The following is a 72,089-nucleotide window of genomic DNA, read 5'->3' on the forward strand; positions in this document are numbered from 1 at the left end:
CAGCAAAATACTTGTCGATTCTACTGTACCAACTTCTAGGTGCTTGTTTTAAGCCATAGAGACTTTTCTTGAGATGGCAAACCTCATTCTCCTTTCCTGGTTCAACATAACCTGCTGGTTGTTGCATGTAGACTTCCTCATCTAGATAACCATTGAGAAATGCATTCTTGACATCAAGCTGATACACATTCCATTTGCTGAGTGTCGCTAGTGATATTAAGAACCGTATGGAATCCATCTTTGCTACTGGAGCATAAGTCTCATCATAGTCTTGACCATATTATTGTGCAAATCATTCTGCAACTAATCCGGCTTTGTATCTTTGAATACTACCATCTAGATTGTACTTCACTTTGTATACCTATTTGTTTGCTATGGCCTTCTTTCTTGCATCCATTTCTTCATTCATAGTAGTTTGCGATTCTGGCTTGGTTGTCTACTGCATCTTCAAAGTACACTGGCTCTTTTGTAGCCATGATGGTAGTCATAAGAGCATAATTGGTGGTTTCAACCTAAATTGCTTTGCCTTTCTGAGCATATGTCAATTTGGCTGGAGGTCTGCTTTCCCTAGTAGACCGTCTGAGCTGCTGTGGCTCTGCTTGGGTGTTGCTGGCAATTCTTGCTCTTCTTCATCAACCTGTTCTATAGATGACTGTGAAGTCGATACTTCTATCTCCTACGTAGGTGAGGTTTTCCATTCTGATTCCTCATCAAAGATTACATCTCTGGAGATAATGACTTTGCGGTTGATGGGATCATACAATTTGTATGCTTTGCTTTCTTCACTGTAGCCAACCATGATGCATTTGCGTGACTTTGCATCCAATTTTTGGCAATGATCATCATGTATGTGGGCATATGCTATGCAACCAAATATGCGGAGATGCCCGATGTGTGGCTTGTGCCTGTCTGGTTTTCTACCATGGCTTTGAATTCTTGAAATCTAGAAAACACTTCAGATTTCTCTTTCAGAAAGTAGACCCAACAATATCTGTTGTAGTCATCGATGAAAGTCAAGTAGTAAAGTGAACCATTGATGCTGTAGGTCTAGGCATAACCCCATACATCTGTATGAATAAAATCAAGAATACCTCGTGCACGAGAGGAACTTTTGACAAAGTTGGTTCGCTTTTGTTTGCCGAAGCAGCATGCTTCACAAACTTTTCCAAGAAACTGTAGCTTCGGAATCCCAATTGCCATATTCTGATTCCTGAGATCTAACAAGTACTTGAAGTTGACATGACCATATCTCTTGTGCCATTTTGCAGATAGTGGCATCTGTTGCAGTTGAGTTGACATGGCATGCTTATCTGGTACCGTAGCTAGCATTCTGTATAAGCATCCTTCCTTGACAGCTTTTGCTACTAGCTGATATCTTTTGGATTTATCTCTGATAGTGCATTCATCATTGTCGAAGATGAATTTGTAATTGTGTTCTGTCATTTGACCTACTAACAAAAGGTTCTTGCTAAGCTTCGGAACATAGATCACATCTTTCACTAATCCTTTCGTACCAGTGAAATTGTTCATAGAGATAATGCCTGTCCCTTGAACTGGATTCGGTGTATTGTCTATTGTGTAGATGACATTTTTCTAACCTTCCAATGGTTTCATCTTAGTGAACCATTCCTAATGATTTGTCATGTGAGAAGATGCACCATTGTCGATGTACCAAGGATCCTATTCCACTTGGTCAACTTGATAGCTGTAATCCTCTTTGGGATTGAAATTACTGTCTAGGTACACTGTATTAGTCTGATGCGATTCCTCACTTGCAAGAAACATATTTCCATGTTCATTTGCAAAATGACTGTGACTAGATTGTCCACCATGATGATTTCCTCTGCCTCGGGAATTCCCTCGATTACTGCTGGATTGACCGCCTTGGTCGTACTACTTCTTGTGGCAATCTCTTTCATAGTGTCCAAACTTGTGACAGTAGTTGCATTGAATGTTTGATACATTGGTGGATGCATTCCCTCATCCTTGGAATCTTCCTCGATTGGAATGATTTCCTCTTTGCTGATTCTGATGTTGCTGAGGATGATGCTGATGCTGATGATGCTGACTTTGATTTTGTTGATGATGATGACCACTTTTCTAATATGATCTACCTCTGCCTTTGCCTCTTCCTCTGCTTCTATCTGAAGCTGTGAATGCTTGATCATTAGAATGACCTTTACGTGCTTGAATGGCCTGAGTCCTGAGTTCTTCACCAAGTAGGACTGACTGAAGTTCTTCCAGTGTCAAAATTTGCCATTGGATGGCAATACTCTAGACTAGATTCTCGTATCCCTCTCCTAGTCCATTCAGGATAACTTGAACCATTTCTGCAAGGCTCATGGTCTCTCCTGCTACTGCAAGTTGATTGTTGTAGCCTTTTATGCGGAGTACATAAGCATGACCGGTTTCACTTAGTATTGTGGAAACTCTGGTTGATTTGGTTTCTCAAGGTGAGAATCCTAGATGTGTTCTTGGACTCTAGAGAGTTGCAAACATATCCCATGCTTCTATTGATGTCTTGACAATGTTGAGCTATCCTAGCATGACATCTTGCACATTCTGTTTGACCAGATGATAGGCGTACTTGTCTTTCTTATCCCATTTTGCTTGAGCTCGGGCAATGGCAGGATCTGCTATTGGTGGGAAAACTATTTGTATAGCTGTAGATGCTGTTGTAGATCCTATTGCTGGTGTTGTAACAACAGATGGAGTAGAGCTCCTTGTGGCTAGATCGGCCAATGGTCTAGGTGTAGACCCATCGACATACTCCCATTTGTCCGGAAGTACAAGAATGGTCTCCATTCGGTATTTCCATATACCATAATTGGAGTTGTCTAACTTAGCAAATGCCTCCAAATTGAGGTTGCTAGTTGTAGACATGGTGCAAGAAATGTACTCAAAAGTGTCGTGATAATCTCTGTATCAATCAACTGCAAATACACTGACTATGCCAAGTGAAATCTTTGAACTGTCGGTGAAGATAGAACTGCAATATATAAAATCTGATATGTATTACAAGGCTTGTGGCAATGATGCCGGGAATAGCCAAGAGGCTTTACAAGGCTGAAATGATGTGCACGATGCCGTGAGATAGCCGAATATGCTTTACAATGGTGGCATGTGTGTGAAATCAAATGCTATCTGCCCACTGAAACAATTTGCAATGCCTCTGAACTCTAAAGTCTGCTCACTGAACTGATGAACATAAGGTTTTAGGTAATGTAATGATGTGAAACCGTATGTGAATGTATGGACTGACTCCGACTAGGTACTAGTCAGGAATTTTGGGCATGGCTTAGATTGGCAACTTGGGGAAATTCAAAGCATCCCCTCTATGGTGATCTAGTCTACTCTGATCTAGATCAATACCAACCGTTGATCGATGAAAGAACAACAAATAATTCCTTTTCTTTTGTTCTTTTTAAGTGTTGGGTCAGATGCGTTGATGTAGAGGAAAATGTGCATGAAGGAAGTGGTTTTGTCGGCGATGCTCAAATGTGAGTGTAACTTGTGCCAAAATGTACGCGTGATGTGACGAGCGTGTAGAGCACAAAAAAACAAGCGACTTTTGTCTATGCCTGCAGAGGTCAGTGCTGACTGGATAGCTGAGGTGGCATTGCTAAGGTGGCACAGATGATGATGTCAGTAAGGTGACATGGTAATGATGATGTGGCACTGATGACATGGTTGATGACATGGAACTAATGAGTGGCAAATGACATGTCACTGATGACATGGTAGATGACATGTAACTGATGATGTGGCACTATAAATGTGTTAGTGATGATGTGTCAAATAAGGCTAACATGGGACTTATTGATGTGGCAGTGGATAAGTTGCCATGTGGCAAGCGTGGGAGACTGTTGACATGGCAAGCGAGGCTGACATGGCACATAAGATGCCACGTGGATTAACCTTGACCAAACATAGCTGTGATGACCCAAGTGAAGTTAATCTAATCTGACCAGCCCTATCCTTTCCTAACGACACCCGGGTTATCTGGACCCAAGGTGGGTGATAGGGCCACATGTCGGGTGTTGGGAATAACAAAATCTAAAGATTTCATTGATGGATCTCCTCCTCTGTGTACATGGGTGACGCTTCCATCGGGTCGCTTGGCAGAAGGAATGTAGATGGCAAATGACCTCGGTGGCTATGGTTCTATTGATGGAGCCTAGAGAGGTCATTGCTCAGAGAGGCTTGGAGGCCTGTGGCTGTGGGTACCTAGGCATGTTGATGGAGCTACAGCTGGAGTTGTAGAGCTACTGGAGTCGATAGCTTTGTGCAGCGATGCTATGGCAGATCTATTGGCGATGGTGTTGCCAAGGCTGGTTGTCGTCTATGAGCTTGATAGAAGCACTTGGAAGGTAGGCTTACGAGTTGTTAAGGAGCCCATAGGAGATGCTTAGCTGTTGAAGTCATTGCTGAAGCCCATAGAGCTGTGACAAGCCCATTGGAGTGGTAGTTGTAGGTAGTGGCACTATGTCATGAAGTCAGCTGCTTCTATAGCTGCTGGCGGCGTCCTTTGTTGGTGAGGCATTCATCTAAGGAGGTGCTTGGGCACTACAGGTAGTAGTAGATAGAGCGAACTCCCCTTTTCTGAGTTTTTGCATTTTGGCTTTCAAAAAATGTTTTGTTTTCAAGTTTTTTTCATTGAGTAGGTAGATTAGGTAGTGTAGCATCCCCCCATCACAAAAAATCATGAACAGAAACTGCAAAATTCTTAGAAATCATTAAATCTCAATCGTCGAAATTGTGTATGACTATCCCACTGAGTCGGTGCTCTAGCGTATCGCACCAGCTAGATTCCCCATCGATTGGTGCGTTAGTTGAATCCCGTCGATCAACCTTTGTTGACCCGACGTTATAGCGCTTCCCCATCGACCTAACCTCCTCTAACTACAGTTTACCCTACCACCTGGAGTTAATGGGTGTCAGAGTAATTTTTGCATCGATCTGACAAGCTGTTGATTGGCACTGTAGTGGTTTCCCACTAACCGTTGCTATTATACTACCCCACCATTGGCACAGTGAACCCACCCCCCGTCTATGGTCATAATCGTTCCCCTCCACCCATCGCGTTACTTCCATCACACTACCCATTGCTATTTGATCCCATCGTTTGATGTTTTTCACTTACCCCACCATCGTCGCTATATGCGTATCCCACCAATCATCACCATTTTGATTCCCATGCCTGTCGCTATCTTATCCCATCGACCGGCATGTTAGTGAGATCCCACCAATTCCTTATCTTGCCGCCCACTGTTATCTGGTATCCCTATGCCTGAGGGAATATCCCTTCCAATTGTCTGTGCCGACCATGTGGCAATCATTATCCCATCGATCGGCGTGATACATCTATCCCATCGATCAGTGCTATATGCTTATTCTGTCGATCATCATGCCGAAAGGTTATGCTGTCGCCCATCACCAAAACCATATTACACGGCCCATTCCTATACCCATAGCCCACTGACCAGTGCTATAGAGTTATCCTATCGAGTGGTGCAGTACCTTTGGGGTAGCCAAGGAATTAACAAAAAATTCCAGAACCTCAGTTCAGCTTGGGTGTCCCCAGCCAGAGGCATCCGACAGGTCCAAAAAGATTTTGCCAAAGGGTCTCATGCCAGAAGAAAGCGCTTTGAGCTATGCTCAGCCCACCCTCCATCCTAGCTGGGAGTCCGAAAGTTTGAGATCCCGAGCCTCCACTTGTTCATAGGTCCCCATCTAGAAACTCCATCTAGTTTAGACGAAACACAGAGACTTGAAGGAGTGATGCAAGACCCCTCGAGTCCAAGGGCCTCAGAAGCCTCCTTCACAAGTGTAGCCTCTCCCAAATCTTCTGCACCTTCGGTTGCATCCAGGCTTAGAGGTACATTCTCTAACATGTTCAGTCGCTTAGGATGAACAGAGTTGGTAGACATGGAAAACCCCTTTGTTGGTATGGCTACAGAAAGGGCAGGCCAACAGTAGACAGTTCCCCCAGACTGGGATAGAAATACCTTCACTGATCCAAGTCCCTCCGCTTATGCCAGACCCCCCCAGTTGGAGAACATGGATGACGAGGATCCATGGATGAGGGACCTCCATAGACAAGACCCGAGTCGAGGGGATACTAGGAACTTCCAAGGTGGAATGCCTTATGACCCTCTAACAGCCCCAACCCCACCAGCCTTCGTCAACTATGGGGCACCTCGGTTCCCACTCTATCGCCCACTGCATGGAACCAGTGTTACCATGCCTTACGACCCACCACCTCCAGAATTTCATCGCTTCCCCTCCGTACCAGTTGCACCAATGAATGCAGGCATGGGTACCTCCGTCCCAATGCTGACATCAGCAACTACATGGATACCACCACCTGGGCAAGGCCTAAGGCCAGCCTTGCAACCTGTCAAGCCCACAACACCACCACCTTTGCTAGCTACTCAAATGGTGTTGATTAATGAGGCAATGCATATTTTGGTGAACGCCCTAGGAAGGGCTTTTTTTTTTTTTTTTTGGGGTGAATTCTCTTGATCGATCTTCATACGCACATGTGGCTTATACTTTCGAAACTTCTTACGTTGGGAATTGTGGGGTAACTTTTCCACTAGTAAGGTGTTTCCAAGTAAGGGTTCATTTGCTACGCATACTCCTTCCAGTCCCTTAGGGGACCATTCAAGAGGCGGTGATTCTGACTTTGAGGAAGCTGACTTTGCAAGGTACAATTCGACGATCCTTTATTGGACTCGTTCGAATTCATTGAGGTGCTCGGCCTTGGCTTTTCTGTGATTTCCTCCTTCAGCTTTCTTGTGAGATCTTCTGTTGTTATTCAACTTTGGAGGTTCAACTTTTGGGAGCTCGACTGCCATTAAGGCATGCAGAATGGCTAAGTCATTATCAAAGATTTGACCTTCAATTTCAGCATTTGCAGCCTCTGTTTCAAGGTCCCAAGGAAAATCCGAGTCATCATTGGTATGGGTACCTTCTTCAAGTTCATTATCCCATTCAAGGTCAGCCATAAAGAATGGCATCTCTAGATCGATTGGTTCTTCATGTTGGAGTGGAGGATCTACCTATAGTGCCTTAGCATCGATCTGTGAGAAGATGGGGTCTAATGAATGGCAATTGTCGATGGTTGCCAATGTTTGTATCCAGTTATTGACATTACTTTGTGAGTCACCTGCTATGGCATGCTATTGCACGGGAGCTGATTTGCTTGAGATTGTTGTGGAAGATGTGTCATCCATTACTCTAGGAACAATTGGTTTAATAGCTCCTGTCCCCACATTCACCTTGATTGCAGTGTCTCGATTCTAGATTGTCAGTCTATCAGTTCCCCAGTCATGGAGGACTGATGCTTCCCGTAACCAAGGATGTCCTAGTAACATTCGATAGGATTTTTTGGGGAGATCCAAAATTATGAATTGAAGGGAAAAGCGGACTCCTGCGATCTTTGTGGACATGCCATTCACTATTCCCAAGGGTTTAGCGCATGAATCATCGGCAAGGCATATGTTAAAATTGGCTTTTTGCATTAGTGGGAGACCCATTCTTCATAGAGCTCCTTTGATAGAACATTGACACATGCTCCACCATCCACTATGGCTTGGACTTCATTATATGCCTTGTGGATCAAAGGCACAGTAATGTTACATATGTCATCTCTTTCACCCATCCGCACAGGGATATCTTCAATGTTGTTCATAGGTGGAGGGGGATTTGCGAGTTCAAACCATCCTTTGAAACTCTCCTAGATATTGGGACAATTCTGTAAGAGGATTTTGATGGGAATTGACATAGGGCAACTCAGGATGCTAGAGAGTGCGGCTCCTTCAAGTTGACGTGGTGGTACATTCTGTTGTTGGAACAAAGGCTCAAGTACAGTATTAATACTTTGTTGGGTCAAGTCATGGATTGGGTCTTGAGGTTGTTTCTCAGCCTCAAATTCCACTTGTTCAGTTTGGACGCATTGTTGAAGTATCGGAAAACGAGCCTTCTCCACCTCTGCATTTGGCTATGGAGCTTCTTTTATTTGAGGGTTAGGAGTTGATGTGGATGAGCTCAGCTGCTCATTGCTTGGCAGAGGTGGAGGCACTTGTACTTTCTTTTTTAGAAGTTGCTTTGGTTGAATTAGAATGTTAGGGTCCTTGGTGGCCTCTTTCTGTTGGCATGTAATTACATTGACAGGTTGTGACTTTACACTTGCTGGACCTAGACTTTGATGGTCCACCCCAATGATGCCGATGGGGATGTCAGGCTTAACCTCTGTTTGTTCTGGGATCTTATTTTTCATGGGACAATCCATGCACGCATGTCCTATGCCACAATCTCTACAGAGTGGTTGGAAAGTAGCGAGGCTACCATGATGAAGACACTTTGTGATCCGGTGATTTTTGCCACAACCATAGCACTTGATTGGTGCTCGAAATGTGTTCGGTCGTACTTGATTTGCATAAACTGGTATTAGACCCTCTGCACCTTCTACATAGTACATTGGGTACTCTGCTTCATACTCAAATAATGAGTCTACTTCCTCGGCTTGTAATTGATGTATTGGAACTGCCTGAGGAGCTGGGTTTGGTGCTCTTGGATATGGTCATGGATTCGGATTCCTGAGTAGTTGTGGAACTTGTGTTCGAATAGGAACAGGATTTAGCCTCGGAGCTGGGGGTGCTTGTGCAAGTGCTAGTTGCCTATATACTGGCATGGGTGCCACTTGGTATTGTGGAGGTCGAGGCATATTGTTGTGCATGTTGAAGATGCAACTCTTCTCATCATGTCCACCGACAATGCAGATATGGCACCACAACTGTGGCGGTGGATTTGCTTATGCAGTGATCCTAGCTCTGAGGACTGTTCACTCATTTGCTGTATGATTTGCTAGGCAGTGTGGACACTAGACATTTTCTTGCCATGGATATGTTTGAGTTGGCGGCTGAGACAAGTGGAGTTTTTGATCCATGGCCTACATCACAGCTTCAAGGTCATGGCCTCTAGGCAATCTTCATTCGATGTTGCAACAGTGTCCTTTGATTTACCCTTTTTCGAGCGCTTATCTCATGTATTTGATCTGCCGTCATCACTACTAGTGTCTGAGTCTATCATGCCATCCTTGATGTCAATGGCTGCTGCATGAGCAGTGCATGAGCAGCACTGAATATTTCATAGCTGCTTATCTTTTTCATATCCTTTCGGATTTTCTTTCTTAGATGTGCTATGAACCATGCCGTGCGGTACTTTGCATCTGGGCATGGGTCACACTTGGCGATCAATCTCTTCATCTTTCCCAGGTATGTGCGTACATCTTCTATTCGGCCTTGATCAATCTTGCTGAGTTGGAGAGCGGGATCATCTTGTAGCCTCTCCGTTTGAAAGCATCATTTGAATTTGGTTTGAAGTAGGTCCCATGTGGCACGTTCTTCCATGAGAAGTTCTAGGTACCATTCTGACGCTTCATCAGTTAAGGCCATTGGAAACCAAGCCACCTTGGTTTCATGGGATTGATCGCCACCTACTCGACATGCGGCATCAAAATGCTGGAGGAAGCAGACTGGGTCTCCCCTACCATTATATTTGGGAAGTTCCAGTTTTCCCAAGGGGCATCGGCCTTGATTGTTGTTATTTCTTCGATGGAAGAAGTTGTCAGCCTCTGCATCGAGTTCGAGATCCCCATCATTGTCATGATGGCGTCCAACCATGTTGGGGCGTGGAGGAGTTAGAGGGAGTGGTTGAATCTCAGGGGGGGATTCAGGGTGGAGGATTGGCAGGGGCGGTTGTTGCAGTGGAGTTATATGTAGATGTGGTGAGCATTGGAGTCGAAGGCGTTGATCGAAATGTAGCTGCATGCAGATTGTGCGTGATTTGCCAAGGGTGTCTCTGCCACAAGTGCGGGTGTGGATGTAGTGTTGTTGGGAGGGTTAGACTGGTGTTAGTTTGTGTAGGGATCGGTGTTAATAATATGCCTAAGATTGTCCTACGTGTGTAGGGAAATGTGCCGGTGCAGACGGATCGTTAATAGGTGGTCATGGTATGAAGATATGATCAAATTGGTGCAAAACGAGGCCCACACGGGGGCGCGAATGAACGAGTGCTAGGGATGCCAAAATGGTGTGCAATGGGTTGGAAAAATACCCCGTAGCATGATGTTTCCGTGTGTGAAAATCTGGGAAATCTAGGTTCAAACGGGGTTCAGTTTGGGTCCCAAATGGATGAGTTACGAGAGGTTAATGTAGGGGTAAAATTGAGGTTGGGGGGTCCTAATGGTGGTGTGAATGGACTTTAGGTCCAACTGAGGGATTGGAACCAAGTTAATCTAGTTAGGTTAACTAACCTATTTGTCTAGTTAGATGCCTAATCAGTTAGGCTACCCTAACGTAGTTAGGGTTAAATTGACCACAATTAGTTCAACTAACCTAGTTAGGTTAACTAACTAACAGTTATACTAAGGTTAAAACTAACCTAATGTAAGTTAATAATAACCTAACCTAGGGTAGACGAACTAACCTAGATTAAACTAACCTAGTTAATCTAACCTAACCGAGGCTAACCCACAAAGCTAACTATAGTTAGTTTAGGGTTGTTGTTTTTTTTTTTTTCTAGAGGGGGGGTTTTGCTCGTGGTGGCGTGGGGGGTGGGGGGGTTTTGAACAGGAGGGACGGGGGAAGAGGGGAGAGGGGGGAAGAGGGGAGAGGGGAGGGGGCGAGGGGAGACAGGAGAGGGGGGCGGGGGGTCAGGGGAGAGGGGGGCGGGGGGTGAGGGTGGGGGGTGAGAGGAGAGGGGGGTGGGGCGACGGGTGATGGCGGGGGTGAGAGGGTAGGGGTGAGAGGAGAGGGGGGGTGGGGTGGGGCAGCGCCACAGGGCAGGCGGGGGGGCAGAGAGGAGGGTGGAGAGGGGGTGTGGCTGGGGCAGGGCGGCGCTGCAGGGCAGCACCATGGGGTAGGAGAGGGGGCAGAGAGGGGGTGCGGCCGAGGTGGGGCGATGCTACGGGGCACCACCGCAAGGTGGCGCGGGGTGGGGGGAGGGTGGAGAGGGGACAGGGGGTGGTAGGAAGAGAGGGGAGGGAGTGGTAGAGAGAGGGGGGGAGTGGTAGAGAGAGGGGGGGGAGAGAGAGAGGGGGTGGGGGAGAGAATGAGAGAGAGAGAGAGAGAGAGAGAGAGGGGGGGGGGATGGTAGAGAGAGGGGGGTAAGGGGGAGAGGGGAGAGAGAAAAGAGAGAGAGGGGGATGGTAAAGAGAGGGGGGTAAGGGGGGGAGAAAGAGAGAGAGAGAGAGAGAGAGAGAGAGAGAGAGAGGGGGGGGGGGGGAAGGGGGAGAGAATGAGAGAGAGAATGAAAGAGAAAGAGAGAAAGAGGGGGAGGGAAAGAGAGAGATAGAGAGAGAAAGGGGGAGGGATAGAGAGAGAGTGAAAGGGGAGGTGGTGGGGGTGGTGGAAATGGAGGGGTGAGGGGGACGGGGAGGGGGGAAGGGGGAGGGGGAGATGGAGGGGGGAGGGGGAGGAGGTGGTGGAGATGGAGGGGGGAGGGGGAGGGGGAGGGGGAGATGGAGGGGGGAGGGGGAGGGGGTGGTGGAGATGGAGGGGGGGGGAGAGAGAGAGAGCGAGAAAGGGGGAGGGAAAGAGGGAGGGGGAGGGGGAGATGGAGATGGAGGGGGAGGGGGGAGGGGGTGGTGAAGATGGAGGGGGGAGGGGGTGGGGGTGGTGGAGATGGAGATGGAGGGGGAAGGGGGAGGGGGGGGGGAGAGAGAGAGAGAGAGAGAAAGGGGGAGGGATAGAGAGAGGGGGGAGGGGGAGGGGGTGGTGGAGATGGAGGGGGGAGGGAAAGAGAGAGAAAGAGAAAGGGGGAGGGGGAGGGGGAGATGGAGATGGAGGGGGAGGGGGATGGAGGGGGAGGGAGAGGGGGTGGTGGAAATGGAGGGGGGAGGGGGAGGGGGAGGTGGAGATGGAGGGGGGAGGGGGAGGGGGTGGTGGAGATGGAGGGGGGAGGGGGAGGGGGAGGGGGGAAGGGGGAGGGGGAGATGGAGGGGGGAGGGGGAGGGGGTGGTGGAGATGGAGGGGGGAGGGAAAGAGAGAGAGAGAGAGAAAGGGGGAGGGAAAGAGGGAGGGGGAGGGGGAGATGGAGATGGAGGGGGAGGGGGGAGGGGGTGGCAAAGATGGAGGGGGGAGGGGGTGGGGGTGGTGGAAATGGAGGGGGCAGGGGAGGGGGTCGTGGAGATGGAGGGGGGAGGGAAAGAGAGAGAGAGAGAAAGGGGGAGGGAAAGAGGGAGGGGGAGGGGGAGATGGAGATGGAGGGGGGAGGGGGAGGGGGAGGTGGAGATGGAGGGGGGAGGGGGAGGGGGTGGTGAAGATGGAGGGGGGAGGGGGAATGGAGGGGGAGGGGGAGGGGGTGGTGGAGATGGAGGGGGGAGGGAAAGAGAGAGAGAGAGAGAGAAAGGGGGAGGGAAAGAGGGAGGGGGAGGGGGAGATGGAGACAGAGGGGGAGGGGGAGGTGGAAATGGAGCGGGGAGGGGGAGGGGAGGTGGAGATGGAGGGGGGAGGGGGAGGGGGTGGTGGAGATGGAGGGGGCAGGGGGAGGTAGTGGTGAAGATGGAGGCGGGAGGGGGAGGGGGTGGTGGAAATGGAGGAGGGAGGGGGAGGGGGAGGTGGAGATGGAGGGGGAAGGGGGTGGTGGAAATGGAGGGGGGAGGGGGAGGGGGAGGGGGAGATGGAGGGGGAAGGGGGAAGGGGTGGTGGAGATGGGAGTGGGAAAAAAAAGAGAGCAAATAATAATGAAAAACTTGACGGACGGAAATCGAAAGGGAGGGAGAAGTGGTCACCCGAACGCTCTCCAAGTCTTTCTCGATGTAACGGGATTGTTGAGGAACAATGGTTGGTGGGTGGAAGGCTAGGTTATCGCTATGAGATGGGCTCGAAGCCACTTACAATGTGAGGATGGGAGTAAGGTGGTGGTCAATGGAGAGGGAGGAGTGTCTTGCGTAGTGCTCGGAATGAAGAAGAGAATGGAGGCAAAAAGTGAAAGATGAAGAATGAGGGGGTGAAGTGGGTTTTTATAGGATTTTAGTTTAGGTTAGTGTTCAACCCTAAACTCTTCCCAAGCCATAACTCTTTATGGATAGCTCAATTTGCTTTTCTATAAAAAGGTGAAATGATGAAAATTGCAAGCTCTACGCATTCGTGTCCACTACCTAGCATGATTGTTTATCATGTGGCTTCTATTTAAGAAATAAAGAGAATTTCTTAAGGTAGTATCCCAAGGTTCATGCTTGGGGTAGATATGGTTGGCTAGAAATGGGAAAAAAAATTTACTCTCCTTGCCCTTGAGTGTTATGTTTGTGAAAGTTCGAAGTAGTTTGTTTTTACCACATACCTACGTATGTTTACTCACTACTTGAGACACTAGTCTCCCTGATAGTAGTGCCAAATGTTGGCTCTTTCCTACTGCTTTCGTAGGAAGAGTTGGGTTCTCTCAGTATGCAGGGTCCCGAGGCTTTTTGTCACCTACAAATATATTAGGGTTGTTGATTATAGTACACGTGTAGCTGAGGACCTTGAATCATGTTCCGGTGAGAGACGTAGGCTTAAGTGTGGTAAGCAAACAAAGTGCATGCATGTTTAGGAGGAGTTTAAGGGTGAGAAGGAGGTTCCAAGGTTAGAAGAAGGTTCCAGGGTTTAGAAGGAGGTTCCAGGGTTTAGAAGGACGTTCCAGGGTTTAGAAGGAGTCCAGGGTTAGAAGGAGGTTCTAGGGTTTAGGAGTTCCAAGGTTTAGAAGGAGGTTCCAGGGTTTAGAAGGAGTCTAGGGTTAGAAGGAGGATCCAAGGTTCAAAAGGAGGTTCCAGGGTTTAGAAGGAGGTTCCAGGGTTTAGAAGGAGTCCAGGGTTAGAAGGAGGTTCCAAGGTTCAAGGTAGAGTACATGGTGGAGAACTCGTCTCCCTCATAGATCATGGAGTTTAAGGGATGAGGAACAAAGGGTTTAGGAGGAGGAGAGAGGAGGAGGAGGAAGGAGGAGGAGGGAGGAGGAGAGGGAGAGGGTGGGTTGCAAGGTTAGAGGAGAGGGGAGGAGGAGTTGCAAGGTTAGGACATGCTTTTGGACGTGGAGTGCAAGGAAGCATGGACACTTGAGACAAATTCTTGGAATACCAAAGTAGACTCAACACAATGCCCCAAAGAGTGTGGGCTTCATTCCATTATGGGGTATTTATAGAAGTTGGAGAGTTTCTCTCTCTGCACAAAGTTGTATCACAAAGTTGTAACACAAAGTTGTATCAGAAAGTTGTAACACATTCTCTTTCTACATGTAGAAGTTGTAACACAAAGTTGTATCACAAAGTTGTAACACAAAGTTGTAACACAAAGTTGTATCACAAAGTTGTAACACAAAGTTGTAACACATTCTCTTTCTACATGTAGAAGTCGTATGTAGAAGTTGTAACACAAAGTTGTATCACATTCTCTTTCTACATAAGTTCATGTTGGCACAGAGTCAACACAACCCAACATTATCACAGGGTTGTGGTGAATCTTCTTCCTCCATGGACAACATGTCATGGAATCTGTACAGGTCTCCTTCATCTTGGAGGTTATGTAGCACTAGGTCTTCTTGGAACATCTTTTGCATTAGATCCAGTGCTTCTTACTACTCAAAGCTAAGGCGTTCCTCTTCCTCCACCCTCTCTGGCACCTTGAGTGATTTTGCTCCTCAGTGTCCCATCAAGTGGGGTGGATGGATAGTATCTGACCCCCTACTAGCCTTTAGTCGATGCTCAAACTTATCTTGGCAATCCCACACCAAGTTCTAGGCATCCTTTATATATTGATTTTTAAAGACTGGGTCAAGGTAGGTCTCTTTATAGGTGGGTGCAGGCACCAGGCATTGACTGGCTTGTTCTCTTCTAGAATTAGGGGTACATTAGGGTCACCCTAGATGGAAGACTGTTCGGACGCAGAGGAGGTGGCAAGGGTAGTTGTCTCCTCATCGGAACCGTCGTCCTGGATGTGCTCCTAGTCAGAGCCGTCTCCCACGCGAATAGCCTTCTTAAGATCAAGTTAGAGGCTGTGGGGGAATCTTGGGACTGAGTAACGGGGATACCTTCCCTTTCCTTTTGAGCTTCCTCATTGCCTTGCTTAGTGCCTTGGCTTGCATCCTCATAATGACTTGTAGTGGTACTATAGCCACAAGGCCTTGTTCAATGCTAAGCAGATTTAAGCTGGTGCTCTTTGGTGGGGTGAGTGGAGTGATTGGTTTCCTCGTGGGATAGTCTTGGAATAGATGCTCCATTCCACATCCTGCACACAAAGGGGTGGGATTGGTGGTGGTGGGCATACGATAACCACATGGACAGTCCTTCAAGAAGTGTGGGCCCTGGCATTTGAAACATGACATCAGAGGCTTTGAAGTGCCTCAATAGGGGCATTCACTTGCTCTATGGGGACCTTGGCATGTATAACATTGGAGCGGGGGTCTCTAAGCAATCGAGTTTAGATCCCTCGCTCTTGCATTTACGGGGGTAGTTTGGAATACAGGGACTTTTTGATCCTCTAGCAGGAGGTAGTGGATTAGGGCACCACTTCCCTCCTCGTAGGGGTAATAATCATGAGGTCCATGATCTAGATCCATTTCCTCCCAGTCGTTGGGAAATTCTTCAGCCAACACTTGACTGACTGGGGTGATACGAGGTAGCGGGGGTTGCGATGCTAGTATGGGGGTGGTAGCAGGGCTGAGCTCAGTACGATGAACTAGAGCTAGCCATAGGGCCACCTTGAGAGATTTGGGTGTTAGGCCGGGCTATTAGGGCTAAGGGGGACTGCATTTGATACATGGGTTGGGGAAGGGACCTCGAAAATCCACATTGGGAGGTATCATGGTTTCCCCAACGATGGAAGTGTGCACAGTAGAGTTTTGGCCTTGCCCTTAGGTGCGGGCACTCATTGGAGGGTTGGTTGCCATTGCATACCCCACACCAGACATTGTCTCTCCGTGGAAACAAGTGGGGGTTGCTCGGCACCTCCTAGGAGGTTCTTGTCCTCCATTGCTGGCCTAGTTGATTCAACAGAGTGGAGGCTAGCTCACTCACATCCAAGCTCTTAGGCTCGTTAGCCTCCTTCTTACTTGACTCCACACTCGAGGACCTAATCGATGGAGCTGTTTTGGAGGGAACTAAGGCCTTTTTTGAATCCACCTTGTCCATCATGTTGTCACATATACAGATGGCCACCTTGCTACATAGATCAAAGGAGGTGGGGTTCATCACAATGAGGTGGTCATGCAGCTTTGGGTGTGCTAATCCAATAAGAAAGCGAGGCAACAGTCGTTTGTCGCTCATCTGCTCATAAGGCTCATAGCAGGCATTGAGGTGTTCAATCCTCGTAATGTAATCCCTCAAAGATTCCTTGTCATTCTGTTTCACCCCATACAATTGGTTGATCGGCTCCATTTGTGGCTGCTGGGGGCGAATCCCACAATAAAAGCTTTTCTCAATGTCTCCCAGTTGATCTTTTCTTCTAGGGTGAGAGCCCTATACCACTGGCTTGCCTTGCCATCCAGGCTGAGAATGCATTGGCCATCTCAAGGTCACCTAGTGCACCAAAGGCTTCACAAATCTGCTCGAATCATTCTACATGGGAGACCGGGTCTCCTTCTCTGAGGAACTTGGTCATTAGCTTGGAAATGGCTGTGGGACGGCTTCTTGAGGGATTTTCCATCCCTACAGGGAACACTGGGGTGGGTGGAGGTCGTGTCCTCTCTCTTCTTTCCCCCATGCTCTTATACCTTCTTTCTCTCCCACTCCTATGCTCCCCTAAACCCTGTGCTCCTCATCCCTTAAACTCCATGATCTACGAGGGAGATGAGTTCTCAACCATGTACTCTACCCTGAACCTTGGAACCTCCTTCTAACCCTGGACTCCTTCTAAGCCCTGGAACCTCCTTCTAAACCCTGGAACCTCCTTCTGAGCCTTGGATCCTCCTTCTAACCCTAGACTCCTTCTAAACCCTGGAACCTCCTTCTAAATCTTGGAACTCCTTCTAAACCCTGAAACCTCCTAACCCTAGACTCCTTCTAAACCCTGGAACCTCCTTCTGAACCTTGGAACCTCCTTCTAAACCTTGGAACCTCCTTCTAACCCTAGAACCTCCTTCTAACCCTTAAACTCCTCCTAAACCCTACAACCCCCAATGAAGGCGAAAGCCTCCATTACCTCAACAAAGATGATTTACGTTCCTTTTACACATACATGCACTTTGTTTACTTACCACACTTAAGCCTACATCTCTCATCGGAACACGACTCGAGGTCCTAAGCTACACATATACTACAATCAACAACCCTAATATATCTGTAGGTGACAAAAAGCCTCGGAACCCTGCTTACTGAGAGAACCCAGCTCTTCCTACGAAAACAGTAGGAAAGAGCCAACATTTGGAGAGTGTGCGAGGGGAGGAAGCGAGAGGAGAGAGGAGAGGGGGGCGAGGAGTAAGGGGAGAGGGGGGTGGGGGGTGAGAGGAGAGGGGGGGCAGGGCGACAGGTGAGGGCAGTGGGTGAGAGGGCGGGGGGTGAGAGGAGAGGGGGGCAGGGTAGGGCAGGGCTACGGGGCAGTGCCACGGGGTAGGCGAGGGGGCAGAGAGGGGGACAGAGAGGGGGTGGGGCGGGGCGGTGCTACGAGGTAGTGCCACGGGGCAGGTGAGGGGGCAGAGAGGGGGTGCGACCGGGGTGGGGCGGCATTGCTTTCGTAGGAAGAGCTAGGTTCTCTCAGTATGCAATGTTCCAAGGCTTTTTGTCACCAACAGATATATAGGGGTTGTCGATTGTATTATATGTGTAGCTTAGGACATCGAGTCATGTTCCGGTGAGAGACGTAGGCTTAAGTGTGGCAAGCAAACAAAGTGCATGCATGTGTAAAAGGAACATAAATCATCTCTTTTGAGGTAATGAAGGCTTTCACCTTCATTCGGGGTTGTAGGGTTTAGGAGGAGTTTAAGGGTTAGAAGGAGGTTCCAAAGTTAGAAGGAGGTTCCAAGGTTCAGAAGGAGGTTCCAGGGTTCAACAGGATGTTCCAGGGTTTAGGAGTCTAGGGTTAGGAGGATCCAAGGTTCAGAAGGAGGTTCCAGCATTTAGAAGGAGTTCTAGGGTTGACAAGGAGGTTCTAGGGTTTAGAAAGAGTCTAGGGTTAGAAGGAAGTTCCAAGGTTCAGGGAAGAGTACACGGTGAACTCGTCTCCCTCGTAGATCATGGAGTTTTAAGGGATGAGGAACAAAGGGTTTAGGGGGAGCATAGGAGTAGGAGAGAAAGAAGGTGTAAGAGCATGGAGGAAAGAAGAGAGAGAAGGGAGGAGGAGGAGGGAGGAGGAGGAGAGAGGAGGAGGAGGAGGGATGAGAAGGAGGAGGAGGGAGGAGGAGGAGGAAGGAGGAGAGGGAGAGGGTGGGTTGCAAGGTTGGAGGAGAGGGGAGGAGGAGTTGCAAGGTTAGTACATGCTTTTGGATGTGGAGTGCAATGAAGCATGGACACTTGAGACAAATGCTTGGAATACCAAAGTAGACTCAACACAATGCCCCAAAGAGTATGGGCTTCATTCCATTATGGGGTATTTATACAAGTTGGAGAGCTTCTCTCTCTGCAAAAGTTGTATCACAAAGTTGTAACACAAAGTTGTATCACAAAGTTGTAACACAGAGTTGTAACACATTCTCTCTATATGTAGAAGTTGTAACACAAAGTTGTATCACAAATTTGTAACACAAAGTTGTAACACAAAGTTGTAACACAAGGTTATAACACATTCTCTTTCTACATGTAGAAGTCGTATGTAGAAGTAACACAAACTTGTAACACAAAGTTGTATCACAAAGTTGTAACACACAGTTGTATCACATTCTCTTTCTACATAAGTTCATGTTGGCACAGAGTCAACAGGTTGGCTACTTTCCTATCGATAGAGGTGAAAATGCCAATCACATCTCTGCTAAGAGGAAACCCCATCCTATGGCATGATCTTTCCAATTGGTTGAATAGGCTGTTCATACCTCCAACCCCTACCAGCCCTAAGCCCAACCAATCAACGCTAGAAAAGGGGCAAAACCTACCCAAGATTCCCATCAACAAGCTAGGCCAGTATTTCAAGGGTGATGACACAAACGCCTCTATCCCCATAGTCCAGCAAAACCAAAAGGTGGAAGCCATCCTAGATGGGGGAGCGGGAATTAGTGTCTGCACCAAGGAATGCTGGGAGAAATGGGAAAACCTGCACTTGAGCAAACCCATCTAGTAGTAAAGGTAGCCAATGGAGGAACCACTGAACCCTTGGGAGTGATGACTGGCATAAACATTAAGGTGTTTGGATTCACATACCGCATCAGGTTTGTGGTCATGGACTTCACTCGATAGCCAGCTTATGAAGCTATCCTAGGCAGACCCTTCTTGCAAATGTCTGGACTCGTGCATGACTGGTGCAATGATAATATCTACTTATGGCACGAGGAGTAGATCATGAGAGTGGACCTACACACCTACAAGGCCCATCCATTGGCAGGACATCTCTTTGCCCACAGAGTCTGACACCATTGCCCGAACCACCTCCGTAAAACTAGTCCAACCCTATGACAAGGAAGAGGATGAGAAGGAGTATGACGACTTTTGGTATGCACCTCTCCCCGAGCCAGAATTCTCATAGAACTGGATGCACATCTTAGCCAACATAGATGTCCAAGAAAGAGTAGAATTTTAGATCACCACCCAAGAGCTCGAGGGTCTAACCCCAGTGGTCCCCTTAAGGATGTTTAACATGCTCAAACCCTGAGAGGTAAGCAAGGGAACCGTAAGGGTAAAATCATATCTTCATTGGTTGTCCTACGTAGGTGCCACGACTGCTCACCACAAATTATCCTCTAACTAGGGAAATAGGGTAAGTAGGGTAACCACGCCTGTCAGCTCTATAAGTACACAATGGAAGAGCCCCCTTCACGTCCCAAATCCCCTACATCCAAAGGCAAGGCTAAGGCTAAAAAGTCCACTGCTCCGATAGAAAAGGAGAAGGAGATTGAGGATAAGGAAAACCTACAACAGGTACCAGCCCACTACAAGGCCTATACTATTCAGGATCATAAGATCTTATACCAATAGGCCAAACGATCCCAAGAGGACACTTGTTCTCAAGGATATGATGGGCCCACCATCCTCGGTCAAGGAAGTAAACCTAGTCCTAGAATGGCAAGACCCACAACCCGTATTTGTCATCAATGACCTCACTCCCAACGAGGAGAATGCCCTAATAGCTCTCCTATGGGAATATAAGGACTGCATGGCCTAGAAATACACAGACATGAAGGGAGTACCTACTGCTATAGTGCAGCATACAATCCCCATGATGGATGATGTCAAGCTAGTATGGCAATGCCCCTACCCTATGAATCCTAAGTACGCACTCATAGTGAGGCAAGAAATCCAGAAACTCATAGATGCAGGTTTCATCTATGAGATTGAGCATACAGACTGGGTATCACCCATTGTGATAGTCTTGAAGAAAAATGGAAAAATTAGAGTATGCGTGGATTTGAAGAAGGTGAATGCTGCCACGACCCCCTACCATTCACGAAACATGTTCTAGAAAGGGTACCATCGGAAAGGAAGTGTATAGCTTCCTGGATGGATTTTTAGGTTACAACCAAGTGTCGATTGCAAGATCCACATAAAACCGCCTTTGCAACAACCGAATTGGGTGTATATGCAACTAGGGTGATGATATTTGGATTAACCAATTCCCCTACTACCTTCCAATGTATGATGATTACGGTATTCAAGGAATATCTAAGGGACTTTGTGGAAGTCTTCTTAGACAATATGTGCATGAACTCGAAATGGGATGACCACCTGAAGTATCTCAGGCTTGACCTCGAGAAGTGTCGCTTATACCACATATCCCTCAACCCCCTTAAGTGCCAGTTTTGGGTCAAACATGGTGTCCACCATCTTGGGCCACAGTGTGTCCCGAAATGGAATCTCTATGGACCACAATAAAATCAAACTCATCTTGGAGTTACCATCCCCCACCAACGCTAAGGGAGTCCAACGATTTACTGGCCATACGGGCTATTACTGAAGATTCATCTTGTTCTATGCGAACATAGCCTACCCATTATACAAACTAGTAGTATCCTTTGAGTGGATCGAAGAATGCCAAACATCCTTTGAAACCCTTAAGCTAGCTCTATCCACCACCACACGAGTGTTGAGGTCTCCCAACTGGAACTTAATATTCCACATCCACATTGATGCCTCTAACTTTGCCATTGGATGTGTGTTAGCGCAACCCGGGGAGCATAATTTGGATTACCTGGTATACTTTGCAAGCCGTCAACTAAATGAGGCTAAAGTTAACTACACCACCACCAAGAGAGAGGGCCTCGCCATGGTCTATGCAATAAGGAAGTTCAAGCACTACTTGTTAGCTAACAAGTTTGTCTTCTTCGTGGACCATCAAGCATTGCTATACTTGGTACAGTGCCAAACGTCATGATCACGATACCCCACCGGGTCGTTGCCATCCCAAACCACACCGCCCCATTGCCATTCAAGTACCACATCGATCATGGCCTTGGACACTTCACGCTAACCATTGCCATCGAAGTTCATCACTGACCATTGCCAGCAAAGTTCAGCACCAACCATAACCATCAAAGTTCAGCATTGACTATCGCCATACCAATATCCCACCGATCAGGGGGATAGGAATTCTATAAAAGTAGGCCTACCCCACTGGGTCATCGCCATAGCTGTTACCCCAGAAATTTGATAGTTTCCTGCCCCCCTCGTCTACATCCCAACCAGCAAATTTATGTCCTATTCTTCCTCATCCACTAAGTCCCTCATCACTCAACTTCCACTCCTGTTTGCGATGGAGTCTCAACATGACTTCTTTGAGTTTGAAGCTGACCTGGGGCTCCACTCTCACCCTATACGAGAGGCCGCTGGCCCATCAGATTCTCAAAGCACCCCTTATGGCAGAATTCCGATGCCGATTGAAATACCCATGGAAGACTTACAAGACGAAGACACTTCTAGGAGACATGCCACCCAAGAAGAGCCAGCTACAATAGGCATGCCTCCCATAAGAACAGGAAAGCGCACCCCAGCGCCCACCGTAGGCAAGTACAAGATCGTGTGTTCACAAGCACACTCGCCATTGGGAGAAGCATGGCTCCAAGAGCTAGATGCTTGTGTGGTACACTCGTGCTTTGCTTACTAGGGTCACAACTACATCCTCCACTACCACACGGCAGCAGCATATGCCGCTCTCCAGGACTCAGCAGTCATGGAAGCCCTCAACTTTGTAGGCTTGGGAAGAGTAGCAGCCCATCTCCCATGCCACCTGAACATGACTCTGCTGGCGAAATTTCTCAAGTCATATGACAACAACACCAACATTGGTGTCTTGTGTGGTGTAGTAGGCAATCCCCACCACTACAAGATCAATCAAAACATAGTGCGGGCAGCATTCAATCTTCCAGTGGTTGGGGAGAAATAGTCCGACGGTCTATCACTACAATCAGCACAAGTGCAGGGGCCGCATGCAGTAGTTCACCACCATCCACAATCCTGAAGTAGAGCGCCCAGCAAGAGCCTTGCAATGGCTCACTCAAGTGAAGCACACTGACCATCAACAGTCCATTGTGCCCAATATCTTGCTAAGAATGGTGAACTTACAAGAGATGAATTGGGTTGACTACTACTGCAACCAGATGAGAGATGATCCCAGCACCCACAGGGATGTCATCGGCAATCTCACGTTGTACATGCTGGTCCTCTATTACTTGAAAAGTCAGCATCTGCTTCGGCCTCGCCAAGAAATTCACCACCAGTCCCATTCAAACCGAGTAAGAAGAGACAAAAACAAGGCCCAAGCAAGTGAGGACAATGCCAAGTGCCACTCTAATAACTCAAGTGCAACCGGAAACAAGTCAGCTGCTCAACCAATATGAGGACCGCCAGTTGCACGAATTCATGCAATGACAACTATGCCTATATCACAGGCAGGTCCTCAAGATAAGGGCAGCCAAGTACAAGGAGGGCCTATCCTCATTGAAGACCTCCCAAGCGATGACACAATCGACATTGGCCTCCATACAAAAGTCAAAACTATGCCAACCACCCCCGCTATGCCCTTCGTCTCAGTCTCCACTAGCCCCCAGGAGACAACATCCTTTGCCACTGACACCTCTTCGACGCCATGGGTAGGCCTAGCAGAGGCCATACAATTTTGCAATGAGCCCCAGTATAGGGCAAGGGGAGGCTATAGCCACATGACAGCTAAGCAATTGTCACATGTAGATGTGATGGAGATGAATCTCTTTGAAGCCATGGCACAATTGCCCTAAGTCACCCACATAATCTTACAGAGGAGGCAAGAGCAAGCATAACAACTCTCCTCCAATCTCATCCAATCCCAACTCTCTGCGCATGAAAGCCAATCGAGTCATAGCTCAAGCAACAGGCCATGCCACACTAAATCGGGCAGAAGAATGTCGGGCCAAGGTGAAAGAGCTCAAGCTCATGCTTACAAAGGTCAAGGATGACCTCATCACTAGTGAATCCCTAATCCAAACGCTCATGGACCAAGTGGACAAGGTGGAATTAGCCCTGCACACGACGTTGGAGCACCAGGCACAGGCAGAGCAATGGTATGCTTTCTCACAGGAGTCCCACGACCAATAGATCCACTCCTTATAGGATCTCCTAGCACAAGAGAGGAACCTCACGGTTTCCCTCCAAGAAGAAATCAAAACCAGCATGTCACTCGCCAATTTGAGGAGTCAAGGTTGGAAGACCACAAGTAGCAGGAGTTCAGGATGTACAGGGAGGTGTCTACACAATTAGCCACGTAAACACTTGCACCATGCACCATCGCCCAAACCCTACAAATGCACTTTGATGCACTCCGCGCACAAAACCTCATCTTCCACCTAGACCTCACTACTCCACTTCTACCTAACGCCCTCCAAACTATTATTCGCCGTAATCCTGACCACTGCCTACCCATCTTAGCCATGTCATATTTTTCTCTCAACCTTCACCCTAGTTCCCTATCTCTTCTCTGCCCCTCCAATCTCCAAACCCTATTCGCCCATCCCATTCTTCTTAATTTTCAAGCCTGATGCTACGTCATCTCACTAAGTCCCTTAATTATCCTATGAACGATAAAGTGATGCAACTCGCAAAGCTCGAGGAACTCACGCCATGGGTCTGCACTCCCAAAAGTCTGCATGCAGACATAAATTAGATGTAGACCTACGGCCGAGCCTCAGCGGTCCAAGCTCAAGGACACCTTGCGGCCTACCAGTCCACCACCTACCAACCCCTCGGAATAATAATCCTCTTTAATAGGGTGCTACAAGCTCTCCAAGACTCACTTGAATCCTTGATGAGCAATTTTGAAACAATTCACGTAGCATACCCTAAGGAAATAACCGAGGACGAGGGAAAAAATGCAGCCACCCTATTTAATACCACCGTCCCCTGCAGATATTCCATTATCGCCTCCCCTAGATCCTGCCCAACCCACCCAACAAGCCGCCCAACCTCCTCTCCCTCGGACAACACTACCCGAGTACTCAGCTAATGCCTCCAACACCACCAGCACCCAGCACGGACCCTCCCAACATCGATGCCATGACTCCTGTAGGCCACACAGAGCCAGAGGCCATGTCCCTTGTGTTGAGATATCGAGCTCCACTCGCGATATGCTAGGGTGACCGTTTTGTATTTATGTCACCGACTTGTTAGCTGGAGATGCGGTTGGTACACTGCCCACGAATAATAGCTGGATGACAGCTATCCTTATCTACTCTAGTTTGTGGCTCAGTTAGTATGCCACCTTAGTTAGTTGAGTTTGGTTTGAGACCCACATATAGGGTTCTTCTATTTTCTTTGTATGTGAGTTCTTTTGGCTTTCACAACTAAGAAGAGGAAAACTGTTTTCAGCCTCCACCTTTGTGTGTATTCCCCCATTGTGATTGTGAGAAAGCCTCAAGTGAGACTCCTTCCCTCTCTCCCACTATCTTCACATGGTATCAGAGCCTTGTTCGTGGTAAGGAGCTCAAGAAAGCAAACCAAGTTCGCAGTGTCCTGGTAAGAGGACAAGTGTTGCTTTCCTTTTTCGAGTTTGGGAGCAAATCTCTGCAGGTAGCATAGCCGAAAGTACAAGAGTGCACTGTCTTAGATTGAGACGCCCTTCACACTGTCTTAGATTCGAGGTCATTTCGGGGCCCGTTTTGGAGGCGGAAGTTCTCCGCAAGCACTCAGAAAAAGGCCCTGTTTTTGCTGTGCGACCACTACTCGGCTAGTCCGTGAAAAGTTGTCACAGAAATTGCATCGTATGCCTGTGTGCAGAGATTTTGGGAGTTGCAGATTCATGCTTGTTGCCTGTTGATGCAAAATCGTCACTAGGAAGTGACTGTGTGGTAAAATACCACTTTTGTCAGTTTTGCAAATCTGCCCGTGTGAGGCAAAAGCTGTGTTTTTGCAGTGACAGAATATTTTGCAGTGTTCTGTAATGGCATCTGATTCCCTTTCACAGATTGTCACTGAAAAACTTGACAAGAACAACTTCCAGGCATGGAAGTTTAGAATGACGAATTTCTTGATGGGAAAAGGCTATTGGGAGTTCATTACAAGAAATGAAGAAGAACCTGTTCTTCCTAATGTTCCCAATCAACAGGAAATGCAGGCATTCAAAGGATGGCATGAGAGAGCCAGGAAAGTTATGTACTGGCTGTCTATCAGTATTTCGGACTCCATGATTGTGCATATTCAGGATGCAAGTACGCCAAAGGTGGCATGGGATACATTGGCTAAAATGTATAGCACAAATACGCAGGCCAGGAAAATGCAGCTCAAGCAGGAGCTGCACAATGTGCAGAGAGAAAATATGAGCATCAATGACTACCACATGAAGGTGAAGAAAATTGCGGATGCACTTGCTTCCATTGGGTCGCCAGTGGATGATGACGATTTAGTTTCTGTGACCTTGAATGGTCTAGGAAAGGATTATGCACAGTTCCGGACATCCATTGCCGTCCGTGAAAAATTCCCTGATTTTGAGGAGTTGATTGCTCTTCTAATTTCTAAAGAGCAGAGAAATGGTGGTGCATCTTCTTCAGCAGGAACTTCAAAAGAAGCTGTCTACTCAAATGCTGGCAGAGGTAGAGGCAGAGGTAGAGGAGGCCGATCTGCAGGCCGTGGTAGAAATCAGAATATGCAGCAAATGCAAGAAAACCAGTCCTATGCAGGAGGACGTGGTAACTCTAGAGGCAGGGGGAGCCAAAGAGGCCGTGGTGGATGGCAGAGAGGCCAAAATGCAAACAGCAATGTTGAATGCCACTATTGTGGCAAAATGGGTCATATGGCTAAAGACTGCTACAAAAAGCAGAATGACATTATGAATGGAAAATTGCAGCAAGGCAATTATGCATCCTCTAGTAGACAGGGTGATGACAGAAATGAGCATTTGTTTATGGTACAACATATGACAAATTCTGTGACAAGTGCAGAAGAAAGCAATGATGTGTGGTATGTTGACTCAGGCGCATCAAACCACATGACAGGTCATGCTGAATGGATGCAGGATGCAAGGAAAATGGAAAAACCAGGATTTGTGGAGACAAGTGATGATACTGCACATCCTATTGTGCAGATTGGCAAAATTCCTTTGTCTATGCAGGATGGGAAAAAGAAATACTTGTCTGATGTATTTCATGTCCCAAACATCACCAAGAACCTGGTTTCTGTTGGCCAGATGGTTGAGCAGGGCTTGCAGGTCAGATTTAATCCTCATGGATGCTTTATTGAGGATATGAAAAATAATGGTCGCTTGATAGCAAAAGGAAAGAAGAAGGGTAGGATGTTTACGTTGGATGCGAACATGCCTGAATTGAGTGCAGCAATGTTTGCACATGGGACCGGTGTAGTTGCAAATATTGATATCTGGCACAAACGCATTGGTCATGTTAATATACAGTGACTTAAATCAATGCAAGCCCAAAATATTGTTGCAGGATTGCCTAAATTCAAGGTTGCAGAAATGCACAAGGTTTGTGAAGCCTGTCAATTTGGGAAACAGGCAAGGAAACCTTTTCCTAGGCATGTTCAAGAGAGTAAAAAGCCATTGGAATTAATCCACTCTGATGTGTGGACTACTAAAGCTGCATCTATTGGTGGCTGTCACTATTTTGTCACATTTATTGATGACTTCAGCAGAAAACTTTGGGTGTATTTTATGAAAAAGAAAAGTGAAGTGTTTGGGCACTTCAAAACTTTCAAAGCTATGGTTGAAAAAGAAACAGGCCTGCAAATAAAATGCCTAAGGTCAGATGGAGGGGGAGAGTACCTCTCAAATGAGTTTGCAAGGTTCTTGCAGGAGCATGGTATAAAGCAGCAATATTCATGCAATCATACCCCACAGCAAAATGGAATTGCAGAAAGGAAAAACAGGCATATTGGAGAGGTATCTCGGGCTATGCTAAATGAAAAAGATCTACCAGATTATTATTGGGCTGAAGCAGTTGCTACAGCAGTTTATATAATGAACAGGACTCCCACTGCAGCAATACATGGCATGACGCCAGAGGAGATGTATACTAGTAGGAAACCAGATATTTCTCATTTGAAAATTTTTGGTTGCATTGCCTATGTCCATGTGCCAGATGAGTTGAGGTCCAAGTTGGATCCAAAAGCTGAGAAGTGCGTCTTTATTGGTTATTCTCTGCAGCAGAAAGGGTATAGATGCTATAACCCTTCTACACGTAAGTTCACAGTGAGCAAAGATGTTGTTTTTGATGAGATGAGTAGCTGGTATAAACCAGTAAATGTGATGATTGATGTAGATGCACAAAATGGTAATGCTGCACAGAATTCACAGCAGCAATCACAAAATATTAGTGAACCTGGAGTGTCCTCTAGCAGTGGTTCACATACTTCGCCATGGACAGGCAGATTGAGATCAGGAGAATCTCCTCAAAGCAATGCAGAGAGTGGTATGCAGGTATCACGAAAAGGAAAAGAGAAGGTAGATCAGCCCATGTTTGATGTGAATGCAGGTCACTCTTATGTGGACGGTGAATCCAGTGGCTCAGAGCAGAGCATTGATGATGAGTTGGGTATTCCTTCTGTTGTTACACCTGGAGTAAGGAAGACCAGGGATGTTTTGAGAGCACCTGGAAGTGAGCCTATTTTGCGCAGGTCTACTAGGGTTAGATATCCTGTGGATAGGCTGAAATATGATGGATTTACTGCCATTCACTATGCCTATATGGTCAAAGTGATACAGGAACCAGAACCCACTTCTTTTGAGCAAGCCATGGGAAATGAAAAATGGGAGAAAGCCATGGATGAAGAAATGGATGCCTTGGATGCTAATGCTACATGGGAATTGGTGCCTTTGCCTAAAGGCAAGAATGCAATTGGCTGTAAGTGGGTTTATAAGATCAAGCACAATGCAGATGGTTCTGTGAATAGATACAAGGCAAGATTAGTTGTCAAGGGATATGCACAGACATATGGCATTGATTATGAAGAAACTTTCAGCCGAGTTGCAAGGATGGCAACCGTAAGAGCAGTCATTGCTATGGCTGCATCAAAGGGATGGTCTTTACATCAGATGGATGTAAAGAATGCCTTCTTGCATGGTGATTTGCAAGAAGAGGTCTTTATGGAGCAGCCAGCAGGTTATGTTCATGCTATTCATCCTGAGTTTGTTTGCAGGTTGAAGAAAGCCTTGTATGGCTTGAAGCAAGCACCTAGAGCGTGGTCTGACAAGATAGGACAGTATCTTGTCACTATTGGCTTTCAGATTTCCAAGGCAAATTTCTCACTCTATGTGAGAAAAACAGAGAAAGGGATTATGCTGCTTGTCATTTATGTTGATGATTTGATCATCACACGTGATAGTGATGAAAATATCCTTCATGTGAAAATGCTATTGAAGCAGAAGTTTGAGATGAAGGATTTGGGAGAGCTGCGTTATTTCTTGGGCATTGAGGTGATTAGATCACCAAGTGGGATACAGCTCTTGCAGAGGCAGTATGGATTGGACATGCTGTCCAAATATGGGATGACAGGCTGTAAGCCTATTTCAGTTCCTTTGGAGCAGAATGTGAAGCTGAGCGTAGATGCAAGTGAGCTTCTGGAAGACCCTACTATGTACAGACACATAGTAGGAAGTTTGATTTACATGACTATTACCAGGCCAGATTTGAGCTATGCTGTTGGGTTGGTAAGTCAGTTTATGCATGCTCCAAGGAAACCGCATTTGGATGCGGCTAGACGCATACTCAGGTATGTGAAGTCCACATTGCAGTATGGACTATTTTATGAGGCTGGGGTTCAGATACAGTTGCATGGATACACTGATGCTGATTGGGCTGGTAGTATTTCTGATAGACGATCTACCAGTGGATATGTGTTCTCTTTTGGGAGTGTTGCAGTCACTTGGAGCAGCAAGAAACAGCCTACAGTTGCCTTATCAAAGAAGAAACAAATGTCGAAATAATGTTACGGCTCTAAATAGCATCCACCTGTATCTTCTCTTCCTCTCTACCTTTTTGCAACAAACATATAGACAAATTGTAAGACAAAAATGTAATAAAGAGACAATTTTCAAAGAGAAATCACTTCATTACCTTGAAACCCTGTGTTCTTTCTTATGAAGTTGATCCTCTATGCTCCAATAAGGCAGAGAAAGAGGCCAAAATGATAGAACACTCTTTTTTTGTACTTGTTCTTAGAAAAATCAGGTCACACCTTTAGTTTCTAACCTCTCTCTCTCTCTCTCTCTCTCTCTCTCTCTCTCTCTCCAACCCTCTCCCCCTCTCCCTTCCCTCCCTCTCTCTGTCCCCCCTCTATCAGAGAAGAAACAAATGTCGAAATAATGTTATGGCCCTAAATATCATCCACCTCTATCTCCTCTTCCTCTCTATCTTTTTGCAACAAACATATAGACAAATTGTAAGACGAAATGTAATAAAGAGACAATTTCAAAGTGAAATCACTTCATCACCTTAAAACTATGTGTTCTTTCTTTTGAAATTGATTCTCTATGCTCTAACAAGGTAGAGAAAGAGACGAAAATGATAGAACACCCTTTTTTCGTACTTCTTCTGAGAAGAATGAGGTCGCACCTTTGGTTTCTAAGAAGAGAGTAGTAATTTACGGTGAATGAAAGTGATAACAAAATAGGAGAGAAGAGGGGTGAATAGAGCATAGAGGGAAGTTTTATCTGGGAGATTTTCGTAGGCGTAAGAAAAGCGTGAACAAAGAGGAGGAAAATGACTAATCAAGAGTAGAATAGAGATAGTTTGAAACAAGGTGCTAGAAGATGGCAGGAATGCATTTTTTGAGTGCATGGAGGGGGTGAAACGTTTTGGAAGAGAGAGAATAGTGAGAGAGTTTGTTTGGAAGTCAAAGTTGGTTGAACTACAAGGAAATGTGAACATAGTTCTAGTTTAGGGCTAGATTGGATGGGAGGAAAACGAGGAGGCCTGACATGGTCAAGTCAGACCTGCCATGGGAAAAAAAAAGGAATTTCCCCTAGAATTGGGGAGCCTCTGTTACAAAGAAGTCCACATGGCATAATCTCCTTGATGGATTCCATATTCCCTTATCCAAGCCTCTAATATTTTAATAGTTCTCTAAAGGGCCCCTTTTTTAGTCCAAAATTTTTGTAATGAATGAGTCTGTTCAAGTTGAACTATGATTATAGATCAGCAAATCCAACTACGATTGGAACACCTCAGAAAATGCCTAGTACCGTGAACTATGTAGTTCAGATACCGGAGATGCTAGCACTTGTGAGAGTTAACATATGCCCAGCTATGGATAGAGCTAAGGCGTATGCGGATAAAAATAGATCCATTAGAGAATTGAAGGAAGGAGAAATAGTTTTTCCAGATTTCCTTCACACTCACACTCTAAGTCTTTGACTGCAAGAGAGTGTGCTAAGTTATCACCCTGGTTAATTCTTAAAAGAATAGACAAGGTAGCCTATAAGTTGGAATTGCCACAAGGTTGTAAGGTGCACCGAGTGTATCAAGTTTCTCGTTTAAAGAAATTTTTGCACCCAAGTTACTCACTAATCGAGGGTGTTGTCTTGTTTCAAGAGAGAGGATAATGCAAGGCCAAACCAAGGACCGAGGAACAATGCAAGTACGCAATCGGAAGATACCCACATCTACCTCTATTTGAGGCTATCTGGGAGTCCGTGTACATTCCCAAATTTCATCATCAAGGACACTAATGCCTGAAGAGGAAAGGAATGTTATGCTCAAGCTGAGATATCATGAACTCTTGACATTTTCTTTTAGAGGACCAACTTTTGTATCATATTTCATTGCGCTTCAAGCATATGGTTAAAGGAATCTATGTCAAGGTCCTTGGTGAGGGCGAATTGACACTGACTAGATGATTTTAAAGGTCAAGGGTCTAGGGGCATCAAATTATGTAATTGCCAAGGGGCAAATGGAATTTAATGGTACTCCAAGAGGGGTAAATGGTGCACCAAGGCTTGACCCTAGAATTGTGGCATGCGGCATGTAGAATCATCTAGGGGTTTGTGGGCTTTGTGTATAGCATGCAGGTGGAACACACATAAGTGATGAGAAATACGAGCTCACTGTTACAGAGATTGGCTGGGTGGAACAATTGAGTGTCATAGCCCGTGAGTTGCTTGAATTTAGTTGTGGTTTGTGTCACCAAACACTCTGATATATAGATGTGTAAATCCAAGTATAAAATCCGAACAAATCTATAGCTACACCTTCAGCAAGGTAAGCACTGTTTGCTAATCCCTTTGCTGTAGACTCCTAGATCACTGCATGTCTGTGTCATACTTTGCTTTAGGTTGAGCACCCTTGCAAAATCTGCTCTTCAGTTCTCTGCAGATGAAGATCCCTCCGTTGCAACACCCTCCTAAAATGCGTAGTTCTGCACCAAGGCATGCTGTGGATGTCTACTTCTGCCCTGCAAGAATTGATGGTGTTGAAGCCTCAATCTCACTCTGCTTTTCCTCACCTTGAACGATGATTTGCAGGCTGGGACTGCTGAACTCTGGACTTCCCAACCCCCAAACCAATTACAGACAGTCTAGTCAACCAGTCCCTACAAGGCTGCTCCTACAATTGCCTAGCTTTTGGTCCCTGCTCCAGACCTGCTGCCTCCTGCAGGCCTTGCAGCACCCCTGCTGTACATTCTATTGCTGCTGTACTATGTCCTGTACAAGTCCAGGTACTGTTGCTACTGAGCATGTCTATGACTAAACATTAACTCATGAACTGCCTTACGTTGTCCGCTATTGCTGCTCATGGGTGAGCTCCTACGTTCCCTCCTATGCACTGGTGCTCCCCTATAGGATGTTAGCTGCTCATGGGTGAGCTCCTACCTTCTGCTCCCGAATCCCTCCTATGCACTTATGCTCTCCTACGAGCTGTAGATCTGCACTAACTTGTGCTCAAGGAGACTGGTGAGTCCTGTAGACTGAACTGTAGATCAACCCCCAAGGGGACCTTTATAGGGCACAAGGCCCTCCTGTAACAGCCAACTAGGACAGAGTATGCCGTACAGCTGTATGGGCTACTGTGCCTGTGACTAGTGCAGTTTGCTGCTGCCTACGGACTACACTCCACGCCTTTATAAGCCCCTCCACCAAGCTTCTCTTTAGTGGGTATTTTTTGCTTCCCTTTTGCCCATTTCTTGGGCCTACGGTCGGGCACCCCTGAGCCCCACAACCATCCCAAAGTGGATGTACAATCAACTGACCAGCATTAAAGGCTGCCCTAAAACCAATACAAGGACATTCTCATGCCCAAGGTGGCAGCCAACATGCGGCCCAGATGGCATTGCAACCCCTTATAGTGATACCCTAGGGCTACGCCCTTTCACAAAAAGGTATCAAGCTCCATTTAGGGGCTGACAGGTGGGGTTATAGACCCTACCATCCCAACACATCCTTGGGGGATCGAGCATTTATCGACTAAAAGAAACTATGCAAAGCCTGATCTTTGTTGGGCTCATTCTTTTTCACTGTGCACATGATGAGAGAGTCTCCAGCAATTTGGCACAGTGGCAAATGGGGTCCTAGATGATTATGACACCGAGATAGTTATACTTTGGTTGATTCTTTGTGTAATCGAGGAGGGAAAAAAGGGATAATTAAATAGTGCTCTATTGAAAGTTCATCAAATCGAGGAGGAACACTGTCGTCCTCCATACCCTCTCTCTCTCTCTCTCTCTCTCTCTCTCTCTCCTCTCCGTACCCTCTCTCTCTCTCTCTCTCTCTCTCTCTCCCCTCCCTAAACCATTCCTTCAGTTCTCCCCCTTTCTCTCTCTCCCTTCCGCTCATTCTACCCCTTTCTCTAAATCTGCCCCTACCCCTTTTCTACACTTTGGACCCCGCAACCAGATATGGCTTATTCTTCATTGAAAAAAAGAGAATTGGCTTGGTGAGACTATTCCTTTTAGACTGGTGTTGCTTTATAAAATAGTTCCTGAGGAAATTCACTTGTCCAAGATATAAAGTATATGCATTGATATTGGATTTTGAATTATGTGCCCCCTTTTCTTAGGGAATAAGAGGTATCTATGATGAAATACATAGAAAATTTAACTGTTAGACAAGATTACTGTGAGGAGACAGAAGATGAAAGCTACCACAACATTGAGGCTGCATGTGGGCAAAACGTAGAGAAGCCTGCTTTAAATAATCTAGCCTGAATTCGAGAGCCATTTTCCTCAATTTTACTCTGGGAGAAGTCCACTTAAATATTTGAGACTTGTCAGAATGGAATTTCAGCAATACGAATATCCTGTTGGATGCTACATTACAACAGCCAGCCAACACAAATGGAGGCGAAATGGAGTCATACTCCATGAAGGGTGCAAGGAAATGTATCTTCAATAGAATTTTGCTCACTCTTGGCAATAGGCTGTATGTATAGTTCTTCTCGAAGAAAAGGCAAAACCAGAAAGGACTATTGGATGTAATTACTGCCTACTGTTGATCCTTTCTTGATCAACGCATTTTACTTTTTACTATAGGATTTCTTTAGTTTCCCTTCTGAAAAATACCAAGGTTTGTGACATTGTCAAATTATTCTGCAAATGTCAGCTACTCCTCTTACAAACAGAGGCCATCATCTCTTCCATCCCTGACAGAATAATGCTTCCACCATGCCAAAGCCATTACGAGAAAATGGGAAGAAATTTTTGAACATGCTTTGCTGTCATTGAATTCCTCCTGTTATTTTGGGGTACATGGGCATATCTCATAGAAGGTGTCATGATAGTAAACGGTGTTGCTTCTCCATCTATTTATTTGCTAGTTTCCTGCAACTGCACAATTGCCCTCTTGCAAGCGAGCAATTGCCCTCCAACCTATATCGCGCCGGCAAAACCCATCGGGCCAGATTATCTCATCCACGGCCTGATAAGCTCTCTCCTGGGCTTGTATTATATCTTCTCCTAATGCCACAACACCAAGCACTCTTCCTCCAGAAGCTATAACGTTACCATCAGAATCCAAATCTGTTCCTGCATGAAAGATTTTCACTTTGGGTGCAGCCGCCTCTGCCTCATCCAGGTTTTTTATGACAGTCCCCTTTGTATAGTGTCCTGGATAGCCGTTACTAGCAAGGACTACCACCAATGCTGTTTCATCAGACCAACTAAATGAAGATCCTTCCAGCTGTCCTCTGCATGCAGATAAAAGTGCTTGTGCTAGATCTGACCGAAATCGAGTGATCAGGACCTGCAACAGTTGCTGATTTGTAAGGCACACCCTTCATAGCAAACAAATTAGACAAATGGGTAACAAATTAGACAAACAAATTCTTCTGAGTGTTTCAAGCAGAGTTAATATAGCAGAAAAGGATAAAATGCAGGAAAAGGAAAGAGTGCAACATACTTGACATTCTGGATCTCCAAAACGCACATTGTATTCAAGGAGCTTAGGAATTCTAGAATTCTTGTCAATTATGAGCCCTGCATACAGTACTCCTACAAATTTACATCCTTCTGCTGCCATACCCTTTACAGTAGGCATGATGATCGATTCCATCACCGTCGACACGAGTCCTGCAGTGAGGACAGGAGCTGGGGAGTAAGCTCCCATCCCTCCTGTATTGGGCCCAGTGTCCCCATCTCCGACACGCTTATGATCCTGTGCTGATGCCAATGGAACTGCAGTTTCACCATCCACTAGTGCAAAAAACGAAACTTCTTCACCATCAAGAAACTCTTCAATAATTACACGTCCTCCTGCTTCTCCAAAGGCATGATCCACAAGCATTGAATCAACAGCACTGAAGGCATCTTCCAATGCCATTGCAATGATCACGCCTTTCCCAGCAGCAAGACCATCTGCTTTGACTACAATAGGTGCTCCCATTTCCTTAATGTAACCCTTAGCAAGATTAGCATCGGTGAAAGATTTATACTGCAAAGAGTTTGAGATTTGATTAGATACTGAGTATTAATTGCAAATACAAGAAACATAACAGTCACAAAAGCCATCAATGAGAAGAAACAAAAGATTTCTTTCATTTTAACCTTAAAAAGGCTATAAAAAGGCAACAGAACGGGAGGGAGAGCTGTAATCAGCAAATCTCCACCCACATAAAATACATTGTGTGTAAAGATAGCTCAAGCCACTTGTGAGCCAAAGAAAAAAAAAGCAGATAACACCTGGGAGAGCTAGACAGGAGAGTCCCTATCCATGTCTTCGAAGCCTCTTGGCATAGATAATCAAAGCAGTCCTAAACTAGCCATAAACAAGCATTAGAGAGAAGAGAAATTTACTATCAGCCTTTATAAAACAGCTTAAGCACTCGTTTCATAAGAAAAAACCCCTAAAAATCTGGCAGCACACATTTAACTTTACATGCTCTGATACAAATCTTCACCCAAATAAAGTACATTGTGTGTGAAGATAGTCTTAACGTAATTGTGAGCCAAAGAAGAAAATCAGATAACAGCTGGGAGAGCTAGACAGGAGAGTTCCTATCCCAACCCCTTGGCATAGATAATCAAAGCAGTCCCAGACTAGCCATAAACAAGCATTAGAGAGAAGAGAAATTTACTATCAGCCTTTATAAAAAAGCTTAAGCCCTCATTTCCTAAGAAAAAAACCCCTAAAAATTTGGCAGCGCGTATTTAACTTTACATGCTCTGATACAAGTCTCCACCATAATAAAGTAAATTGTGTGATGATTGTGAGCCAAAGAAGAAAATCAGATAATAGCTGGGAGAGCTAGACAGGAGTGTTCCTATCCCAAGCTATGTCTTCCCAGCCTCTTGGTATAGATAATCAAAGAGGTCCTAGACTAGCCATAAACAAGCATTAGAGAGAAGAGAAATTTAGTATCATCCTTTATTAAACAGCTTAAGCCCTCGTTTCCTAGAAAAAAAACCCTAAAAGTCTGACAGCGGATATTTAACTTTACATGCTCTGATACATTTGTATACAAGACATTTTTAGTCACTGTGGCTCCAGGGGTGTTCCCTGTCCAAAATAGATAGGCCATTAACTCCAGGTATATTTTCTAAGTGGCTCTTGCCCCTGAGGTCTTTTATCTCCACATAATAGACAGACAACTTTTTTGTGAGAGAAGGGGATAGGGGTGTGAATAAACCCTTATCTATCCAGCCAGCGCATGAACAGCAAACATATTCTTAATATTGGATGCCTGTTGACTAGATTAGGTGTATTTTTACTGAATTATTCTTATCCATGTGTGTTCTACCATCAAGGCAAGTACTACAAGCATAGGGCTTTGTAAAATGCAGAGATAAGGCTCTATTTTGGACAGAAAGAAAGCTCACTCGTCTTTCAAGCTAACACAATGACCAAATTCACTATGGCACTACCAAAACAAAGGCTGTAAAGAGAGAAAAGTGTTGTATCACTGGAACCTTTGCTGTGGGGATGCCATACTTCATGCACAACCTCTTCATAAAATCTTTTGATCCCTCTAAGGCAGCAGCTTTAGCTGATGGGCCAAAAGCCATTATTCCTGCTTGCTGAAGATCATCAACAAGACCAGCAACGAGAGGTGCTTCAGGCCCAACCACAACAAGGCCTACTTCCCACTTCTGGCAAAAAGAGATGACCGCAGAACTGTTCATGATGTCCAGATCTGATATACAAGTAGCATCACCAGAGGCAGAAATTCCAGAGTTACCAGGAGCACAAAAGACTCCATCACAACTTGAAGACCGCTGCAACCCATAACAAAGAGCGTGTTCCCTCCCTCCTCCTCCAATCACCAAAACTGTCACACCTTCCTCTGCACAGAATGAGCCAAGGTTTCAACCCGTACATTCCACACCTTCCATGAAGATAGTATTTATACAGCAAAGTCACGTTCACTTTCTTGAAGGATAAGATATTTATTTACAGAATATATCACAGTTCTTCAAAGGGGAAGGGGGGGACAGTCGATAAGTTCTCTTGTTGAAATTGCGGAGCAGATTTTATAATGCTGTTTTCGAACTTCTTTATGACTCTTACCATTGCACACAAACCACAACTATTAGCACAATGAGAGATTGTTCTTAACGTTATGAATACATAAGTCCATAAATCCAATTATCCATATCCGAATACTTTCGACATAACTATGTGACCTCGATGGACATCATCAATACAAACAAACATTTCGAGGCACTCATGGCCTGGATTTCATAAAAAATAGTCCACACATGTAGAAACCCTATGATGAACAAATGCGCTGATTCAAAACTCCTCTTAGGGTACCTGTGTCAGGCATGTAAAAGACAGCCAAGGGAGAGCATAGTATTAACAGCATCAGCCTTGATTTAAAAAGTTAAAAAGCTATAATTAACTGTAGCATTTCTGGGCAAGGTGTGAATGGACAATGTCATAATGCCCCAAATGTAAGCCCCCCTATGAGGAGAGCACAGGGGCTTGTAACCTAAATAGATGGTGTGAGTGAGTGGAGTGTCATGTGGGTGCAAGAACATGGTGCCACATGGGCACATAACCAAGACAAGGGGACTGCCACCTGGCAGAGGTATGGCTTCGATGTGGACAGCATATAGACCTGTCAAGTGGACAGTACATTGAGTAGCCATGTGGGCTGGACAGCAACCATGTGTGCTGCAGCAGAGAATGAAGAAAACATTCAATGTTCCTTGTTGGGATCACAAATCATTTTGTAGCTCAGCAAGAAGCAACCAACAGTCAGTCTCTCATCCAAAAAGGTGCAGTACAGAGCACAGCATGCTTGGCAACTTGTAAATCCTTATGGCTCAGATGGATCCTCTGAGGATATGGATGTTTTCCAGGAGGAATGGAGATTTGTTGTGAGACGTCGATCAGAGTTGCATTGTGATTGCTGAGAACCCAAAGTTTCACGTTCAGAAGAAGCACATTGAGGTTCAGTATCATTCCATATTAAGGAGCTGATCCAGGACACAAACTAAGTGATATTGATATACTTCCCGACAAAAGAGAACTCCAATTTGTTTACGAAGGCTTCACCTATGAGCCCCCAAACCAGGACATGGGTGCAGTAGATCAGTGTAGTTTGTGGCAATATGGGGTGAGATAAAACAGCAGATTCAGAAGGCCAGCACATGTTGCGTACAATTGCTGGCCCTGCTAAAAATAGCAGGGATCTCATATACACTTGTGGCATATTATTCTAACCTGGATATCCTGGATAATGGTTTCCAATTCATTGCTTATGGCTTCCTAGCAGATCAGCAAGTGAGTGCACAATTGGCCCTACCAAAAAATACTTAGTGGTTTGTTTGTTACTCCAACCGAATGATCTTTCATTTCTACAATTTTAATACACCTCTGTTCTAGTTGCCAGGAATTCTTGTCACCTGGTAGGCTCCTCCATTTGATGGGGAACTTGGTAGAGCTTGCTCCAAAGAATCTTATTCGTGAAACCCATGATCTGCTCAGTGTGGATGTGCCCCCGTTCATCAATGGGTGGCAGCTCTAAGAAACATGTACATTCCAAACTACAAGTGGCTTGAAATACAGTGTGGATCATGGATGTGGGATGCAGCTGATATGCAAAGTCCTTGGCCTTCTTAATGATCCTATAAAGGGCTATAATACCTATGGAGCAGCTTAGTGTTACATGCCTAGTGTGAAAGGCATTATGACAACACCAAATGCTTGTATGGGAGAATACATTTTGCCTATAATGAGGTTGCCATCACTGACGTTGCCATCACATTTTGTCACATGAAACAGATCCACTCATCCACAATTGCAGGGAATAAATGATACATACTTTGGAGTTCAAGGAACAGTCAAGACTACAACATATGTAAGCTCAAAAGTCCTCAAAAGTCCATTTTATTCTCATGTGATGGAATACATACTTAAGGATGGTGGTCTCTGCATGAATATGTAAACAAACCTTTAACATACCAGCTATACTATCACAGCTTTTTCCATTTCATTGGGTAATAGCATCTTGGGACAAGTTTCTACACGAACCATTAGAGTTCTAACTTCTTTTGTATGAGGGGATGATATCTTAGCACAACACAGCATCTAGCAGTTTTTTGCGAGGCCACTGTTGCAAGGCATCATACACACGATAGAAAAAAAAGACACAGAAAGAAACTCACCCCTAACAGGCGTCACAGCATAAAGAGCACACCATAATGTGCCTTGATGGCAGCACAAAAAAACAAGTCCAGATCAGCAACATTGGCCCAGGCTAAAGCAGGCCAGCCACACCACCTTTTAGCTAACTATAATGTGCCTTGATGGCAGCACAAAAAGAAATTCCAGGCTAAAGTAGGCCAGCCACACGCTCAGCCAGCCTAATAGGCTGGTCAGCCTTGTTCTGACCAGCTAGTCCACCCATTAACCAGGCCATCATCTAAGGGCTGTGAGCCAACAAACTGATTTCCCATTCCCAATGACCAAAAGCTTGTTTATGGAGGCTATAGCAGTTGAGAGAAACCGGAAGCACCATAAAACGGTAGCACACTCACTTAAAGCGCGTCTCCAAAGTTTGTTTTCATTGTACGGACTTAGCGATTTTCAAATTTTCATACAGAGAAATCGCTTAGGGAGCGCTTCATCGCATGTATAAAGTTCCAGGCCTTCGCGGGCGGAGCTTCTGATTGTAACAAACGACTGTTGGATGATAAATTGTTACTCCGCCTTTCTCCAACTCTGTAATACGTTTCGGATATTTTGCCTATCGCTTTACACGCCATGCGCCGAACCTCGCATGTTCTGATTAGCCTATTATTTTTGTAGTTTCAGAGTGCCGACCGTACTAGCTATTTGTGTTTGCCAGTGTGCATTTCCGTTTAAATCCATATATTCCGCTTTGCCTGAAACTCTTAACACCGTGCGTACGCTGTGATCAACATGGGTGTGGCGTTCAATAGTGCCAAAATATGATTCAATTTATGTGTACCCGAAGCATTTCGATTTCATTTATTCCGTATTCGCACTTATCTGATTGAACTGAAGAAATTTCATGTTCTGTCAAGTAAGTGAGATTTTCGCTTGTCATGGACACCCTGAGCTGTTGCACTGACCTGCTTCCCGTGCACTGCTTGCGGATCCTCGGGCAATCAACTGTGCCTTTAGGACTGTGTTCGCAGAGCTGCCACAAGAACCAGTTCGGGAAGAAAGCAAGTTCCAGATCGACGAGCGGCCATAGGAAGAGAAGCTGTGGAGGGTTTGCAAAGAGGGAAAGGTCGGAGCAAAGAATGAAGCATTGGAAATCTGCGAAGGGCCGGCGCGGCAAGAATGCAAGGAGATGATGAGAGGGAAGGCGACGAGTTTGTGAGGGGAGGAGAGGGGGAGCAAGAAAGGGAGGTGAGGAGAAGCGGCCATGAATTGAAAGCAGAAGATGAAATGAAGCTACAGAATTCTGTTGATGGAAAGCTTGAAATTCAAAAGCTTCACAGAGCGAAGACGATGATCTTCTTCTTTTTGAACAAATTTGCAAAAATGACAAATGTTACACCCATTGCTTTTACCTTTCTCCATGACGTGGCAGCTGAGTTGGCCACCTTCTTTAGGGCTCCTTGCGTCCACGTCAGCAACCCCCGCTTGGCGTCCATGTCAGCCCGGGCGCTCGCTCGCTCGCTCCCTGGCCGTTTCGATTCCCTCGTCGGGATTTTCCCGGCTACAACTCCTCCTGCCACCACGTGACGTCCCCGATTCCTCATGGGGGGATGTCCTCTCACCCACGCCGCTCGAACAGCACGGCCACAACATTATTGGTTGTGGGGAATCTCATGTCCGCCGGAGTAGCTGCTTTTTGTTCGGCCTCGGCAGGTCGCCCGAGGCTGTGGACGACCAAAAAAGTGAGAGACTTGAGGGCCCCATCTCATGTTGATCTAATCAAATGGGTAGAAGCTCCCGCAAATGTCCAGTCATGCCCTTTCCCAGTCCAGGCTTCCAAACATTTGTGAATACCCCCTATGTTTACAGCTTTGCACACCCCTTTCATAGTGTTGGTGAGCGAGTGCACGGGGGAAAACAAGCAATGCAAATGCAATTTGCATTAGTTGACCTAAGGGGAGGAAAGGTAATTGAAAATCCCACCCTCAACATCATTGTAGGTGTTCCACCTCTTATCCTAACATGCTCGTTGTTTTTCAAAGAGTGGCACCTAATACTTAGCACTGGTAGCTAATTTTTGGCAACTGATTCATAGTGGCACATAGCTCCACAATGCTAGACTAACAACAACAAGGTCATCAAACACAAAACTATTATATAGTAGAGAGTTCCTAGAGTAACAAAAGTAAGTCCATCAACAATATGGCCAACACCTACAAGAATAGTCCCATCCAAGGTATGCCTTAAGTCGTAAACAATATTGTTGGCCCTTCCTCGTTTACATATAACTTGACCCAACATAACAAAGTTAAACGTTGCACTTACATACATTATTCTACCAAAATTAGCTAAGTTTTTAATTAAGGAACATAATCTACTTAAAAATGTTAGTCAAACAATGTCACATGTCACCCCTATAGAATCTTGAACCATGTGGAGGGCACCTTCTCTCTCTCTCTCTCTCTCTCTCTCTCTCTCTCTCGCCAAAAACAATGTCACATGTCAACCTAGTAGAATTTTCAACCATGTGAAGGGCACCTTATGTCATAGAGTGTGCGACACTGGTGGCATCATCCTTCACACAAGCATGCTCTCTCTCTCTCTCTCACACACACACACACACACGCACGCGCATGCATGCATGAACACATGCACACATGCACACACAGACACATGCATGCACACATGTGCATGCATGTGTGAGTGCGTGCACGCACACATGACACACAATCTTTCACTTGCAAAAAACAAGTGACCTTTGCCCTTTACTCATGTGCACGTTGCCCTTGCATTGTAGGGGTCGTTTGGATCTTCTCAAAAATACCTTCTAGAATAGATGCTCCTATAAACATTATACCCATTTAGTATATTATGTGTACATGCATATGTCCAGATTTTGCAAAATCTCATACCCTTGTATATGATAACCTTCAATTTAAAATATCCACTACACCTTGTTATTCAGACGAAGCTTCTCTTTTTTGTCACAATAACTAAGGCACTCAAGGGCATACAATGCAAGTTGTAGCATCTTTGAGATTCATTTATATGAGACTTTTCAAAGTTGACACCTTGCTTGCAAGCATACAACAACGGCACATGCCAAAAACCAATTATATCTTGCAATAAAAGGGGAATCTTTGTCTATCTTTTAGCATGTATCAACACAAAAATGATCTCCAAACTTATTTTTCTATGGAGCTTTTTCTTACCACATAGACAAAGTATTCATATGAACTTTATTCTTTCAAAATTTAAGGTTTCCTTTACCAACATGCCTCTAAACCCAAACTCAACACAAACAACTTAACATATGCCAATAATTGTAATCATGAACCATTGGTAGAAGAATGGTCAATGCTTTGAAATACCTTATGATAAAGTTTATTGAGTATGACACAAGCCACCTTAAAGTATATTGTCCAATCGATTGGTTTCATTGGATAAGAATGGTTAATGCTCCCAAAGACCTTTTGGTGAACTGACAAACTCAATCAACTCCTACCAATTTACAATCGTTTTGCTATTTAAAAAGAGCGGTAAACTTTGAATATTATAGGAAGTTGAATGCTCAAGTAGTCCAATGTGCTATTGATGCCTAAATGGCCATCTGTGAGTGCGTCGTGGTGCAAGAGTCGTGGCTAGCTCATACTGAGTGCTTTCACGAACTTAAGGATAGAGCAATGCCAAGCAATCAATTGGCCATTCTTTTGGTTAGCAAGCTTATGAGGAGCTATTAAGGGATGGTGATGACTCTCACCATTGGAGAATGGCTGAGACCAACAATCATGTTCAAGGAACTGGGCCTATCGTTGCTTTACAAAGAGGTTCGGATGAAGCTGTATGACAGAAAGTGCCGATGGCGATGTGGAGGCTCTCATAGCCAAAAGCAAGATTGGAAAATAGAAACCACTAAAAAAGATGGCAACAATGATGGAGGGGCCTCTTTTGATTGTGAAAATAAGAAGAAGAGGAAGAACCAAAAGAATTGTTGTTGAGAGTTCACGCTCAACATCATGTGATCATGTGTGCATAGCACCATCACGTGATCATATGTGCATAGCACTAACCTTATAGAGTGCTATAAAGGAAAGGGTTAGATCCCCTAACCCTAACCCTAAATGGGTTTGTATATATTCTATTTTTTCAACTAAATCTAGTGTACAATTAGTCATTTGTGGTGTGCTCTCTAGCTGTGCCCTCTCTCCTCATCGCCACTCTTCTCCTCTCCCCTCTTCATATTTTGTCATGGTATCAGAGCATCCTTTGTGAAGATAGTGGGAGAGAGGGAAGGAGTCTCACTTGAGGCTTTCTCACAAGCACAATGGGGGAATACACACAAAGGTGGAGGCTGAAAACAGTTTTCCTCTTCTTAGTTGTGAAAGCCAAAAGAACTCTCGTACAAAGAAAAATAGAAGAACCCTATATGTGGGTCTCAAACCAAACTCAACTAACTAAGGTGGCATACTAACTGAGCCACAAACTAGAGTAGATAAGGATAGCTGTCATCCAGCTATTATTCGTGGGCGGTGTACCAACCGCATCTCCAACTAACAAGTCGGTGACATAAATACACAACGGTCACCCTGGCATATCGCGAGTGGAGCTCGATATCTCAACACTCCCCCTCTAGCTCAATCCCAATTCCTGCACACACCAAGCAGGTCTCTGAACTTGCGCAGCTTCTCTGCGCCCAATGCTTTCGTGAATATGTCAGCTACCTAATCCTCTGTGCTGACATAAACTAGATCAATAAGACCTAGTAAAACCTTCTCCCGCACATAGTGATAATGCACCTCAATGTGCTTTGTTCTAGCATGAAAGACTGGGTTCTTTGCCAAGTGTATGCTGCTCATGTTGTCACAATAAATGACAACTGGCCCATCTGTAGACTGATGCATATCATAGAGTAGCTTATGCAACCAAGCTACCTCACATGCAGCCATTGCTGCACCCCTGTACTCAGCCTCTGTGCTCGACAAGGCAACTGTAGGCTGTTTCTTGCTGCTCCAAGTGACTGCAGCACTCCCAAAAGAGAACACATATCCACTGGTAGATCGTCTATCAGAGATACTACCAGCCCAATCAACATCAGTGTATCCATGCAACTGTATCTGAACCCCAGCCTCATAAAATAGTCCATACTGCAATGTGGACTTCACATACCTGAGTATGCGTCTAGCCGCATCCAAATGCGGTTTCCTTGGAGCCTGCATAAACTGACTTACCAACCCAACAGCATAGCTCAAATCTGGCCTGGTAATAGTCATGTAAATCAAACTTCCTACTATGCGTCTGTACATAGTAGGGTCTTCCAGAAGCTCAGCTGCATCATCCCATATTTGGACAGCATGTCCAATCCATACTGCCTCTGCAAGAGCTGTATCCCACTTGGTGATCTAATCACCTCAATGCCCAAGAAATAACGCAGCTCTCCCAAATCCTTCATCTCAAACTTCTGCCTCAATAGCATTTTCACATGAAGGATATCTTCATCACTATCACCTATGATGATCAAATCATCAACATAAATGACCAGCAGCATAATCCCTTTCTCTGTTTTTCTCACATAGAGTGAGAAATCTGCCTTGGAAATCTGAAAGCCAATAGTAACAAGATACTGTCCTATCTTGTCAGACCATGCTCTAGGTGCTTGCTTCAAGCCATACAAGGCTTTCTTCAACCTGCAAACAAACTCAGGATGAATAGCATGAACATAACCTGCTGGCTGCTCCATAAAGACCTCTTCTTGCAAATCACCATGCAAGAAGGCATTCTTTACATCCATCTAATGTAAAGACCATCCCTTTGATGCAGCCATAGCAATGACTGCTCTTACGGTTGCCATCCTTGCAACCGGGCTGAAAGTTTCTTCATAATCAATGCCATATGTCTGTGCATACCCCTTGACAACGCCTTGTATCTATTCACAGAACCATCTGCATTGTGCTTGATCTTATAAACCCACTTACAGCCAATTGCATTCTTGCCTTTAGGCAAAGGCACCAATTCCCATGTAGCATTAACATCCAAGGCATCCATTTCTTCATCCATGGCTTTCTCCCATTTTTCATTTCCCATGGCTTGCTCAAAAGAAGTGGGTTCTGATTCTTGTATCACTTTAACCATATAGGCATAGTGAATGGCTGTAAATCCATCATATTTCAGCCTATCCACAGGATACCTAACCCTGGTAGACCTGCACAAAATAGGCTCACTTCCAGGTGCTCTCAAAACATCCCTGGTCTTCCTTACTCCAGGTGTAACAATAGAAGGAATACCCAACTCATCATCAATGCTCTGCTCTGGGCCACTGGATTCACCATCCACATAAGAGTGACCTGCATTCACATCAAACATGGGCTGATCTACCTTCTCTTTTCCTTTTCGTGATACCTGCATACCACTCTCTGCATTGCTTTGAGGAGATTCTCCTGATCTCAATCTGCTTGTCCATGGCGAAGTATGTGAACCACTGCTAGAGGACACTCCAGGTCCACTGATGTTTTGTGATTGCTGCTGTGAATTCTGTGCAGCATTACCATTTTGTGCATCTACATCAATCATCACATTTACTGGTTTATACCAGCTACTCATCTCATGAAAAACAACATCTCTGCTCACTGTGAACTTACGTGTAGAAGGGTTATAGCATCTATACCCTTTCTGCTGCAGAGAATAACCAATAAAGACGCACTTCTCAGCTTTTGGATCCAACTTGGACCTCAACTCATCTGGCACATGGACATAGGCAATGCAACCAAAAATTTTCAAATGAGAGATATCTGGTTTCCTACCAGTATACATCTCCTCTGGCGTCATGCCATGTATTACTGCAGTGGGAGTCCTGTTCATTATAGAGGGTGATCTCAGGCGGTGTGGGGTGGCTCGGAGTCTGTAGTGCCGACTCCTGGGGAGTGTTAAGGGTACCCGTCATGTACCCGTATAACTCTGCAGGACTAGGAGGGTGCCCTAAAATATTATATAAATCCTTCCATATCGATTCACGCGGATCAGGTGAGCTAGAAGCACTTCCTCCCCACATGTTAAACTGGAAAAAAATAAACAAATCTATTACTTTGGGAGCTGAGAAGAAAGGGGAAAAAAAAAAAAGGCTCTGTCAGAGCGCGTCTATAGACCCATCTAATCTTCGCGTCTATAAACGCGTCTAACAGAGCGTTTAACAGTTCAAGTAAAAGTGCATCTACCACCGTGTCTAACAGTCCGTCAAAACATCCGTCTAACAGTGCGTTAAAAAGCGCGTCTATCAGTCCGTCTAAAAATTCGTCTAACAGCGCGTCTAAAAGCACGTCTAACAATTCGTTTAAAACTCCGTTTAACAAATCGTCTGTTTGAGCGTCTATATACGCGTCTGTGTGTGTCTGTAACAAGCCAGACGCGCATATAGACGCGCCTGTAGACGTGCGTTTAGATGCGCCCTCAGACGCCTCTATACACGCTCTCCGACAGTCGAGAATACTCAAAAGTGGAAAAGGACGTTTCGCCCGACAAAAGAACGTGTCGCTCATACCTAGATGCTGCGTTTCGTGGATGCAAAAAAGTACAAAACTGGAAAGAGCAAGCAAGAACAACTTCAAAAGGACTTACTTGGAAAAAGGTATGGAAGGATCTTTCTTTTCCAAACTTGTTTCTTCTCCTTGTTCGTACTCCTCCTCTTCTTTAGGCTTGGAAGCAAGCTGTGTAGGTACGGTCCCTTTGTCTTGAGTGAAAGCTTGGAACTGTGTATGGGAGGCTCTCTCTTAAGCTTCGAATCTATAGAACTGCTAATAAAGAAGGAAGAAAGCCGCTCACGAAGTTTAAGTAGTCAAAAGAAAAGCAAAGCGAGCGGCGCGCCGAAAAGCAGGTTTAAAAGTCGCGGGTATTAGCGCGTCTATAGTCGCGTCTACTAGCGCGTCTATAGGCGCGTTTAAATACACAGAGTAGACGGGCATTTAGACGCGCAATTAGATGCGACATTAGACGCAACGGTAGACACGGCGATAGACGCAACACAGAGTTTTTAAGTTAAGCATTTGAAGAAGAGCAAATTTGGTGGGTTGTTTGTTTGTAGGATGTCTCCATCTTCAACAAGCAGCTCCAGTGAGGATGAATCCCTCCGTATCCACCATCGCGAAATGTGGTTGGAGCAAAAAATCAAATGTCTCTGTGATCGATGTCGAGGAAACATGTATCGTGCACGCAGGATTACGCTCAATCATATCTCAAAGTATGGAGAATGGGATGTGACCGTAAACAGGGTAAGGATTTGGAAGTTAAGGTTGATTGAGATACCTATGGGTGTTCATATGTTTGAGTTATAATGATCCCGTTTTAATTTGATACAGGATGCAGTGCCACACCCGCACATGTTACCCTATGCCCGTCGTGAGGAGGCGAAGCGTCGGCGATATGAGGTGGGATCTTCAGGAGGGACCGTTACGGATGCATGGAGTGATGGTGATAGTAGCCCTCCACCATTACCTCATGAAGCCGTGGAGGAGGAGGTGTTTGATGATATGATGCGGGATTTATATGTCCATCAAGGGAGGGATAATAGCATGGAGCAGGATGATCTTTTTACTGCAGCATCGACTCCACTGTTTGAAGGGTGCACATTCTCTGTTCTACGTGCCTCCCTTGAGTTACTAAACTTGCAAACCATCTATGGATGGAGCAATGCAAGTTTGAATGCATTACTCAAGTAAGCTTTAATTTAAAGTCGATTTTGCAAACATGGTGAATTATGCGCGTGGGTCAATTACTCGAATGCTTTTCCTCATTTATGGTCTTCACGTGTAGGCTATTGTGTAAAATGCTTCCAAGGGAGAATAAATTACCGACCTCAAGAGATATGGCAAGGCAACATGTGACCTCTCTTGGAGGATTAGATTACAAGCGCATCCATGCATGTGTCAACGATTGCATTTTGTTTCGTGGACTACATAAGGATGCAAGAGAGTGTCCTACTTGTGGAGAGGCAAGATATAGAGCAGATCTCAAAACCTTGGACGTGCCTCGTAAGGTATTGCGACATTTTCCCATAATCCCTCGCATCCAACATATGTTCAAGTGCAAATCTATTGCAGAGCTCATGTCATGGCATTCCTCCCATCGATCAACCGATGGCAAGTGGAGAACTCCCGCGGACTCTCCTGCGTGGAAGCATATTGAAGACACATGGCCAAGCTTCAAGGAAGAACCTAGGAGCTTGAGACTTGGATTGGGTATGGACAGTGTGAACCCATTTGGTCTCAAAAGCACGTCTTACAGTGTATGGCCAGTGGTATTGGTGAATTACAATCTTCCACCCTCTATGGCTATTAAGAAAGGAGATGTCATGCTGTCCCTTCTAATTCCAGGGAAACATAAAGTCAAAAACCCTTATGTTTATTTGGAGCCTTTGATTGATGAGCTAGAGATACTTTGGAGAGGTATCGAGGTGCATGATGTGAGCATGCCTCCCTCGTCACGAGACTTCAACTGCAAAGCAGTCTTGATGTGGACGATGCATGACTTCCCAGGCTATGGCGAGTGTTCAGGTAAGCATTGCATTTTTTAATTATGAATAGGTAAGGACGTGGCACCCTAAACCCACCTTCCACTCTTAATTGCATCTATTGTTTCAGGTCTCACTACATCGGGTTACCATGCATGTCCTGTTTGTGGTCCTTCGCTAGTTGCCTCACGGGCAGACGCATTGAATAAGGTCATCTATGAGAATCACCATCGATTTCTCCCACCTGATCATCCTAGATATGTTCTCCCTTGGAATGACTTGGAATGAAGTCCTCCCACAATCACTCACCACGGGAGATTGGATGAGAATTTGGGATGGTTCCACGACTCCTCCACCACTTGGCATGAGCCGGTAAGGATTTGTAACTATTGGCTGGAAGTAAAGATTGGCTATATTGGTTGAAAGTGAGGATTGCACGCTAACACTTTATTTTGTTTAGATACTCCATCTTTTATCGTTTACCATATTGGTCCCACCTCAAGACCAATCACCTGCTCGATCCCATGCATATCTTCAAGAATGTGGCATCTACCATTTGGGAGCATTTGAATGGGACACGAGATTCGGCAGGCATAAGGGAGGATCTACGTACCACAGGGAGGATGCGTGAAGCTTGGCCTCAAGAGAGACCAAATGGGCGTGTTTTTTTACCTCGTGCACCGTGGATGTTATCAAAGCTAGAGATGGCGACGGTGAAGCGCGCTATTACTACAATTCGTACTCCCACTGGATGCATGAGGTGTTTGAAGGGAGCCTTTACAAAGAGCAAGAAAAGAGGTGTAGAGCAATTATATGGCTTGAAATCTCATGATTGGCACAAGATGCTCCAAGTAAGTATTTTATATGCATAATATCTTTTTCCTTTCAAATTTGTGAGTGAATAGCTATAAGCAACTAATCAACCACCTCCTCGCGGGTTCAGTTCATACTACCTACTAGCATTTCACGTAGTGCATCAAAGGACGTGAAAGATTGTATTTACAAGATGGGCGAGCTTGTGAGGTATGTGAGCTCAAAGGAAATAGATCCCACCACGCTTGAGAATGCTCGAGTTATGTCAGTGGAGGCGGTTTGTTTAGTGGAGGAGACATTTCCACGTTCTATTCTCACAAGCCAACTACATCTCATAGTGCATTTGGTGGATGAGATTGCTATATGCGGTACTATACATGCACGATGGTTGTTCTTCCTCGAGCGCTTCATGAAGACCTTGAAGGGCTTCGTTAGACAAAATGCAAGACCCGAAGGTAGCATGGCCGAGGGTTGGTTGGTACAAGAGTCACTTGTATATATTTCTGAGTTTCTTGTTGATGTGGATAGCTCTCTCCCACGACTATGGAGAGATGATGAAGACCTAAGGATGACCTCTATTGTGCCTCAAGGAAAAGGACGCAACAAAGTAATAGACACGGAGTTGCGTAATAGTATCAACCTCTTTTGCGTGCTTAATAGTGATGTGATGAAAAGATGGGTGACAAGATACGAGGATGCAAAGGCAAGAAGACAAGAAGAAAGGGCCCTCTTTCGTACACACCACGGATCTCGTGTGCCATACCCTCAGCGTCTAAGAGCACTTCCAAAGGATATTCATGTGGATTGGCTACTTGATGAAATGGAGAAAGCAGAGAAAGACGAGGGGATGCATATCACAATGGAAGAATGGGAGTATGCTAGGGGATGCATGAGCAAGGTCGGTATATAGAATGTTATGCATAAGTTAGGAGGTTTTTATAATTTAGATTGCTTATTTAATTGATTTTTTCTTGGTGTAGTGCACTATGTACAATGCTATATGGTGTGAGGGCAAGCATTTTCGAACACAACGGATTGATGATAAGAGAAACACACAAGATTGCGGCGTCATTGCTAGCTTTGAGGGAGCCAATGGAGTCATGGATGATTATTGTGGCATAATCCAAGATATCATTATGCTTGACTTTCGACGCTTCTTTGTGTATGTTTTGGATGTAAAGTGGTTTAAGGACATGGTGGAAAGAGGCCCTAATGCAACAATCAAACGCCATGCAAGTGGCTTTGTAACTATTGACTCCACAAAGTTTTGGCAAAGTAGGAAGGACACACTAATACTACCGCAACAATGTGAATAGGTACTGTGCACACACATAAAAATACTCGCTTTTAAATATTTGATGCAAGAAAAGTAACATGATTGTATTTGTGTTTGAATTAGGTTGTCTATCAACCAATGGTGGATAATAATAGGTGGTGGCATGTCATACCTATTATGCCACGTTCCAAAGTGATGTATAGTACATTTACTAATATGGAGCGTATGGAGGATGATCATGGCCATGGACGTGATGATGACCGTGATACAAGAGAGGAGGATGATCATGAGATAGGAGATATAGATATTGAGGCCGGCATTACCCGTGAGGACGAGCCTACCATTGGAGATCTTGATTTCGATGAGCACATGAGTGGCACAAGTAGTAGTGGGTTGAATGTATTTGTAGATCTAAACACTTGTTTGGATTTTGAAGTAGATAGTTTGGCAAGGGTTGATCTCATTGAGGATGAGATTGAACCGTAGCCCCACAATTGATATTGGCAAAACTATTTTACATATTGTCTCATTCTCCTCATTTCCCTTAATTCTTGTATATGTGGGCTTGCAAAAAATTATGTGCTTTGGTAATCATGGGCAATGTTTGGAAAGCAATGATGTACACCAAAATCTCACTTTCTGTATTCTCTGGAGTGTGTCTAACCACACGTCTAAATGCGCGTCTGAGTCTCAGTGTAAACACGCAAATACACGCGCAAATAGACGCGCTAATAGATGGGATGTTAGATGGGCTCGTATTTTCTCAGGTCTAACGCGCAAATAAATGCGGTGATTGACGCACAAATAGACGAGCATTTAGCCGCGCTAATAGACGCGCCCGTAATTTCTCTACTAGAGCAACGCCTATAGACGCGCCCGCTATTTTGCGCGTCTACCAAGCGCGTCTATAGTTGCTTTGTGTTGTTGTGGAAGGGATCATAGACAGAGAGTCTACATAAGCTCAGTGGAGCACATAATCTTAGGGACTACAAGTGAGAGCTAGATAATAGTACAACATTTTGGTAAGGTCAGAAGACCATGTGTTGGTGGGACTCTAAGCCTCTCTTTTGTATTGTGTCCTTCTGTGCTTGGGGAAATACCTTTGGCAATAAGAGGTGGAGTGGAGGGAGAGCTAGGAGATTTGCCACATGTTGTTATGGTGCCCTTATCATCTTGACACATCGTAGCAAAGGCACTTGGGTTGCACTGTGTAGGAGCAAGGCAGAAGAGAGAAGCCGTCTGCTAACATGAGTGAGGACTTAGAGGTAGTGACTCGTGACTGTAGACAGCAAGTAGATATGAGTTGGGAACATGGGCAATGTCACAGACTAGATATATGAAAATAGATTGGTCTGGCATAAACGCATTGGTCATGTTAATGTACAGTGACTTACATTAATATAGGATTGCCTAAGTTCAAGGTTGCAGAAATGCATAAGGTATGTGAAACCTGTCAATTTGGAAAACAGGAAAGGAAACCATTTCCTAGACATGTTCAAGAGAGTAAACGAGTTAATCCACTCTGATCTGTGGACTACTAAAGCTACATCTATTGGAGGCTGTCATTATTTTGTCACCTTTATTGATGACTACAGCAAAAAAGTTTGGGTGTATTTTATGAAAAAGAAAAGTGAAGTGTTTGGGCATTTCAAAGCTTTTAAAGCTATGGTTGCAAAAGAAACAGGCCTGCAAATAAAATGCCTAAAGTTAGATGGAGGGGGAGAGTACCTCTCAAATGAGTTTGCAAGGTTCCTACAAGAGCATGGCATAAAGCAGCAATATGCATGCAGTCATACCCCACAGTAAAATGGACTTGTAGAAAGGAAAAATAGGCATATTGGAGAGGTATCTTGTGCCATGCTCAACGAAAAAGACCTAGTACTAGATTATTATTGGACTGAAGTAGTTGCTACAGCAGTCTACATAATGAACAAGACTCCTACTACAGCAATACATGGCATGATGCCAGAGGGGAGGTATACTGGTAGGAAACCAAATATTTCTCATTTGAAAGTTTTTGGTTGCATTGCCTCTCAGACATATGGCAATGATTATAAAGAAACATTCAATCTGGTTGCAAGGATGGCAACCATGAGAGCAGTCATTGCTATGGCTGCATCAAAGGGATGGTCTTTACATCAGATGGATGTAAAGAATGCTTTCTTGCATGGTGATTTCAAGAAGAGGTCTATATGGAGCAGACACCAGGATATGTTCATGCTGTTCATCCTAAGTTTGTTTGCACATTGAAGAAAGCCTTGTATGGCTTGAAGCAAGCACCTAGAGCATGGTCTGACAAGATAGGACAGTATCTTGTCACTATTGGCTTTCAGATTTCCAAGGCAGATTTTTCACTTTATGTGAGAAAAATAGAGAAAGGCATTATGCTGCTTGTCATTTATGTTGATGATTTGATCATCACAGGTGATAGTGATGACGATATCCTTCGTGTAAAGATGCTTTTGAAGTAGAAGTTTGAGATGAAGGATTTGGGAGAGCTATGTTACTTCTTAGGCATTGAGGTGATTAGATCCACAAGTGGGATATGGCTCTTGCAGAGGTAGTATGGATTGGACATGCTATCCAAATATGGGATGACAGGCCATAAGCCTATTTTAGTTCCTTTGGATCTATCCAAATATGGGATGACAGGCTGTAAGCCTATTTTAGTTCCATTGGAGCAGAATGTGAAGCTGAGCGCAGATGCAGGTGAGCTTCTGGAAGACCCTACTATGTACAAACACATGTACAAACACATTAGGAAGTTTGATTTATATGACTATTACTAGGCCAGTAGATTTGAGCTATGTTGTTGGATTGGTAAGTCAATTTATGCAGGCTCCAAGGAAATCACATTTGGATGTGACTAGATGCATACTGAGGTATGTGAAGTCCACATTGCAATATGGACTATTTTATGAGACTAGGGTTCAAATATAGTTGCATGGATACACTGATGCTGATTGGGCTGGTAGTATTTCTAATAGATGATCTACCAGTGGATATGTGTTCTCTTTTGGGAGTGCTACAGTCACTTGGAGCAGCAAGAAATAGCCTACAGTTGCCTTGTCGAGCAAAGAGGCTGAGTACAGGGGTGCAGCAATGGCTGCATGTGAGGCAGCTTGGTTGCATAAGCTACTTTATGATATGCTTCAGTCTGCAGATGGGCCAGTTGTCATTTATTATGACAACATGAGCAGTATATAATTGGCAAATAACCTAGTCTATCATGCTGGAACAAAGCAAACAGAGAAACATGTAGCTGACATATTCACGAAGGCATTGGGTGCAGAGAAGCTGCACAAGTTCAGAGACTTGCTTGGTGTGCAAGAATTGGGATTGAGCTCGAGGGGGAGTGTTCAGATATCGAGCTCCACTCGTGATATGCCAGGGTGACCATTTTGCATTTATGTCACCGACTTGTTAGCTAGAGATGCGGTTGGTACACCGCCCATGAATAATAGCTAGATGACAGCTATCTTTATGTACTCTAGTTAGTGGCTTAGTTAGTATGCCACCTAGGTTAGCTAAGTTTGGTTTGAGACCCACATATATGGTTCACCTATTCCTTTTGTACTTAGAGAGAGTTCTTTGGCTTTCACAACTAAGAAGAGGAAAACTGTTTTCAGCCTCCACCTTTGTGTGTATTCCCCCATTGTGTATGTGAGAAAGCTTCAAGTGAGACTCCTTACTTCTCTCCCACTCTCTTCACATTCAATAGGATATTATGGAGTAGCGTGAGTTTTTATGGGACCTAATATCATGTAGAACTCCAAATTCAAACCATATTTTAATTGTTTATTATGTTGTAATTGATGCCAAATTCAAGGTACAAGGGTTCAAGGATATCATAAGGACCTTCAAACATTTAAATGATACTTATAGATTTCCTCTAATGACGATTGAGTGATACCAATTAAAAAAAAGTTGTATGTAGAACACTTATATACGAGATAATTCAAAACTATAGTTGAGATTAGGAGCACTTAATGTCTTTTAGTTTTAGCCTTTATTGTGATGTGGTGACTTTCCTTTATGATATAATATTGTTTTAGTTAAGATATGACACTTTGTGGCTATTATGTGTAGTATATAAAGATACTTAGTTATGAAATGCAACTTCTAATGCAACCTGCTAGGCTAGCCACTCTTGTTAATTGCTAAATCAATCTTGCCAAGATTATTTTTTAATAAGTTTTGTCATTCTTAGGTGTTAAATATTCTAAACTTTTTTATTTTTTGGCATGCTCGATAAAGTTTCAAATCCAGGTACTGTCTAGATGAAACAATGTGTTACCATACATTTGTGAGCATTTTTGTAATCACGTGTAATAGTTTTTTGTGCTTCTTCTATTTTTAGAAAATATTCCTATGAGTCTACCTTAAGCTCAAGGAGAGGAAATCACCAAAAAATACATCTACAACATGTTGTGATTTTTTTTCCAAAACCTCAAAAGGACATTTTTATGTCATGTTATGCTACCAAACTAGTGTTAAAAAAGCTCACCAAAATTTGGGGAGTCTTGAAAACCCTCAATATAAAAAGCTCACCAAAGATTTTGCTTGGTCTCAAATAGCTTGCAATAATGTTAAATAACATTGCGAAAACCCAAGGTGGTAAGAATAACCACATCTAGCTTGGTCATTGACCTGAACCATCTTGGTGGAAAAAAGACTTTTGAAGAAGCTAAGAACATTCATAAAACTATTTAAAAACATAGTACATTGGAGATCAACAAGTTGGCTAAGGACAATTGCATCAACTCCAAGCCAACACAGTGTTCCAACTTTGAGGGGTTCTAACGCATAGAAAATCAATTAAACTGTAACAAAACATAGTACATGTAAAATATATTGCTATTCCAACCATTGAGATGGTTTAAGACAATCATATTAATTCCATGCTAGCTTAGTGTTTGACCTAAACTTGCCCAGTTGACCTTATGGGAGAACAAATTTTGGGCAAGCTAAGTACATTCATTAAGCTATAACAAAACATAGTATATGGGAAATCATTGGTCTAGATTAGGACAATTACATTAACTCATCCAACCCAGTCTTTTTCCTAAATTAGATTGGTGGAAATAAACTTTTGGCAAATTGTTGCTATGGGTCACCATTGTAGATAGATTGCGATCCCAGATTTGGTGTTTTGCTTGCAAATTAGGCACGAAGGTTTTGATTTTCTTGCAAACGAGTTCAGTTGACACCTGTTTGCACCAAGCTTAGCCAACTAATGGACCATTGAGGATACCAAAAGCCCAACTTCATGGTCTACATAGGCATTAAGCTAACGACTGCTAGTCATGAGAAAACCTTTAGCAAATCTCGTGTGCAAAACAATAGTGTTCACTGGCACCTTGCCTATAAAAACTCCTCGAGGGGTGCACCATTAAGAAACCCTAGGTATCACGTGCATTCAAGGGGTATTGAAAAAACCCCTCAACTAAATTTCCCCCCCAATAAAACCACCCCTCTTTACTTATGAACTAATGATTTTTTAAAAAAAGTTGAATTAAAAACCCCCTCTTGTTATTGTAAGCCTGTTAAATTTTTCCAAAAGGGGAATTAAAATACCTCTCCTTTTGGATGCATGTGGTAGACTAAAATTTTGGGAGGTGAACCCCTCGAGAAAAACTCCAAGCCTTGCTCAAATACTTTGGATGTCTAGAAAGACAATATCATGCAACAATAACATCATTAGAAAAACAAATGGGTGATACGAGGGATCCTGGGCTGCTTCTTGTTCACATCATCTTCCTATTAAAAAGCACCCTCTCTCATAGACAACCCGTCTTCTCTGCCTTCACTAAAGGAGACCGGGATTTGTAGCCTAAGGTCTCTATGGGAGCTAGTGGTTTGTCCAAAGGGAGACTATGAGTGCACCGCATTGAATGCATTTGTAGCACATGTAAGAATTATAGTCTGAAGTTGAAGAAGAGTAAATTTCATGTCTATCCAAATGAAATGAGGGAAGACAGCCCTGTTGCTCTAAAATGGAGGAGATTTGAAAAATGTCAATGTTGAAGGATCCAATAAAAAGATATGGCTAATATCATATAAGAGCACTCAGCCGAGGGAGCTTATTGGTCACCTGGTTCAATCCATCCTAAAATATGTGCTTCACCATTTCATGGCCCGCTGGCACGATAAGCAGTTCAGGTCAAGAGGGATAGAAGACAAAACAGTTACAAAAATAGAATAGTGGAGGCTTAAGTTTACAGTTCTGAGTGCACGAGAAAAATAACGGAGTTCACAAGGGGATATAAGATGAAACAGTGAAGGGAATGAAAGAGTCTAAGGGAGAAAGAAATGGTTGTGATGGATATCAAAAAAAATAGTGAAGGGAATGGTGAGGGCCACTATGGTGGTTGGAATAAACTTTGATTAATTCAAGGCAGCAATACTACCTTTCATGGCAATGAGTGATTAGAGGTGAATAGGCTTCATGATTTACATCGATGGTACTACCAACCTTTGCCAGTGGTGGTGGCTAAGTTTTCACTAAGGTGGGGGCTAAGATTACCAGCCAAGTTTGTGGTGGCGACTAAGATTCCACTGGGCTAGTCGTTAATTACCAACCACCATAGTGGCCTACAGTTACTCACCTTCCAGTTACCACCACTAGGCTTGCATGATCAATAGAGTGCAGTTAGCTACCAATCATTGGGCTTGCATGCTCAGTAGAGTGCAGTTAATTACCACGATTAATTACCAATTAATTACCAGGTCAACGGCACATGCTTCATGATTACTAGTCATGTTGTAATTAATTACCACTGCCATTGGTGCCAAGGTGGCATTTGGGGTGGTGCCTAAGATTCCCATTTTGCTAGCAGTTAATTACCAGCCACCGCAATGGCCTGCAATTAAAATGGCTCATGATTATTTGGATGACACACCTCTTTCCCTCTAGGTTGCAAGTCACTACGGTGGCACACCTCTTTCCCTCTAGGGTTCTAGTCACTATGGTGGCTCGAACTTTGATTAATATAAGGTCCGTGGCATTTTGCATTTGGCTACTTTGCTCTCATCCACCCCTACTTTGCTACTTTTTCCATGCACCCTCCTCCATCTCTCTTCCTCCCCTGCTCTACTTTGGTTTAGTAATAATTATGTCGGTTGACACTAAAAACAATTATGATCTGGGTTGCATTCTCGTCCCTTTGTAAAGTGTAAGGGATTTATAGACTTGAGAAGGATATTTGGTTATGTAATCTTGAGGCAGTTAAAATGGCACAATGCATCTTAAGGCCTATTTCCACTATGAGGTAAGAAGCACTAGTTAAGGATTTGAATGGAAGTGTGTATTTTCATTGGGATTCAAGGGGATCTAGTTATTAGTTAACCTCTTAACGTCATGATAAAGATGCTTGGAAGTTGTTTAACCCCTAGGAAATAGGTAGTTTAAGGAGATTTTGTGAAGGGAAAGAAGTTGAAATTGGTTTACTTAAAGCTAGCAAGTGCAAATGCAATGTCAATCAAGATTTTTGTTACATAGTTTTGAAGGTTGCAACTAAGTTAAAACTACACGAGATGGGTACTTGCTGAACATCCTTTATAAGAAGGAGCCATCGTAATTCCAAGATTTAAAAATGGACTTAGAGCATAAAGATATAACACCTATTTCATTAATTTTAGACTCTTGCACTGTCCAAATTCTTTTTGTGAGATAATTTTGGATAAAACATTTCAAAAAAAGAGGCTCTTATAAAACAAAACATTGAGTCAAAAAGGAAGATTTTAAAAAATCAAATTAGAAAAAATGACGTGAGATGTTATTAAAACTAGAGTACATTAAAAATAGAGTACATCACATTGTTAAAAGAGACAAAAAGTAAGATTTTAAAAAATCAAATTAGAAAAAATGGCATGACATGTTATGAAAACTAGAGCACATTTCAAAAAGAGCACATCACATTTGTAAAGAAGTAGATCATATTACTCAAAGCCATATGGTGTCAAAAAACACCTTAATACAGTCTCTCTTAACATCATCTTAACATCACATTTGTACATGAAGTAGATCATATTACTCAAAGCTATATGGTGTCAAAAAACACCTTAATACAGTCTCTCTTATCTTCTTAATCAGCCTAAGTCTAGAAGATCTCATCATTGGTCTCTCTTATCTTCTCAACAACCCAATCTTTCACTGCCTCCACAGTTATATCCTCAACATAATTACATGTGAAGAAGAAATTTAAGCAATCACAAATTGTTTCTTTATAATTTCTCTGAGAGGCTCTTATTGTTCTCTCAGCATCCGCATCAAATCGCCCATGACGAGAGCTGCGATAACACAGGTTACTTAAGAAGTCTAATAGATCTTGTCGTGTTTTTATCATACGTCTTAAAAGTCTTTCACTCTCTACTATCTTAAGAGTCTCCTCCCTCTCTGCGTGCCTTTGTGCAACAAATTCCTCTCTCTCCATGTGTGTCAAAGGAGAACCTTGTCAAATTCTGGCCTCTCTCTGTGCTCCTTGGTCAGCAATCCATTCTTTGAGATTGTTAGTTCCAAACTCCACGTCTTCGACAATGCCAAGGACATCCATGGGTGGGGAGATGATAAAGAAAGGGAGATGGACTACGATGCAAGAAAGAAGAGAGTGTTTGCAGAAGGACTACGATGGAAGAATACAAGTTAATGAGAAGCACTAGGATGGATGAAAGAAGAGAGTGTTTGTGGAAGAACTAGGATAGAAGAATACTTGGTTATCAGGATGGATGAAAGAAGAGAGTGTTTGTGGAAGGACTAGGATAGAAGAATACAAGTTACTCAGAAGGACTAGGATGTAAGAAATAAGAGAGTGTTTGTGGAAGGACTAGGATGGAAGAATACAAGTGCACTAAGGCACGATGTGTTCGCTATGATAAGGATAAGGGTTGGAATAAAGTGAGAGGCACAATGTGTTCACTATGATAAGGATAAGGGTTGAAATAAAGCGAGTGGAGATTGAATGCTCTACTTTAAGTGAGTGGAGATGATAAGGATAAGGGTTGGAATAAAGTGAGAGAAGCATTGCGAATGCTCTACTTTAAGTGAGTGAAGACTGTCCAACTGAATAAAATTCTCATCACATAAGGATTTATTTCCAAATAATCACATCATCACACATTCATATCATAAAATTGTGTGCATGAAGAAATATATTACAAATATTACATCATCACATATTCATATCAAAATTCTCATCACACAAGGATTTATTTCCAAATAATCACATCATCACACATTCATATCATAAAATTGTGTGCATGAAGAAATATATTACAAATATTACATCATCACATATTCATCTCAAAATTCTCATCACACAAGGATTTATTTCCAAATAATCACATCATCACACATTCATATCATAAAATTGTGTGCATGAAGAAATATATTACAAATATTACATCATCACATATTCATATCAAAATTCTCATCACACAAGGATTTATTTCCAAATAATCACATCATCACACATTCATATCATAAAATTGTGTGCATGAAGAAATATATTACATCATCACATATTCATATCAAAATTCTCATCACACAAGGATTTATTTCCAAATAATCACATCATCACACATTCATATCATTAAATTATGTGCATGAAATAATTATATAAATATCATCAATAAATGCCACTTAAGTAATAAGTCACAAATTAGTGTATAGTCAACAAGAACTACAAACACAACATCATACATGCATCACAACTCTTGTGATGCTTCTAGTGGAGACTGTGGCAATTCTTCTGATGCTTCCAATGGAGGCTGTGGTGCTGTAGATGTACACTCAGTCTCTACTTCTTTTGTAGTATGTAGTGCTTTCGGAGTAGACTCAGTATCCTCTTCCTTAAATGCAAGTGGAGGTGGTGGCAACTCTTCTGATGCTTCCAATGGAGGCTGTGGTGCTGTAGGTGTACACTGGGTCTCTACTTCTTCTGTAGTGTGCAGTGCTTTCATAATAGACTCAGTCTCCTCTTCCTTAAAGGGAAGCTCTGATATTGCTTCAGTTGCACGTTGTATTCTAATGGCAGCAATTAGGTCTCGAATGATTTCAGCCCTAAACAATTGTATATCCTCCTCTGAATATTTGAGCTCCAAAGAGTCTTCCGATGAGATTTGTGGCTTAAGTGAGAAAATTTCTTTGAAAATAGACATGCAGTTGTAGGCAACTCTCCACCCACAACTATGCCCATCTTCCTGCTCTACTACTAAATGCTTTTGGAAGTCTACCGAGCCTTTGTACTGTCCTGTTTCTCTGATAGCAGATACCAACTTCTCAATTGACCTGCTCATCGTGACATATTAAAAAAACTTAGTGTGTCTATTACATAAGGTACATAATATAGAAGTAACAACAGATTAATAGAATACTTACGTTTGCACTGAGCCATGAAAGCCTGCAATCGAGTTAACAAACCAACAATAGTTGTCTTCAAGGTCCCAAACCACCAGACTCCAATGTTCCCTACACGAATAATTAAGAACCATTATTATTTAGCACAATGTTGCCAGTATAAGATGAAAATAAAGGTTGCCATGATACTTACATCTCATGATATGCCATAAATAGGACTCGCATGCCATGTAAATGTAAAGGCTGTAACAATTTACAAACATCGGCTATTGTCTTTATGCTATCGCTAAGTATAGGAGAAAGGAGGGAATCCAACATATACACACGATTTTGTACGACTCTACCAAATCGTGAGATAACTATACTGCACCAACAAATAAATGAATATTAGCTTATTAGATTTAATCAAAATATTGAATTATCAAGTAGAGAAAAAGTTTGTATCAAACCTGAGAATGGCCATCATAACGTTGTTATTGACCTCATTTGAAGCTCTAGAGAGAATTGAAATCTCCCCTCCCCCAAATTCAAGATACTGAGGTCTATGTTGAATCATAACCCTAACATTAAAAGAGCTTTCCAATTCTTCCAATGAAGCCATGTTTGTAGAGTTGAGATCTTCTATCCTCTTTAACTCTTTGATGGCATTCATTTCGCAATCAATGATTGCTCGAATGGTACATGTTATAAATGCATAGAGATGCAAATCCGTATATGTTGACAGTGTGGTGTTATTTTGTATCTCAAAAATTTGACCAAGTACTAAAAAGCAATTGTAGCCCACCCTCCATCCACAATTATAGATGTGGCTATTCTCTTGATGTGATACATGACATGTTATATACTCTATTTGTTGTGCCAAGTCACATTGCTGCATTACTATGTCGATAGCACCTACTAACTTTCGAGCTGATCTGCACATCAAAACATATAACAACAGTCAATATGTGCATTGCATATCAATCTACATGTCAAGAAGTGACAACAAGTGTAGTCTATACTTACTCTAACACATTGCCATGGACGGATGTCATTGAGTTGGCAAAGAACCACTTCTTCGCAAGGATGTCCACGACTACCAGACTCTAATGTGAGCTGCATTATCAATAAAGAATAATTACTGTGTTTGAGACAATTCTAGCAATGCAATAGAAAAAACAAGTAGGGTTTGATGCTTACTTCTCATAATATGCTGTAAAAATAACTCGTGCATCATTCATAGGAACGTGCTTCAACCACTTGCAAACATCCTCTATGGTTTCTTCTTTGTTGCTAAGCACTTCCAAAATACGAGGATCGAGCATATATGAAACGCTTTGTAGAACTTGGGTTGGGTTCCGAGACATGAAGGTGCATGTAGGTCCTCTTTCAAGAAGATTACATCAAAGAGCCTAAGTTGACATCCATCTGCATAAGCTCAATATCTTCTGCTGCCACTAGTCCAAGCATGCATCAAAGTGTGGTCATCTTCACAACTGGAGAGAATATCTCATCAAAGTCCACACCCTTCTCTTGCTTGAACCCTTTAGCGCGACCAAACGGGCCTTGTACCTAGGCACATCATCACCTGTAACCTTCATCTTGTAGACCCATTTACATGGCAATGCTTTCTTTCCATGTGGCAAAGAAACCAAGTCCCAAGTCTTATTATTCATAAGTGAACTCATCTCTGATTTTTTGGGCTTCGTCCAAAAACAACACAAAAAGTCCAAAATTAATGAAATAGGTGTTTGCCATTTCTTTCACAGTTGATCTCAATTGTAGTGCCATTTCATGCATTAAAAATGGCAAAAATATATGGTACTTTTGGTTGCCATTTCGATTGTGGAAATGGCAAAACTATATAGTGATGTGGAAGGTGCAGCAACAAAATGTGGGCTTCATCATTATGTGAATATGGCCGTGTGCTGTCACTTTTAGTTGCCATTTCATACGCAAAAATGGCAGAATATATGGCACTTTTGGTTGCCATTTCAGACATCAAAATGGCAAAAATATATGGCGCTTTTGGTTGCCATTTTGCATGTGGAAATGACAATACTATATGGCACTTTAAGTTGCCATTTCATACATAAAAATGGCAAAATATATGGCACGTTTGGTTGCCATTTAAGACATAAAATGGCAAAAATATATGGCACTTTTGGTTGCCATTTTGCATGTGGAAATGGCAAAACTATATGGCACTTTTAGTTGCCATTTAATACTTAAAAATGGCAAAATATATGGCACTTTTGGTTGCCATTTTAAACACAAAAATGGCAAAAATATATGGCACTCTTGGTTGCCATTTTGTATGTGGAAATGGCAAAACTATATGGCACTTTTAGTTGCCATTTCATATGCAAAAATGGCAAAACATATGGCACTTTTGAAATGGCAAAAATATATGGCACTTCTGGTTGCCATTTCCAAAAAGTGGCACATGTGGAAATGGCGGCAAGAAAGTTTCATTTAATTTAAATGTAGAAATGTCATTTTTGGGCTACCATTTCTACCTAGTTTTGTAGTAGTGACGTACTCATGGAATTTTGACAACTAGACTTGCTAATGAACAATAATTTTCTAATTAAAAGTGATAGACGGTGATAAAGGGAAAGAAAATGATAGAGATGAGGGATCTCCAATAGAAATCAGGGTGGTGGGACGTGTAGGAGTAGGAGTGGAAAGGGAGGTCACTGGAGCTGAAGAGGGCAGGCCACTTCAATGAGCAAGGAGCCCTATCAAGAATAGCAAGACAAACTATTTATAAAGTAGTCGATGGGCTTTGAATAGCAAGACAATTGATTTGTTTATTGCATGGGAAATGGACATTGAGAAATACATCCATATGAATGAGAATAGCATGAAAAACTACTCATGTTCAAAGTACTTGACTTAGAATAACAAGACAATTGATGTGTCTATTGTATGGGGAGTGAACATTGAGCAAGAAAGGGAAGGGGGTGTAGAACAAATGCATATGAATGAGGGTAATGGGAATGGGGTACGAGTCAATATCCTAGAGGAGGATAATAGTGTACTTGGCTTAGAATAGCAAGACAATTGATGTGTCTATTGCATAAGGAAGGGAAGGTGGGTGTGTAATAGATGCATATGAATGAGAGTAATGGGGATGGAGTATTGAGTCAATGTCCTAGAGGAGGATAATTAAAGGATGAGTAAAGGAGGGGCACCTAACAAAGGGGGGGAGGACTAGGGGTTTAAATGAAAGTTGTGAGTGCATAAGTATTGTCCATGGGCTTCAAGTAGTCAAGTGCTATGTAAAAAGGCATAAAACACGTGTGAGCAAGCACATATTTAAAATACCTCTATATTAAAGTTTTACATTTTTTAACGTAATCATTTACCCCTCTTTCGTATGTGTACATATACATGTCTCGATGTTGTATTCAAAAGTCCCCTCCTTACTTGTACACACCATAGTTATATTAGATAAGCATTTTCAAACTCCCTCCTATCCGCAAAAGTCGCGTAAGTTCCGATGGATTACCCCATGCTTTGTTCCACTACTGAAACTTATAAAATCTCAGCATTGCAATGCTAGCCCAGTGGCTCCTATCAAAAGCTTTGCTAGCCTAGCAGTCCAAAGCCTAGGCCCTGCAATTAATCCAGAGACATCATCTTCTATCATGTTGGTTGAAACAACTTGCAAAATCCTTGTCAGGCTCTCATTAATCACAAGATGGGATCACACAAGCCTCCATGGGGACGCGCCTTTTGCAATGTTGGCCTAGCATCTCACTGCTAGACTTCTAGTATTGGCAAGAGCACCGGGAGCTGCTCTTAGAGGATGCATAGTGCCTAATACTACGAGCAATGCCTGTTTGGGCAAAGGTGGTAGAAGATTGGAGTGTAGTTGAGGTCATGCACTAGAGAGAAGCTGCGGACCTATCAAATGATAGGATGTAGAACGTTCGAAGGCTAGAAGGCTTCCATTTTGGATGGCTAGTGTGCAAAGCATCGGGTGGTGAAAGGAGTCCAACAAAATTTATTAGACTCAAGCTCGCACCCAAGCACTCATACTTGCACCGCCACCTCCATTTTTCTCTGCATGATTTAAAGGGGGGGACACATCCTGCACTCAGATGCACGCACCCATCCTCTGTGGAAACAAGCAAAGCCCATAGGAGACAAGATGGCGGGCAAAAGGATCGCTATGCAATAAAGTGTCTCTAATAAATGAATCAATGAATAGCATTAAAACGATGTTGGTGGTGGGAAATTTTTATTTTGTATAATTTTGGTGTGGAAAACAAATTACAAAATATAAAAATTTGACCGGTCAATTGAGAGCCGACGTGATTTTAAATGACCTTAACAACGTTAATAAATGGGTTGTAGTTATTAAATGCGATATTGCAATTGCGTGCACGCAAAAATTGTTCTCAACGATTTTGTCACAACCAACGATTTGTCAGACGATTTCGATTCAAGAAATAATCGTCAATCTTTCTGTCCAAAATTGAAATATTCGATTCAAAATATTCGCCCCACAAACAATTCCGTCCAAAATTGTAGGATTTGTTTAACTTTTCGATTCAAAAGCAAGTCGTAATTGCCAATCTTTCCATCCAGAATTGTCACAACGATTGTCACTAACTAATGTTTCGATTCCAAATCGCTTCCGGCGTCAATCTTCGGTACTGTCACAACGATTTTGTATTCGATTCTCGGGCAATTCGTCCCACAAGTAGTCGTCAACCTTTCCGTCCAATTCGTATCACATCTTTCTTCAGTTGCAAATTCCCGGAATCCGAAATCCGTCCGTCTTCAGTTGACGGGCATCAGGTTCGTGATTAATTGCGGTGGCTACTGCGTCCGTTTGCAAACAAATTCCCAGCGACATTACTGCCTACTTCCGTCGTCATCGTGACGATCCCGATTGGTTTGTCCTTGCGTGAGTTTAGTTGAGCAAAAGCCCTAGGATTTGCTGGGATCATCATGGGCTGGTGCATCTTTGAAGTTTGGTGTGTTCATAGGTAGAATCGTTTCGATCGTGATCCCCGTTAGCGATCATCTTTGATCGGCTGCAATTTTCTCGGAATCCGTCTCTTGGTTGACATTACCTTCGCAAACAGATTTTCTAGCAACGATTTGCTGCCTACTTAATTTGAGTGTAAACGCTGGGATTTGTTGCCATGATGCATCTTTGGTGCGTTACTAGCTTGTGATTTCCGTCCAATTTGTGATCCCCGCATCACAACTTTCATCCGCTGCAGACTTCGGGAATCCGGAATCCGTCTCTTGGTTGACGGACATCATCTCCGAGAGATTAATGCGTCTGCTTCTACGTCCGTTCGCAAGCAATTTCCAGCGACGAATATATATTTGCTGCCTATTCCCGTCGTCATAGGTGACGATCCGATCGGTTTGTCCTGCCGTGAGTTTTAATTGGGTGTCTAAACGCTAGGAATTGCGGGCATGTTTGGTATGTTTGTGACGAAAATCGTTGCCGAGTTGTTGGTTGGTGGAGTGAGGTCAGTGATTCCGTGTAATTCTTTGCAAATTCGCGTTCGCAACAAACAACAGAAAACCGCCGGCTGCATCTTGATCGAAGTGTTGAAAGACTCCAAGCATAAAAACGAAATCCACCATAGCCAGTGATCATCGTCGCCATAGCTGGCGATCGTTTATACAAATCCGTTGATGTTTAATCCCCGTCTGCATCCAGCAATCCACCATAGCCAAGATGTGTCAACAACAAAAAGCAGTTCACACGAAAACAGAGAATTATCAGCTTCGATCAATCGATGCCTTCTTCCATAATTCATTCCTACATTCAACGTTGGCCGCCTCCTTCGCAGCTGGCAGCTCGCAAGTCACGACGACAGCAGATCGTGTTTATTATAGCAAACGACGTGACAACAAACGTAGCGCAGGCCAACTTCCATGAATCCATGCGGGTTTTTCTCTCCCCAACACGCAATTATACACGATCGTCAACAGCCATTTAACACCCCGCATAAACACGATCACAACGATCATCCATTCCATTCCATTATCCATAGATTCCTGCAGGCCGATCGATAGATTCTCTAACGAACTTACCGCAGTTTCATCTAGTTGCGTCTCGCAAGGTTTAACTTTTTACGAGCGACTTCCCCTCCCACGGGCTTTTGTTGAAGAGCGTTCCTCCACTGACTTCCACGTTTTGAAGAGCGTTTATGATCGTCCATCTACCGTGCCCCTGTGGTTACGTCTGCCTGCATCAACCTGCACATCGATTTAACAACTACTTGCCAGTACTTTGATTTAACACCTCCGATGATCAATGATCGACGCACAAACTGCATGGCACATAATTGGAAGTTTAAAGTTGAATTCGATGCTTCGAACTACCAGTCGTTGCTGCTGCTGGCCGCTTCAAGAATCACTGATATTCATTTCATTCACTATAGCGATAGTTGATGGTCCCTCCTTCTTGATATTCATTTACGATACAGAGACCTCATGAGCCTTTTTTCTTCCACAATCCAATGACCTCACAGCGTGCAGCTCTCCTACCTGCTTGCAAATTCTGTGCACCTCTCATGAACCAACAACAACATGTCCATTTCTCACATCATCCACCACCTCATCTATTATAAGTGATCCGGGCCTGCCCTCATCAGGATTCAGGAGCAGCCCGCCTCGTGCCACCTACAACCTCGGTTCTTGCCTGCCCCTTTGCGTGCTGCCATTCAAAGCCCGGAATCCGGCTTCAAGTTCTTCGTCGCTTCCTCATCATTGCATCGTCCCACTATCCATGTGCTCTCGTCCCCATATTTATGTTTCTGTGACCCTGAAATATTCTAGCGTCTAGCAATCCCTCGTGACCTTTCCGACTTATCTTGTTGCTGGAGGTCTCCCCTCTTTGTTTCTGCCAATTTTGCTTCATAGATCAGTTTTCCTATCATCTGGGTCTCGCTCAGAAAGATTTGAACGTGGGGACTAATCTCTAGCTCCGTTCCATTTGTTGCAGTTGCTCTCGTAATAGTTCAACTTTGTAGAATGGCGATTGCTCGAGCAATGGAGAACGGGCCAGAGAAAATCTTCTCTCCACTGATTGGCAAGAAGAGATGGGAAGAGCCGCTCCTCAAAGCTGGGACACAGTCCTCTGGACAAGGAGCGAAACTGATAGAGACTTTAGGGAGGAATGAGAAGAAAGACGCTTGGGCTCCGGCGTTGCCCGCCGAGGAAAGCATTGTTGACAGCGCTTTGGAACTCAGATTGAACTTAGCGACTAGCCCGACTGCGGCTAAAGAAGAGAAGTCATGTCCGTCCAAAACCTTAGCTGGCTATTCGCGAGATTGGTTAGCGTGGAGGATGGGCGAGAAAGTGATCCTGTCTACGCCTAGCGTCTCGCAGTCGGACGTGCCCGCAGGAGCACGGGGTACCGCCGTAGGTACGGGAACAACGTCGTCGTCTCATGCGTTTCTAAGCTTTCAAAAGCGAGAGGAAAATTCGGCGGTGCAGTCTGAGGGGGGAGGAGCGGCGGGCGGTGAGGCTGAGAGCAAGAAGATGGGGGGAGAAGAACAAGGGATGGTGATAGTGGGGTGTCCGGGTTGCCTGATGTATGTGATGCTCAGCAAGATGGAGCCGAGATGCCCAAAGTGCGGAAGTTCTGTGCTTGTAGACTTCCCAAGCTTCAACAGCAGCTCGCCCAAGAAGGCTAGGTTGGCTTGATTGATCACGTCCCGCCATTGATCCTATAGCTGTAGCGTATACTACTTTCAACAGAAGAAATCGACCGTCGGAACCTGTTCGTCGCAAAGAAAAGATTGGGAGCTGCGTTCCATTTGGGTTACTGTGATTGATCGTCTTTGTGTAGCATCTACTGAATGATCTTGTTGCATGCGCCTGGCTTATTCATGTAACTTTGCTCACAAGCTCCGACCTCTGGATTTCCAGACGTACATCAATCCGATGGTTTCGTTGTAAGCTTCTTTGTATGTGTGTAAACATGGATTTTGACGAATCTTCTTTCATCAGAGGATTCTTATTTGCTAAGTTGGGTTTTCTGTGGCTTCCGGTTTGGAAGTTTATATTAGCGTCACAGTGATGGACTTGAACCCAATTGTATGTATATATGTTACCTATTAGCATAAGTGGAAGACTCAATACATTTTTCGGTTTCAAAATTTTGAAGCTTTTAAAGCTAAAATATAACTAAATCGTTAAAATTTTAACTATATTACGTTGAATGGATGGGAAGCTACGCAAAATATATATTTGAGCACTTATCCATCTTTTGTCCAATCCACATGCGATTTGTTATTGGGTAAATCTATAACGAAACGCTCTCATAATGTTTTTAATCGTTATTAATCATTAGGGGAGAAATGGGTTTCCAAAGGGCTTTCTATTAATGTTTCTTAATTTCAAAGAATTACAAAGGGATTTGAGGTATACCAATGAGAGTGTTCTTTTGTGTGGGGAAATGATATGTTGAGGTGGAAGAATGGCAAGCATGCAGAGATCCTCTACCTCTTACATTGGGGACCACCCAAACCATCCTCCCTTCCCTTAACCCATGCTTGACCACCCTCCCATGTGCATCCACTGCAGACCATTCCCAAATCTCATTTATGTCTTTGTGGGCCCTTGTAGGCAAATTTCTCTTCTCTTTAGATGTGTTGTAGGTCTATCCTCTCTTTCTCTACTCCTCTGCTTTGGTCCAATTGCCCTCTCTTTCTATTGTGGGACCTTTTGGACAAATTTCTTTTATCCTCTAGCCTACTGCAGGTCTGTTCCCTTTCTCTACTCCTCTGCTTTGGTCCAACTGTCCTCTCCCTCCATTGTGGGACCTTTTGGATGAATTTCTTTTGTTCTTTAGTCCTCTGTAGGTATGTCTCCTTTGTCTGCTCCTCTGCTCTAGTCCAACTCTCTCTTTCCATTGTGGGATCTTTTGGATGAATTTCTTTTGTCCACTAGCCTACTACAGGCTTGCCTCCTCTCTCTCTTCTCTTTTGCTCTCCAGCTGCTCTCTCCCTCCATTTTTTAAAATTTGGGTTTTAGCACCTCCTACAACTGGTCTTCTTTCTCTTGCTCTTCTCACTGTTTCTGTCTCTTGCTCTATCTCCTCATGCTCTACCTCCGCCTTCTCTTTCCTCTCTTGATCTGCCCTCTCTTGCTTTATGGCCTCTTGCTTAGCCGCTATATCCTACAAGTTCTCTTTCCCTTCTGTAGTCACTTCTCCTTCTGGTACAGGTGCCCTTTGCCCTCCTACAGGGACTTTTCCTTCTGCTATAGCAACTCTTTGCTCTCCTACAGGAGCTTTTTTTCTCTTTCTTTTCCTCCTCATATAGTTTCCCAACATGCATGGTCTCGAACACGGTGACATAAGAAGGTGATAATATTATGAGCTCTAGTGTGTTCTGGAGGCATGTTCAGGAAGAAAGTAACACAAGCTGGCAATATTGTGAGCTCTAGTGTGTTGTAGAGGCATGGTCAAGAACAAAGTGACCAAAGATGGTAATATTGTGAGCTCTACTCTGTTCAAGAGGCATGGTCAGGAAGAAAGTGATAGAAGTTGACAATATTGTGAACTTTGGTGTGTTTTAGAACATGAAAAATGCATTAGATGACTTGAACTTTTAGTTTGACTAACTAGATATTCATGGAAGGTTTTGCCAAGGGTCCACATAAGCTTCCCAAGAGGAAATATATATTTCTTCGACTATGTACCTTTCTTGCCTATCTTCTTACAAGATCCTATTTTAACATAGGAGTGGGAAGTAGTGGAATCTTTGATATAACTGACAATGTATTGTCTGTGAGTTATGTGCAAGAATACCTTTTAGTCATGGAAAATAAAATGTATAGTCCTTTAACTTTACTTGAAATGGTGAAATTGTAGGCAAGAATCTAGAGAAATGCATGAAAATATTCATTTTATCCCTCGTGTAACATCAAACAATGTGTTTGACTAGTACAAGCTATCCATAAATTGTAGGTCGGGCATTTTGGAATTTGCATAGGTTTTCTTCATGACTTGGAGGACATTAAAAGCATTGATGAATTTTATTTTGATGGCTTTATTGTGTGGTTTTGTGTCCAAAGTTTTTAGATAATATATATAAAGTTTTCATGTCCAAAGTTTACAGTTTATACATATTTGCCTTGCTTGCATCAATAAAGGAGACAATGCCATGATGGTAAGCATCCTATGTATTGATTTATATTTTATGGTCTTTTAATGTAATGTTCTTTGTTAGATCTGCTAATGTAATGACTGTTAAATTGATGAAGGAGGCATTTGAGATCACTCATTGGTGCACTATATTAGTCTTGCAGGAGGATACGTTTTGGTCTTCCACATCCAATTTTTAGAATGGCCTACTTAACTATTGAAGTGTATCAAAGTATTGACAGCTTAATCATTGTGATCCACATCACATGGCTTTCCCTATTGCATTGTATCCCATTGGCAATGGTGTAAAAAACTTTGTGCCTGGCTACGCTGAGAAGAGAGCCTTAATGGTATTTCAAAAGTCTCCTTTTTCTATGTATTAGAGGTAGCAAAGAGGAGGTATAAGCTATGAATAGTCTTTGTATTTGAATGGAGAGATTATA

The 72,089-nt window shown here is 43.8% G+C and overlaps 1 protein-coding gene and 1 pseudogene across 2 annotated transcripts; one reads left to right on the top strand and one right to left on the bottom strand.

Moving 5' to 3' along the window:
- Positions 1 to 33,770: 33,770 nt before the first annotated feature.
- Positions 33,771 to 40,958, bottom strand: PUR2 (Glycinamide ribonucleotide (GAR) synthetase). The gene is made up of 4 exons (XM_087394974.1): positions 40,556 to 40,958; positions 36,923 to 37,296; positions 34,917 to 35,447; positions 33,771 to 34,760 (listed from the first exon to the last, which is right to left on the bottom strand). The coding sequence occupies exons 1-4, from the start codon at positions 40,854 to 40,856 to the stop codon at positions 34,332 to 34,334; spliced, it is 1,635 nt and encodes a 544-aa protein (XP_087251100.1). The 5' UTR covers positions 40,857 to 40,958; the 3' UTR covers positions 33,771 to 34,331.
- A 27,025-nt stretch (positions 40,959 to 67,983) lies between these two features.
- Positions 67,984 to 69,536, top strand: LOC147887259 (uncharacterized; annotated as a pseudogene). The gene is made up of 2 exons (XR_015543217.1): positions 67,984 to 68,377; positions 68,497 to 69,536. The product of XR_015543217.1 is annotated as an uncharacterized LOC147887259 (transcript).
- The last annotated feature ends 2,553 nt before the right edge of the window (positions 69,537 to 72,089 follow it).

Source organism: Dipteris shenzhenensis, chromosome 23 (assembly GCF_047967505.1).
Source record: "Dipteris shenzhenensis isolate YYH24624 ecotype China chromosome 23, Dip_SZ_1.0, whole genome shotgun sequence".
NCBI lineage: Eukaryota > Viridiplantae > Streptophyta > Polypodiopsida > Gleicheniales > Dipteridaceae > Dipteris > Dipteris shenzhenensis.

Bases quoted from the DNA above. Each gene is read 5' to 3' on its own strand.
- PUR2 (XM_087394974.1), bottom strand. From the start codon at position 40,856: ATGGCCGCTTCTCCTCACCTCCCTTTCTTGCTCCCCCTCTCCTCCCCT. The intron at 37,297-40,555 runs GTCAGTGCAACA...CATTCTGTGCAG, and splicing joins AAGCAGTGCACGGGAAGCAG to AGGAAGGTGTGACAGTTTTG. The intron at 34,761-34,916 runs GTATGTTGCACT...CAACTGTTGCAG, and splicing joins TTGGAGATCCAGAATGTCAA to GTCCTGATCACTCGATTTCG.